The sequence below is a fragment of the Dendrobium catenatum genome, unplaced genomic scaffold (assembly GCF_001605985.2).
Source record: "Dendrobium catenatum unplaced genomic scaffold, ASM160598v2 fragScaff_scaffold_1670, whole genome shotgun sequence".
Classification (NCBI taxonomy): domain Eukaryota; kingdom Viridiplantae; phylum Streptophyta; class Magnoliopsida; order Asparagales; family Orchidaceae; genus Dendrobium; species Dendrobium catenatum.
The window spans coordinates 215394-284075 of record NW_021320132.1 but is presented as its reverse complement, the minus strand read 5'-3'; the positions used below and the strand labels follow the sequence as shown (position 1 = coordinate 284075).

The 68682-nt window shown below is 33.8% G+C and overlaps 2 protein-coding genes across 2 annotated transcripts; both read right to left on the bottom strand.

The window, feature by feature from the left end:
- Window positions 1-2953: 2953 nt before the first annotated feature.
- LOC110115832 (60S ribosomal protein L37a-1) lies at window positions 2954-9145 on the bottom strand. The gene is made up of 5 exons (XM_020849213.2): window positions 9001-9145; window positions 5205-5244; window positions 4771-4859; window positions 3297-3379; window positions 2954-3212 (listed from the first exon to the last, which is right to left on the bottom strand). The coding sequence occupies exons 1-5, from the start codon at window positions 9001-9003 to the stop codon at window positions 3149-3151; spliced, it is 279 nt and encodes a 92-aa protein (XP_020704872.1). The 5' UTR covers window positions 9004-9145; the 3' UTR covers window positions 2954-3148.
- Window positions 9146-25201: 16056 nt separating this feature from the next.
- Window positions 25202-42642, bottom strand: LOC110115840 (serine/threonine-protein kinase RHS3-like). Its single transcript, XM_020849227.2, is given in 4 exon segments — window positions 25202-26003; window positions 26006-26487; window positions 36241-37366; window positions 42258-42642. Coding segments are annotated over 3 exon segments (1911 nt in total). The 5' UTR covers window positions 37308-37366; window positions 42258-42642; the 3' UTR covers window positions 25202-25641.
- Between the last annotated feature and the right edge of the window lie 26040 nt (window positions 42643-68682).

Here is a 68682-nt window from a genome sequence, read left to right as displayed (position 1 = left end):
CCCCCCCCCCCTCTTCGTAGCCTTGGGACATTAACTTAAGTCTAACAACCTATTTATAAGACTCAACAAGGAATTCATTCAGTGATTAGTATGGTGGGGCCACTTAGAGCTAAATAGGTTTTTGTTAAAAATCCAAATTCTATGTTAAACAAAACTTTGGCTACTAAATATGGATTGAATATCTGGTCTACTGATTATAGACCAAATACATCTCCATCTTGGAAAATTATCTGCAGTGGTGCTAAAGCTTTAAAAAATTGTATTAGATGGAAAATTCATTCAGGCTCTGAAATTAATCCCTTAACTGATATTTGGTTATTGGATAAAAGATTAATTGATTGGCCAACTTACATATCAGTTCCTGGAACTGAAACAGAGTTTCCTTTGCTCCGTAATTTTATATCCAATGGCGAATGAAAGAAAGATGAGCTAGAAGAATATTTTGGTAAATCTTTAGTTGAAATCATTTTAGATACCAAAATTTATTCTGATATTTGGAAGGATGAAATGGAATTAATCCAACAATTTTCTGGAATTTCTTTATCTGCTCTAGTTTTCTGAAATTTAACAGAGCAGAATTATGCTATTTTTTACTGGAATTGGTTGAAGAAGCTTAAGCTTAATCCTAGAGTAGATTGTTTATGGTGGAGACTTTTAAAAGAAGCTATCCCTACTACATATTTTCTAATGAAAAGGAGATTATTAAATGACAACCAATGTCCAAGAGGTTGTGGTACGGTTGAAAATTCAGATCATGTTTCTACTAGATGTTGTAAAATTATGGAAGCCTTGGCTGTTCTCAAACAATGGGGTATCACTATCCAAGGATTCAATTCTTTACTGGATTGTGTTCGTATTTTGAAAATGAACAATATTAATAATCCTTTTCTCATCTCTACTGCTCACTGATTTATTTTATATGGAAAAGCATAAATCAGCTTATTCATGAGAGTAGAGAATTCGGGTTGAATTATATTATTTTTAATTCCATTTGTGTTGCATCTATTTCTTCCAAAACTGCAATCTATTGAGATTTCTGGAATGCTAACCAGCTACCTAAGCTAAATTTTTTTTGGCATCCCCCTCCAACCGAATGGATCAAAATTAATATTGATGCAGCCTTGAATCAATCTTATGAAGCTGGCCTCGGTGGAGTAATTAGAGATGATAAAGGTAGAATGCTTCTAGCTTTCGGTCATAAATGCTTTCATTGGGACATTGGCTTATTAGAGCTATTAGCTTTTCGACAAATTAAGCTTATGATCAAAGATTGGATGCTTGATTACGAAGGCATTGTCATTGAAGGGGATAATTGGAACATTATCAACCATCTCCAAAAATCTGTTAATGGCTTGGGTATTCCGAACTCTGAGGTAAATCTGGAAGACTTATCATTTCTTCAAAATTTTGAAAGTCTTTTGTTCCTTTTTGCTTATAGAGATTGTAATAAATTAGCACATTTTGTGCTAATTATGCCTTAAAAGGTGATTTTTTGTGGGAGAACATTAATAATGCTCCTCCTTATTTCTTTTCTCTTGTTAAGGAGGAATGTGATAGGATTACTATCACAGCTTAAGTTGTAATTTTCTTTCTTTTTTAATGCCAATGCATTTTCTCAAAAAAAAAAAAAAAAAATCGGGGTTTCTACACTTGATTTCTCGATGATCTTGCACCTACTTCCTCCAAGGTCAGTTTCTCAAAGAGGAGAACTACAAGAAGTGGATGTATGTCAAGTTGACGAAATCACTATAAATTTTTAGTATATTTGTTCCTTTACTTTTAACATTTCATTTTTTGTGATTTATTTTATTGCAAATTTACTTCCTGCAAGTTCGTTTGTATTGGTGATTGTTATGATACAATACTTATGGTTGATTGTTTTTGTTTTTTAGTTGAAAAATAAAGAATTAAAAATAAAAAAAATTGTTAATTGTTTTTCAATAAAAATCAAAATACAAAAATAAGTTTATTTTTTTAATTTGCTTCTGAGTCAAGAAAATTTGAGTTTGATTTTAAATTTGTAAAACGAATTTTAACTTTAAAAAAATAATAAAACATTAATTTACCCTCCTCTTAATGTGTTGTTTAATATGTCAAGGGATTTCACAATCATGTTTTAAACTTTCAAGCTTTTAAGCTCTATTTTCATCACTTTAAAAAAAATTTATACTTAACTATTGCTATAGAAAGTAGAAAAAAAATTCTCCCTAACTAAACCTTAAATTTAATTTCAGATTTTTTTTACTACTTTATAAAGTTAACATAGATAAAATAACTTTTTAAAGTTGTTATAGAAAACAAATTCCAATTATAAAAATTTTTAAAAGCAAAAAAATAGTGATTATTAAAATTATTATCACGATCCAATAAGAAAAATAATTAGAAAAATAACCTAAATGAAACTTTAGTCTCCACGAGTAAATGAAGTGAGCAGCAGTTCGAGGAAAGTATATTTCCATCAGTAGTTCTTTCTTCCAGCCATTCACAATCCAAACCCTACGGATTTATGCTTTTTTTTACATGATAAAACTCAGTTGCCTGTAATCTAATTCATAATTGACAAAAATCAGAATAAAAACTACTCGAGACATGCAAAAAAAATTTCCACTCGAGCTTTATCAAATAATCATGCAAACACCAGTTTAACAGTAATATAGTACTCAAGAGTGCAAACAGTTAATAGTTTCAACCTAACAAATACCCTACAAAGCTGTCAAGGGCAAGAGATTATTCTGTGTGAATGTGAAACGCAACTCTACATCCGGATACTATTCAAAATAAGCCACGTCAATCATACCGAGCCGCGGTACCGAACAGTGCCACGGTACCGAGCCGCAGGCTTAGGCATCCGGACAGAGTTCCGCTTCCGCACAGAATAATTTTTCCAGGAGCAAACTCCTACAAAAAGGCACTTGAAACAAAAAAAAAAATTGAAGTTTAGTAATCAAAATACTAAATTAGAAATAAATCATTAGACAAATCAAATGAAACAAGATAAATGGCTTCTCAAATTAAACATCTACAAATATATGCTTCACAAATCAACCAAAGTTTTTTAGTTCATGCCAAATGAGCTGTCTGTCTCAACACCGATAAAAACTAGAAGCTAGCTGGTGACTTCCGTCTAAGGAATTCAACAGTTAATCGCTCATGCTTCAGTTTGCTCCCTCAGGCGACGAATAGTGCTCCTTACAGTCACAGCGCTAGCGGTGCTGAAAAAATTAACAAATATCAGGATGAAAAAATTGAGTCGTAACTGATACATCTGAAGAATAATAAAAAGCTGAAGCACTAACTTCAGAGTGTATGCACCCCCTGCCTTGACTTTGCCACAATCCTTGCATCCCCAGATCCCAACAGCTTTTCTTTTCACTGCATACTGCACAAATCAGCGAGGAAATAAAATCATCATTAAACACTTGAAGAGACGGCTTCATTTACAAGGGAAATGAAAGAGCAGGACGAACAATTGAGAGAAGGGATCTCCTTTACAATACACGCAAATGAAAGAGCAATTAAATGAACAAATACTGAGATAACAACAAAAGTTCACAAGCCTATACAGAAAGGCTTAAATTTTTCACCAAGCGAGCTCTAATACAAAATCGCATTTAATTTTCTAACATTTTCTCCCAAAAAAATTCATAGCTAATATCAAGTCAATATGAAAATAATTAAAACTGAAATCAATTCAATTTTAAATTCCTTTAGTATAGAGCATTCTAATTTAAGTTTATATAGTTCATGTCGCATATTATTTTTTGATCTAAAATAAATAGATCGATCATCGTCCATCTACTTATACAAATAATATACTAAGAGGGCAGAAACTTCTATTATAAATTATATTATTTAGCAAATAAACACATAATTTATTAATAATAAATCATACTTTTATAAAATATATCATGCAACATAAAATATTATCTAATTACTAAATAATTTATTATAATAAGTATCCATCTAGTCATAGTAATTTATAAATATAATAAAAACATTTATAACAATATATGATGTGGTTAATTTATTATATTTAGCACGTATATAACCCATAATGCATAAATAAAAATAACATGTTAAAAATAGTAAAACAACAATACTACGATTTATTAAAAAATTTCACTATCTTAAGTCAATAAATACTAATTATTATAACTGTAATTATATTACAAATTAAAAAAAGCATAACTATTTGGGGAAATCACTTCTAATATTTTTTTCCTTTTTAAAAGAACAGCCTGTACAGCAAAATCACCATAAGAACTATATCTTTCTAACAAATATAGTATATACCAATATAAGAAGTTATTCAACCTTAATTATTTGGTTTGATATTGCATATGTGATTTTATTTGCGCTTTTCCTCTTCCAAATTCTTATATCCACTTCTTTCAAGTCCAATCACCACTATTGGTACTTTTAACTGAACCTTAGTTGGTAATATTAGTGATAGATTTTGATTTAAAAGATAGCAATCCAAGTTTGGATTTGGGTAGCGATGGAAATTGGTGTTCATACACAACCTTGAATTAAAAGGGCTCATAAGATAAATAAGGTCAAACGGTAGGAAATAATAACTACTTTTACCATAAACTTCATCTCATTGTTCCTTACGCATATGATGATGGTAAAAACAGCACTATCTACAAAAACTTTATTCAACGATCTAAATGTATTATGGAGCACAAGTTTTACTCAATATATGATAATTACAGACTGTGAAAGTCAGTCATTACCCAAGGGCAGGGATATAAATTCAAAAACTCGTACCTTCCCACAGAATTCACAGAAATATTTAGCATGCTGAGAAACTTCCATTTTCTTGATTTGCTTTCGCAAACTAGCACCATATCTTGTGCCTGCATAGAAAACAGTTATTAAGAGTGGGATAAAATGAAGTGAAATGCTTTTCTAAGCCACAAAGTAAACACATTTTCCAGAAATTTTCACATGTGAATGCTATATATAAAGGAGATGATATTCGAGGAAATCATGGACCAACAACACCTCTTTCTTATAAAATATATCATAAAAATAGTGTTAAAAATATGTTGACTTTATGGCTGTAAAGAGCATCCCCCTAAAATGGGTAGTCCATAGCTTCATATTACGCAGCAACTAAAAATAAAACAATAAATAAATAAATATTACGCAGCAACTAAAATATGAGTGCAATAATTAGTTGGGATTTAAGGGTCACATACCATATTTGCCAACAATTCCAGCCTTCTTGGTCCTCTTAGTCTAATAATATCACACAAAACATAACACAATAGAGTTATAACTAAAAACATTTTAGCTGAGCATTCCCATAATAATATCTGTAGCAAAAGTGCATTTAAGTCACAACACAACATCTTGCGGCAAAATGTAAACTTTTAAATCCATTAGCATATGGTCATTCAAATAAAAAATGCATTGGCTTCAAGAACACGAAAATAAAAACATCAAATAAAAAAGAATGCTTCACCAAAAACTAATATAAACTGGTGTAACAGATGACGAACATCACCATGAGTTTAACGGATGTAAATGACTGCAAAAGTAAAGTACAATGGCATCCCACAAATGCAATAAACGGGGTGTAGAAGTCGGGAAGAATAGCTTGTTTGTACAATGAAAACAAAGATAATCACAACATTCATAAAATACATATTCTGGTTTTATCAATGGAGAAGATTCAGTAGCTATTTGGAAGGCATTGAATAGTCCCGATGTCCCAGGATAATAGTCACTGCTTAGTCCTCTGATATAATAAATTCAGGATTTTGTAGCATTTAATAAATCCAGCCCGGGGCACAACTTAAGGATTTATGGCTGTGCATTAAAGTCTAAGTCATCATTACATCATTAGACTTATAGCAACTATTTGAGGCCCGCTTTATAAATCCTCATTTTCTATTCATTCTTGTTAAGAATTGCACGAAGGTTTTTCTTTTTTTATCTTGTTTGCAAATATTTGTGAACAACTTTTATCCATGCATCCATAAGTCTGCCATATTTTTTTCACAATCTTTCAATACAAACTTTATCACCATTTCTAAAGTTATATTTTCTATTCTTCAATGCAATGCTCCAACCACTTCAATCTTTTTCCAACTATCTTATATTCAAATAAGAATGTACTTTTCCTTAGCTTGTTGCATGATCAAACTTTTTGCCACCATTGGCTAAAAGAAAAGTGTGAGGGGGTGGGAGAAAGATCATTATATAAACCTTATCCCAACTATTTGGAATTGACTATATAAATTTTCATTTTGCATTCATTCTTATTGAATTTTGCTTGAAATGTTAAACATATTCTTCACAAATCATTTGAAACAACTTATATCCAAGTTATCAAGATCTACTACTCCTTCCTGATCCTTTGACACAAATATTTTTCATCTAATGAATGCTTTTTTTATCCTTTGTTGCATATGTCCAAACCACACGTCTATTTTCAATTAACTTATAATCAATAAATATCACTTCAAGTGTTCCTCTAATATATTGATTGCTAGAAAAGCATCAATCCCTCTTACAAATCAAAAGTTTGTTTACCCAAGTAGATTAGGTTTAGTTTAACACAATTTTCTTTGTTGTTTAAATCAAGATTTATTTAGATATAGTATCGATACATACTATGGGCTCAAGCCCCCAATAGATAATTACACATCTTACTTATGGAGAAGCACTATGGGTTAACGATTGTTGCGTAGGCTCGAATTTAGGCTCAAGTTTAATGCTTGTATTTTAATTAAATTGATCAGAGATGGTTGGCGGAATTGAGATAAAATTGATTAAGATCGCATGATTTCGTTATTCTAAAAATATCAGCAATTACAATCTAACAATGCTTAAAGGTGATACAACATAATGTCTACAGAATCTCACAAACAACCATGGGTTGATTCTCCTTAGGCAGCCTGACTGCCTGGGCAACCTGACTGCCTGAGCACACCGAGGTGAATGTATGAGTTTTTTTTTTTTTATTGAGATCAATAAATATATAAGATACTATGAGTTGAGTTAGGTTTAGGCCTTTAGGGTTTACATCCATTGCAAGACCTGAATTTTGATTGATGATCTAGGGCCTATTACTTGATTTTTCAAGTTGCCCAAGGGTCAAGACTTTCAACCTAAACATTCAGTATGCCCAAATATATGGTATATGAATTAGATATTAGAGTTAACCCATAAGATGGGTCTTACGATCTTGTCTTATAGGCAAGGTGGCTCAACATTTAGGCTTAATTGGTTTATGGCTACATGTCAGCCTAAAGAATTGGGATCAAATGGGGCTTATATATATTGAAAGCCTCAATATTTGACTTGATTTGATTAAGCATTCTAAACTTTTATATTTAAAACTAATAACTTTGTTTATTAAAGGAGCCTAACGAACTAGTATCTTATAATTATGGGTTTTAGAGCAATCCAATGCAAGTGATATTGCCCAAGATTTGGGAAGGCATTCAAATGCAAGTCTTAAAACCTTGCATCTTAACATCTTGCATCATGGGAAAAGTAGGCTGCCGGTAGTGGCTCCCCCTTCAATCAACAAGGAAATCACAAACTCGTACTAAGGCCCTTAACCTATAAACCTATTTAACCAAGTTAACATCATCTGCAGCTCTGAATAGAGTCATTCAATTGATATATCATTAAATATGTACATGCTTTTTTGTTGTTGATACATTTGCTTAAACATAAACACACATCTTTTGCATAATTTATAAACATTAGGTATATTCATAGTGCATGTCTGCCCCTAACACTTTGATATGTTTGGAGTTATAACAAACTTTTTAGAGAAAATTAAAATTATCAACGTATTTTGCTGTATCTTATAGTATTTAGCCTTTGGTCACTCTACCATACTTGAAATATATGTAAGTGATATGACATTCATAAGTTATTTATTTATCCAGTTCTTTTCTCTTTCTTTTACAGGTGTGAGAGGAAAGCTACTTTTCAAAACAAAATGACATATTCATGTTAAGCCACATTTCAACATGAGTTTGACATGTTGCTCAGCCAAAACATATATATAAATTTATGAGTAGCTTGTAATTAAAATTTTCTTTTGCAAGGACTAGCTTGTCTTTATAGGATATCAAGAGGTCACTAGTTATTTGACGAACCAATGTATTTGTATAATTGACATTTTCTTCTTTTATACTTTTATTTTTCTACTTTATTTTCCTTATATTACATGCAAATTACAGAATAGCTAATGCAACCCTCCAAACCATCTTCCTTTCTCACTGGTGGTTTTAATACTGATGATAACACCCCGCACACCTCTAATTAGAGACCGTGAGTATGTTGACAATGCTGAAACCAGGTAGCAAAAATACCTACCACTGCTTAATAGCAAAGAAGTCAGCACTGTTTTGGTCAACTATAGTCCCAAATGGCGAGCATTCATCTTCCTGAACCCAAATAAAAGATCAAGAGAGAGAGTCTAGTCAGATCAATCATCAAAGATTGACCGAACGAAGAGAGAAGTCTTCATCCTGATCGGATAACAAATCGATGGATGTGGGATATTCAAATTCGGACTGGTTCAAAGATCGACCCAAGTAGAGCATTTTAATTCAGGCAGGATCAAACATCGACAGACAGAATCAATAATAGGACTGATGCAGGGATGAAGACCAAGCGGTTTAAATTTAAATTCAGAAAAATTAAATTTCAAAAATTTTACCCTACTTCCTTATTATAAAAACAGCTGATGCTCGAAATCCAAACATTGATTGCACAAGAAATCATTAGATCTCACTCAATGTCACTTGGCTAAGTTCACATTGAAAGTAACAAAAAAATGTAAAAATTCCGTCGACCACTGAAATTAGGAAGAAAGAGAAACTGATCAGCATAGAAGAAGGCACAATAACAGCAAAAATAGCAGATAATCGTAAACTCGGAAACACCAAAGCGACGGACATCCTAGATACAAGCCTTTCAATTTCTCCAACCTCGTGTGAGAAGAAGAGATTTGATTCAAAGACATACCATCTTGCTTGGGGATTGCGGTGGGGATACAAGCTTGAAAACGCCGCTTCTAGGGTACAATTTTACAAAGAAAAACAGCCGACTTTCCGGTTTAAGAAGTCAAAGAGAATTCCAAACCCTAGCCCCATCAGACATTATCGCAGCCGTCCAAGTAAAAAATAAGTGAATTCAAGCGAGAAAAATAAATAAAGGCATGAAAATTTCGACCGGTGTTCAAGTAGATAAATCAAAATAAGCTAGAAGATTTAATGCTTGGCTTGGTTGTCCAGTATCTTTTGTGAAAGATAGTTTTAAAAATATTTGTTGAGAAAATAAGTTTCTATCAAAAAAAGCAAATATCAAAAAGTTTTTCAAAATAGAAAAAAAATGATGTTCCGTAAAAAATATTTCTACATAAGCATCGCATACAAACGGCAACAAAAAAAATTGTGCCATTTCGAAACATAAAAGATGAAATTAATCAGTGTCAAATGAGGCCTAAGTCGGATCTCTTGCTTGACTCAAGAGATAGTGGAGGGCTACAGTCTATGAATTAGCATTGTCAATGTTAATTCTAACCATATATAATCTAGTGATCGGCTATGGCTAGGGAGAAATTATTTGATGTGGAGTCCAGACGTAGAATAAATACTAACACATGAAGATGACATGTGGATATTCAATTGGATTTTTTTTTATGTCTTATCAGCACGTCCGACCCAACCAGACCTGACGTAGAGATGAAAATTTTAAATTCGCAGGAGTTCAAAAGATTCGGAGCTATGTCATTTTACTTTTCAACTTGGCATTTGTCACTGCTCACACTCTTTTGTTTGGTATTCTAGACTCTATTCTTGCAATCCTTCAACATTGCAGAAGTTTGTCTCCTTTGCAAATTGGGCTGTCAATATTCGACACGACCCGAAACACGACCCGGAAACGACACGGAAAAATTCGTGTTCGGGTCGACCCGGGTAGCAAACGGGTCATGTTCGGGTTAGAGAAACTGACCCGATTTCAACCCATGAAATTTAACACGGCCGTTCGAATTCGCCGCTTCACGCAATCACGCCTTCACTCATTTGGCCGAACCGCGGGATTAGGTTAATACTAATAGTATACCATTCGTCCATTCCGTCATTTCGATTCGACGAGTTCGCTCAATCGCTCTGCGTGCTGGAGCTGGAGAGTGGTCCTTGCCCAGTTGCCCTAGTTTTCGATTTTCTGCCTTTCCTCTTCCTTCTTCATGAGCAGTTGTTGTTTGATCGCAGCCTTACAGGTGATGAATTCTGATTTTAAGTCTCCTCAGTCCTCTCCTTCTCCAGTTCTCCTCTTGAGTCTTGAAGTCACGTGCTCTCCCCATGTCGTCATATATCGAGAATCGAAATTTCCTATTGATCTTTTGGATACACTATTTTGATAGGATTATTGCTTGGTAAATGGCAAGATTTATTGATTTTTTTTCTCTATTATGTGTTTCCCATTTCTTAAGCATAAACCCTAGGAAATGTCGTGAAGATTTCGTGATTAGCAAACCCTAGAGTTGATTTATCACTTATTTCCTTTATTCTTTACTGATTTTCAAGATTTTATTTATGTTTGATTACATTATTAATATTTGAGATTAACTGAAATCCCTTTCACCCTTTGTCGCTCTGTTCATGTTCGCGAGTCATGACAGTTCGTCATCTGCTGGACTGTTCGTCGTCATCATCCTTATTTTGTTTTTGTTGTGGTTGTAGCTGTGGAGTGTGGACTGTGGAATAAGTTTAAATTGATCTTAGTTTTAGGTGTAGCCATGTGCAGGTGTGCTGTGCGCCTGTGCCTCTATGGTCCTAGGAGTTTGGACTTTGTAGTATATCTTAAACATTTAAATTACATTTAATTTTAATGTTGTTATTGTTAATTTCAATTTGTTAATGTTATTGTTGGAGGCCTGGAGGGTGGAGCCATGTATTACAATATTATTTGGGGGTTTGAGATTGAATAGTTATTTATAATTTATATATTGTTGTTGTTGAATAGATGGAGGATTCTAACACAGTGGTAGAAAGTACTCCATTCATTGAGAATGTGGATCTAGGAAATGCTCCTATTTCAGCTGACTTTAAAAAAGAAGATGATGATTTGTGTAATATTATTAAAAAAGAAGGAGATGAACCGTCATCTACTAAGAAAAGACGAAGAATGTGTTCAATAGTTTGGGGTTATTATGAGATGTTGCCTCTTTCTAGTGATGGCAAGCAGAGATGTAAATGTAGAAGATGTGGGGCAATATATCAGTGTGATAGCAAGTATGGTACTGGCAATTTAAGACGTCATATACAAAATTGTAAAAAAAGAGACACTTGTGATATTGGGCAACATATTCTACAGTCAAATGCTACTTCGACTATCTCTATGACTAAATCTACGTTTGACATTCATGAGTTATTCACTGCTTGCATAATCATGCACGATCTTCCTTTTCAGTGTGTTGAATGGCCCGGTCTTCGTGCTTTGTTGCAATATCTTCGTCGTGGTCTCTAAATAATATCTAGAAACACTGCTCGAAGTGATTGCAAGAAAATGTTTACTAAAGATAAATGCCTTCTTCAAAAGGAGATTCTGAAAAGTAATAGTAGAGTTTCATTGACTTCTGACTTATGGACTTCAATTAATACATATGGGTTCATTTGTTTGACTGCACATTTCATTGATAACAACTGGTTGTTGCAAAAAATAATAATCAATTTTGGTTTTATGACACCACCACATGATGGAAAATTCAGAATAGAATATTCAACATAACTCTGGACAATGCTTCAGGTAACAATGTTTCCGTTGAATTCTTAAGAAACCAATAAAATTTGCGTGGTGCATTGTTATGTAAAGGTGAATTTTTCCACATAAGATGTTGTGCTCATGTGTGAATCTTATCGTGCAAGAGGGATTGAAGGAGGTTGATATCTCTATTCTTAAAGTTAGAGAAAGTATAAAATATGTGAAAGGATCACAAGCTAGAAAGCAAAAATTTTTAGAATGTGTGAAACAAAGTTATCTTGATTCAAAGAAAGGATTAAGACAAGATGTGCATACTAGGTGGAATTTGACATTCATTATGCTTGATTCAGCTATTTATTATAAATGTGCCTTTCAACATTTGGAACTACTTTACTCTAACTTCAAAACTTTTCCTAGTAATCCTGAATGGGATAGGTTGGAGAGTATTTGTAAATTTCTAGCTCCGTTTTATGAGATTACTTGTGCATTCTCAGGCACTAAGTATCCTACTTCAAATATGTTCTTCCCTTGTGTATCTACGACTTATGTAGCACTTAAGCATGAACGGGCTTATGGTATTGAGTACATCTGAAATATTGCAACAAGGATGTTAGTAAAGTTTGAGAAGTATTGGTTTGATTTCTGTGATATCTTGGCAATAGCAGTTATCTTGGATCCTATGTACAAGTTCACATTTGTTGAATGGTGTTATAAAAAATTATATGGAGGTGATTACATATCTAAAACAAAGAAGGTTCGGGATAAGCTATTTGCATTATTTTCAAACTATGAGAAGGTGAACGAACAAACCTCCGATGAACTATCCTCGTTACCCACAGTTAGCTCTCAAGTTGATAGCTCAACGACTTTTCCTCCAACAATTATAAAATCACAGTTTCTTCAGGTAGTAGTAATTCTTATTCATCTTTTACAATTACTATTTTGTAACTTTTCATTAACTTATTTTTTTTGGCATTCATAACTAGGATTATAACTCATTTGAAGAGTTAATTACTATTCCTAAGAAGTCACAACTTGAAATGTATCTTGAAGAACAAAAAATTGATAGGAAGGTTAAGTTAGACATATTACATTTTTGGAAAGAAAATCAATATAGGTATCCTGAAGTGGCAGCTATGGCTAGAGATATTTTATGCATTCCCATTTCCATAGTTGCTTCAGAAAGTGCATTTAGTAACAGTGGTAGAATTTTAGATAGGGGTGTCAATTTTTGACCTGACCCGAAAAAATTCGGGTTCGGGTTGACCCGTTTATCAAACGGGTCGGGCTCGGGTTCAATAAACTTACCCGTTTCAAAAAATGGGTCGACAACTTGAAAATGACCTAGAAATCCTTTGCCTGGTCTGCTTCCCGCCCTACCCGAAGCATCAAATGCTCTGCCCGAAGCGTCACACATCCCGTGCGCGTCCCGAAGCGGCGAAGTGGCGACTGGAGAACCTGTCCCGCGCACGTCCCGCAAATGGCGAACCCGAAGCGGCTAACGGCTAACCCGAAGCGAACCCGTCCCATGTGCGTCCTGAACGGCGAACCCGAAGTGGCGAACCCATCCCGCGCGTGTGCATACTGACTCGTGCTGCCGGTGCTCCGCCTGCGAGGATGAGACGCGTGCTGCCACTGCAGTCTGCTACTGTCGCTGCGGCTACGCCGCCGGCAGTATTTCAAAAGTCCGGGTCGAGTCGTGTCAACCCGGCAACCCGAGCGGGTCGGGTCCGGGTTGAAAAAGTTGACCCGTTTACAAAAATGGGTCGGGTTTTGGTTGACCCGTTTAAAGCCGGGTCAATTTGGATTCGACCCGAACCCGACCCGCTGACCCGAATTGACACCCCTAATTTTGGATCAATATAGAAGTGCTTTAAAACCTGACATCGTTGAAGCATTAGTTTGCAGTAAGGATTGGTTATATGGAAATAATGGCAAATGCTCCAACCTTTTACATTAACTTCTTTTCTGACTTCATGTAAAAACTTAAAAGTAATATGTTTTTTGTAGTTATGATTGAACCGAAACTGGAGGGTATAACTGAGGACATCATGAACTTGGGTATTACAAAAATTGACAGCGAAGATGCCAATTGTTCAAATAACAGAGTTGCCTAGTGGTTTTTTATTTCATTTTTTTAAAATAAACTACTGTATGGTCTTTGATAGCTCACTGGTTGGACACTTGCTAGTTGCTACTTGACTTTATTGTTTTTAAGCTGCTGCTGCATGGTTGTAAATATGGGATTTTGCCTTTTTGATGATGTTCAGTAACTGTTCTCCTAAATTTAGCTCTGAAGGGCTGGTATCTCACTGGTTGCCGGGCCGTTGCTGTTACCCTGTTGCAGTTTTGCTGTCTGGCTGTCTGCTTATAAACTAAATTTTATGTTTAATTATTTATTGTTGTTGCTACTTGCAATTTGGTTGTTTCAATTTTATGTTTTTTGAATTCTGATTAAGTGAGGCTACTGCCTCCTGGCTGCTGGGTGCCTGGATGTTGGCCGTTGCTATTGCAGACTTGCAATGTTGCTGTTAAAATGTTAATGTATCCAGTGAAGGCTAAACTACTTGCAATGAATTAATGTTTTATTATTTTTGATGAATTAATGTGAAGGCTAAACTGCTAAGGGTATAACTATGAAAGCTCAAGCAATGATGAAAAACCTTCTAAACAGAAAGTGATAGTTGTTGACCCATCGTGTACTCATGTGTTGTTTAATGCTATTGCAACCAGGTGATATTTGTGTTAGCTAAATGCCTAAATTCATGAGTAGATACTTTATTAATTCATTGATGCTACATTAAGTTATTAAGTTTAATGCAAATTGCCGCCTTGGATGGTAATAGTTATAAAAATTGAATATGTTTGAGATTAAATACTGGCTAATGTGTTGGAGACTTTGAGGGTTTACCTGAGCTAATGATTAATGAAATAAAGCTTTCTAGTTATACAATTATGCAATATAGAGCTTCACATTATTTGGAAATTTATCATTTCTATTTGTTTATTACTTTTTAGTTTTTAGCTTTTAGTGTTTATTGTTTAACCAATTTTTATTTTTCTCTTAATTCAAGTTGAATACAGGTTCAACAATCAAGAATTCAAGATGAAGTATTGAAGTGTTTGTTGTTTGCACTTGGCGTGTGTTTGTTGTTTGCACTTGGCCCTAAAATAAGAATAAAGAAGTATAATTTGAGTTTGTTTGTAAAGTATTTAATTTGTATTTTACTATTTTGTAGATTGTAGATTTGTAGTTCACTAATTTGTAATAAATGATTGTAATTTGTAATTAAATTTTAGCTGTTTGACGTTATTATTTTGATGTTTATTGTTAAATTAATATTTTTGCTGCTAATCTATAGAAATGACCCGAAATCAATTCCGGGTCGTGTCAGTTACAGCCGGGTCAAATTCGGGTCTGACCCGAACACGACCCGCTGACACGAATTGACAGCCCTATTTGCAAACATGTACAAGAACTTGTTGCGCTTTGATGCACTTTTTGCTACTTATTCGGAGTTTTTTAAATTTTAAAAATTAGGTTGCATAAGTTTAAAATTTCTAAGTTATTTTTGATCATTTTAGCCTAGTTTTACTATGCTTTAAGTGTACTTTTCTCTGCATTTTTGCTTTCATGGTATCAATTCGTATATTCACTTCTAAGTTTTCAAAACTAGGTTGCGTAGTTTTAAGTGTGTTTTAAACTAGGTTGCATAGCTTTCATGGTATCAATTCGTATATCCACTGTGCTTGAATTATGCTTTCGCTGTGCAATTGCAGCTACGATTTCTCTGTGCTTTTGTTGTACTTACACTTCTCTTTTTTCTACAGAGCTTTCATTGCGCATTTATTGCGTTTTCACTGCCCTTTTTCTATTACATCATCATTGTGCATTTTCTACTATTTCATGGTGCCTTCAATGCACTTTAACTGCACTTTTGTTGGACTTTCACTAATTTTTCACTACGTTTTAACCGCGCTTTGATTATTGTGCTTTTGCATTTTCAATTTCTCTGCTCTTTCAATGTGCTTTCGTTGTGCTTTAATTACGCTTTTGTTGATATTTTCCTATGCTTTTGCTGTACTTTTATTGCGCTTTTTCTACTGCACTTTCACTATGCTTTTTTACTGTGCTTATATTGCGCTTTCACTGCTCTTTCATTTTTCTTTGCTTTTACTTCTTATTCATTGATTTTTTTTTCTTTATTTTTTTTTTAAGTTGTCTCCTTTTGTTCATCCAATTATATATTATTTCCACATTTCAACCTTCTGAAATATTTATGACTCATTTGTCAAAATAATTCACAAATATGTTCAAGACACTTTGAAGACTTTGACCATCCATCAGTTTTTGAAATTTCCACGATTCCAGCAAAATATACCTCTAATGTATGAGCTATTGAAATTCTAGAATATCTATGAACAAGGTTTCATTATCAAAGGTCATTTGCTGAAATTCACATCTGATGAGGTGGCTCTGCTCACAAGTTCAATTTCGAAAAAGAAAATTTCTACATACTTCAATTTCTCTATGTACTTTCTGTAATCTTTTGAGAGGAATAGATTCTTTTCTATCAATTTAACAAAAAACTGCTCACATGTTTTCCCAATAGATGTGTTGAGATCATATGTCAGAGTGAGCCACTTACATGAATCTTATTAAATGTACATAAAGCCCTAAAAGCCCCCCCTTTCTATAGAAAACCCCCACAACCGTCCCTCTAGCACTCCTATCTGTATAGAAAGCCCCCATAGCTGCCCCTCCAACCCACCCATCTATATATAAAGCCCCTCCTAACTTCGCAACAAGCCCCCTCCTCTGTACAGTAAGGCCCCCAACTATACAGCAAGGCCCCCCAACTGTATAAAAAAGAAAAAGAAAAAGAGATGATAAGAAGAGAATAGTCCTAAACTATGCAGAAAACCCCCTTAACTTCACAGCAAGCCCCCTAGCTTCTAATATAATTTATGTTAATTCATTTAAAATTGTTGCTCTACCTACAAATAATACAATGGAACCTAAGTAAATAAAAGCAATTATTTTTGGATGATTGCTTTAAAAAGTATGCTGACAAGTAAGTTTCAGTTGCTCTAAATCAATTACTTTAGTTCTTGCTAGTAACATTTTTATGCTAATAAAGTAGTGAAAACAAAGCAAAGGAACAGTGAAAGCACAACAAAAGCGTAACAAAAATATATTAGAAGAAGCGCATCAAAAGTACAATGAAAGTGTAGCAAAAGCATAGACTGAAGGATTACATGAATAAGGTAGGGTTTATTTTTATTCTAGGGTATAGGTTCCTTAAGAGAGATGAATCTCTTAAGAATCTCTTAAGAATAGTCTTGATTAAAGTAATGAAAATTATTTTTAAAATTTTAAAGTTTAGTCAAAGATTTTATTTTGGAATAATAAATTGAAATGATTTTAATTTTGGAATGTTTCTTTCTAGAGGCAAAATGTTAGAAATAGGGAGCACTGAATTTGTATAAGCATAGGAGTAGTCCAAACAATCCTATGTTGAATTTTTAAAGTTTTGAAATTAAGATTTTTTATTTAAGTTGTTCATTTTATTAGAAATTTGAGTTTTACATTTATTCAATACAAGATTGAGAAAAGGCCTAGAAGGTGACAACTTAAGATGTAGCATAATGAGCCTTAGATTCTTAATCTAAGGTAAAAACTATAGAGTAGTAACTAGAACCTAACTTTAAATAAATGCAAGGAAACTTATAACTTTTACCCCACTAAAGGTTCAAGAGGACCCAACTCTTCTAAACTTATAATCTTGCTTATAGAGGAATGCCAACTTAATGCACTTAATTCACTTTAAAACTATGATTTCAAGGTCTCTATATAATGCAATATAAGGCTATAAGCTTTTCTATTATTATTTTAATAATTATGATTTACTACGTATCCACTAGGCAAAGTTACTCCGTCATGAACAACATGCAAATTCTTCTAGCTAATGTAGAGTTCTTAAAATTATTATTAATTTTGTCCTTAAAGGCTTTCCAATTTTTTTATTTTGAGTCCTAGCTAGATGCCATTCCTAGTTGTGTTTATTTATTTATTTTATTTTATAATAAGAGTTCTATTCTCGAAAACCTACCATCAAAAGAAAATGAGGTTATCTTAAAATAAAGCATGCAAGTGCCATGAAGAACACTAGTCTGATTTTTTGTTTGAATCTGGATGTCAAAGAGTACATAAATCAAATGTTTTAAAGGTTGATCATGTTTGAGTTTTGGTCATTTTATTCACTAATTAAGATTTATGTTCAAAATTTGGTCAACATCTTGTAATCAAGTGGCTTTTACTTTTTTTATTATTAGCTTATGTTAGCATTTAGTGAATAAAGAATTAGTAATATATTGAAATTTAATATAAAATATAATAAAGTAAAAATTGTAGAAAGAGAAAAATATTAAACCCGACGAGGCTTATGTATGATAGGATTTTGATGATTACAAATTTTTTTGGTTATACTAATCACTAATCAAGCTAAACTCAACTCATTAATGAGCTCGCGAGTCAAGCTTATTGATTCACGAGCAGTAGCTCAAGCATAAAGTTGAGCATAAATATTAAATGAGCTCGAGTTTGAGTTTGATAAATCTTGGCTCATCAGCTCGTGAGCCAAATCTTAATTTTTAAAACAAAATATTTAAAACTATATTTAGTATTTAAAAAAAAGCTACAATACATAAAGCTTAGTCCTCCACTATGCTCCATTCATGACTACCGTGAGAATGACTTCTGCTTTGATGAGCTACTGTTGACATCATTTTTATATGAGATTATGTTCTTCCAGTTATCACTTATTCGTAGTCCTTATGTTTTTTTAGCCTAGTTTAGAGCCAACATATAAAGACTCTAGGCATCTTAAACCTAAATCAAGTCATGTCAACCCTTTGACCATGACTAAAAGCAAAATTACCAAAAAGCCTTTAAGTATGCAATGTGATTATTTTAAACATCAAGCCATTTCCAAACCTTGATTCACATTTTAAGCTCTCCATACACTTCATTAAACTCAACCAAACCCATTAGAACACTTGGTATCCCATGGTTGATTATGTTCGTAATGACCCTTAAATTTCTAAGAGATATGTTTTGACCTACAACAACCAAATAATATTTCAAGAGTCATTATAAGTCCAATTTATAAACCATTTTCTCCATAATATAGATATTATTATTCTTTAATTCAAATAATTTTTCTTATAGATGGGTAGTTTATATTTAAAAATAAAAAGTTTCTTATTTAATTACAATTTCTTCGGAAATTAACACATGTCGGTATAAATGAATTTTCTTGGGATCATTAGGTGTCTATTTTGTAAATTGATTTCACCTGAGCCTTGACAGTTAGAGTATTTCATAATTATTTTTCTATAATCCTTAGAGCTCAAGATTTGAATATATAATAGAATTTATATGAATGTTATGCAAAAATCTAAACAAGTTGCATATTTACCAATACATCCTTAGATTATTTTATTGTAAAATTTTTTATCCACTAGATAACTTATATATTACTATTTCCCCATTTTCCTTTTCAATTTCCTAAAACTAGAGAATGTTAAATTGAATTTGAGAATAAAAAGAGAGGGGAAGTAGAGAGAAACCTAGGGTTTGGGCATCATAGAGCCATTTTTGCCCATCAATTCAATTGAGAAAATTGCTCGTCTCAAGGTAAGAAGTCATTACCTTACCATTGATTTAATTAATTTTGCTTATTTCTTGTTTTCTTAATTTTAATTTAGTAAAATTTATGATATCCCAATTTTTTGCAAATTTTCACATCTTTTAGTATATTATAATTTTAATCATTTTACATATATTGACATGAATATATTAAATTTTCACCTGATATTTTTATATTTTAGGGGAAACACCTTAATTTGAGAAATTTAGATAAATATAAAAAATTGGATAAATAACTATCAAAACCTCATAATACCAATATATGACATGCATTATTTCTATAATTCATCCATTGTGGTTGTATACCTGTGAAAAAGAGTATACTGATTTTTCTTATGAATGTCACTAATCATGATTCATATGTACATTTTATATTCATTATATTGATGCAATAAGCTAAATATTTAGCATAAATTTCACTTATTTACTATATTTTATATGTTGTGAAATATATATATGTAAGAAAGGATGACTAGAAATGATTGATTGATTTAGTTTGACAGTATACATATTACCCTATACAAGAGGATGGGCCGATGAATTTTTCTTTAAAATAATATTTATGGTGTAGTCCTAATGATATGAAAATGGAGGCATAAGGAGATAAATTGATATAATATGATATGCTGATGGACAGGAAGGGATGACTTTTAATATGAAAGACACATGACCTAAATGATTTGTGATATGATTGATTCCTAGAAACATGACTAATATGATTGAGAAAGATTCTTGTAGGGTTGGCCTATAGGACTGTATATAAGAAAACACCATAAGCAGCCATGTGTCATATCTTACTTACATTGATTTCATTGCTTACATATATATTTGATAGGAGCATTTAAAATAGATTGCATAAACCACATGATATGCCATAATTTATATATGATACAAGATATGATTAATACATATATATAATAAGATAATACAAGATCAAATTATATATTTGAATCATTGATTATGAATCACATGAACTACATGATACATGAATATATGATGCATATGGATTATACAACATACATTATATATTGCACTAACATGTTATATTATATTAGAATAAGATATATGATACATGCATAATATTGACATTGTATGACATGCATATGAATATGAAAGGTATATAAAATTTCTGAATTGAGATAAAATAAGTATAGAAATGATAGAGTTTATTGCCCAATTATATATGGTTATCGATTAATGATCACTGCTCTTACGGTATACATTGTACTTTTTTAATGATTATATGACCTATTATTATTTCATTAATTATTACTTATTTTTACAGTTATATATTCATACTAATAGTAATTGAATGATTAAATGCATAGTATTTCTATTACCTTACATTGATTTCAATTATAGGTTCTGGTAACCTATTGAGATATTAGCTCACTCTTTAGTTTTATATCTGTTTAGAAAGAAGCTAGGAAATAGTGAAGTAAGAATAGATCTGGGATTTAGATTTTATTTTATTTTTGCATTTTTTTTTAGTTTTATTCTTTTATAATCAAGAGCTAAAAGATAGATTGATGAATGTATGAATTAAACTCTTAACTATTATATATGAATTTTGAGGAATAAATATAGTTTTATATTTTGATTTATATGATTTTTAATTACTTTTTCTAGATTAATTTATGTTGATGAAATCATAGAAGCTTTAGTTGATTAATTAAGATAATAAAATAAAAAATTCTTACAAATTTTGATGTTGGGGGATTACTGCTAGTATTAGAGCGACGGTTATTGAAAGAATTGAATTGTAACTAGAGCTATATAAAATCATTGAGACATGTAGTAATGGATAATGTTAAGGTTTATTTTCTTTATATTCATTCCATGTATATGTCTGATTGAATTATATTTTGATAGAAAAGAGAACTATGATGAGTTCACTAGATCCACCTGAAATGCCAAATGAATATAGTGCAATAGCCCTAGTGAGTTTTAATAGCAGATACTTTTGCAAGTTTGACAGCACAACTAATGAGTGATGCATAGAACAATAGGCAGGTTGGAAGCATGGAGACTGAAGAAGATAAATATTAATATATTTTCCATAAGTTGAAGCGCCCACTATTCAAGGGATCTATAGAGCCACAAGAAGATTGGTTTTTGAGGATAGAGAATATATTTGATAGTATGCAATGTCTAGATAATAGGAAAATACCAATGACAGTGTTTATATTTGAAGGAGAAATCAAGAGATGATGGATAGAACGCTGGCATATTTTTTGTATAAAGTTAAAATTTAAACATCACATATTTTTAATCATTCAACTTTAATTAATTTCTAATACTCAATTAGTAAACTTCAATCATTCAATCAATAAAGATTAATTTTTAATTACTTTTAAAATATTTAATGATGTTCAATCATTCAATAGTTATCATGCAATAAAAGGCCATTAAAACTTTTTAGTCATCCTAATTCATTCACCATGCTTAAATATTTTAATTTATTTCAATCACTTAATTATTGGCAATCATCCAATGATTGCCAATAGCTCAATCCATAAACTTTCCAATCAATCATTAAATCTTTCAAACTCAATTTAAATTTCAATCATGTTTCAATCATTTAGTAAACTTAACACCTTCAATCTATTCAAATCCTTCAAGAAAGAGCCAGTTTAAAATTCAAAGTCTAAAATCCAGCTCAAATTCAAACCCTAATACCCTTTAAATTTTTCTTATTTCCAGAAAAATTTTTAATTGGATAAAAACCCTAGGGAAAGCCCTTGAAATTATATTTGGTCATTTACATATTGATTAAATATATCCTTAGAGTCTACCTAATCATTTTGGAAGCTTTTATAATCTTGTAAACCCTAAAACCCAAAGCCTCGATCAAGCATAAAAAACCTTTAAATATTTACAACTTATGTCACAAAAATGACATTTTGATTCAAATAACCTTGTTAACATTCCCAATTGACCTAAGCATGTTCAAAATCATCCTTTCAATGATTTTAACTCACTTGAATCTATGGTTGACCCTGGTTGACCTAGGTTGAACTAATTTGACCAAGGAAATCCTTAAATCATAAATTCTTACATTATGCATGAAACCTCTTATAAAGTTCAACTTAAACCCTAGGATTGATCCCTAGGCACCTTATAATCATCCTTGATCGTGCATATACCTAAATGAACCCTTGAATGGGCTTGGTTGACCCTTAATTGGTAACTTTGACCATTAAAGGCCCTTTGAACCATAAACCCTAAAAATTTCCTATAACCTATTCTAAATCTCACTAAAGTTTCTAAACCATTTAAAATATTAAACTATACATACCTAAACTTGTTTGAGCTCTTGGTGGGCCATGGTTTACTAGGACCTCATTGATCCCTAAATTGGCCTAAATGAACTTTAAATAAACCTATACATGATTTGACCTTGCCATGGTCCCAGATCTATGCCAAAAACTTCTAAATCACATTTGGAATTAGTTAGCAAATCCCAATTATGAAGCAAACTTCCAATCTAAGGCAATCCAACAATTGGATTAGAAGGTCACAGGCAAATAATGCTCTGGGATTGATTTTAGCATCATATGTTTAATGGATCTTTAAAATTTCAAAAGTTTACATTCCAAAAAACTAAAATTATCTTTTAATAAAGTGCTTGTAGATTACTTGAGGATAAGTAATAATTTAAGTTTGGGGGATTTTATTAGTGAAAATTTTATTATATTTTAAATTATCCTCTAATATTTTAAAATTGTCTCATTTTGTATTTTTGTGCTAGAAATTTTTAAGAAAAGGATGAACAATGAAGAAATGAACTAACTTCACAGTGCTAGAATTTTGAGCATCACGACATTCAATGACAAATTATGGCCTCCAAAATAGAGAGCTGGGCACCATAGTATCAAGTCCACGACATAGCAATGCCATTCAAGCACTATAGTGCCATCCAAAGTGCTTGAACACCAAATGCCCTAGTGCTGTGGTAGAGCATTTAATTCAATTTCTCTCAAAAAATGACATGTCAATTCAATTAGAGTGTCACAGGAGAGTACTTCATTAGCACCATTGCTTTATTTCATTTTAGAAGTTCCGTAACACTATCACTTTTAGCGTTGTGATGCGAGAGTCAGTTATTTATTTTTATTATAAATAGTATGGCTGAATTTTAGCTGGCCACTTTTGCATTTATGCTCAATCTTTGGTAGAATTTAGTAGGGAGTGGGTGTGAGTTAGAGCAAATGACTAAAAGTCCAAAAGACAAGGAGTGTTTGTATTAACTATTTCAAAAAGTCTCCTGATTTTATCTATCCTTAACTCTTTTCTTGTATTTGATTTTAATATTTGAAATGAAGTTGGTGTGTTCTTTTTACTTTTAATGTCAGGCTAAATTTATTTCTAGGCTTATGATATATTAAGAATGTATATTTACTTAGATTAGATCTTAGTTCTTTTAATTATTGCAAAGTTGTTTCTAGTTCATCTAATCATCATTTAATTTGTGTATGAGACTTGCACAAAGTTAAAATCTAGTGCGATCTATGTCCTCAACAGAGGCTCGATGGAATCAACTAGAGGAATTAGAATAGAATTCTTCCATTTATAAATATATGTTGGATAGAATTTTGGAATATAATAGTATCATTATAGCGAAGGGACACCGACAACCTCGATAGAGATGAGGAGTTACATATATTCTGATTCACAATACCAAACTAGGAGATCAATTTTTGTACACATGAATTTTTATGTATCATATGTTTAGAGTATTTTATACACATAACATTTCCTTTAGTCATTTTTAGTTGCCTACCTTAATCAACACAACTTTTTTTTTTTTTTGTGATAAGATAAATTTTGCAATCAATATAAGTAGTAGAAAAGTGATTGTTTTTTAGATCATTCTAAATTTCATGGGAATAATACTCAACTTATCTTATATTACTTGATATGACAGATATATTTGTGTAATAATCATTATAACCCATAAATATAAGGTGTAATGTGTGACATCAACACTAGCAACAAATGTGAGTTAAAATCTATTAAAAAGGGTAAATTATAAAATCCACTTGTATAATATATAATTATATATTTATACTACTTTTACTATTTTGAAAATAGTTAAAATCACAATACTTTCTACTAACTTGAATCAACAATAAAAAAATTACTCTTTTATTTACAAATCATACTTCTCATATCAAAATTTCACATATGAAGCTCGTATTAATTTCAAAAAATAACATTGATTTCTTAAGGCGTATATATGCATATGCTACATGACCATTCCTTCCATCGAACGTGCGAGCACTGTTGAAAAAGACATACACACACCTGAATGATATTTTGTTCTATCATTTATAGTAAAAATGATTTATATGTTTATAACACTTTGCAGTGTGAATACTAGGCATATAATAACACTGCACATTATTCAAAATGAAATAAAAATACAAACAAACATCTGCATGTTAAAATAATCAGAAGAGATGTTTATAAGTAGCATAGATATAAATATAGATATATAGTGGCTTTGAAGAATTGCTATATTTCAATTGGAATATTTTTAACTTTTCATTTTAACTATCAATTAAAATTAGAATTATATTAAACTAAATAATGATACACTTATTTCGTGTACCTTTAATAGTGTACTTCACATCAATTACCTATGATGAAAACAAGTTTGAAAAAAAAAAATGAAATAATCATATAAGCAAAAGAAGAAGAAAAAATTATCATAATCCCCTTGGGCCCGCTAATCTAATACACAAATAAACAAGGCAGATTCATATACAATGAGTTCTTTATACAACAAGTTTCATGAATATAAACTTTTCATTGTGTATACATGTTCTCTTACAACCTGTAAACTCCTCTTCTTTGAAATAGACATCAACAAAAGCTAGGCCAGCTAAAAAGACTTACGAACAAATGAATTTCATCTTTCACCAAATATAATTTCTTATTAATATAAAACAAAGAATGTATTCGTCCTGTACCTATGAAAAAATTATTAGGTCTGATCACCTTACAGAGAGATGCATCCAGATTTCTCTCTGTCTACAGTAAAAGCGCAGCTGCTACAGTGACTGTGCTTTGACTACGCTTTACTGTAGATAGAGAAAAATCAGGATGTATTTCTATGTAAGGTGACCGGACCTAATAATTCGTTGTTCCTATAAGAGAAAGTAAAGCAATGGCATAGACACAACCTAGAAATACTCAAAATCCATGTATCCAGTGCAATTTTGTTTGTCTTTGCCTCCACGTTCATTGGTAGACTTCTTTTTGGCATTCACCTGCTTGTTTGAAAACTGCCCAAATTCCGCAGGTTGAGGTATGTGAGGAGGCTGCATGCTTCTCACCAATGCCCAACTAACACCTGCAAAGAAAGGATGTTGCTTTATCTCAGTTGCTCCTCTGCGATATGCTATCCTCCTTTGTGGATCCTTAACAAGGAGGCCTCGAATGAGATCTCGTGTGCTGCTGCTCACCACTGGCTCATCAGGGAATCTTAATGGCTGACCAACAACATTGTAGAGGGTAGCTCCATTTCCTGAACCTTTGAAAGGGTCGTTCCATAGATCAATTCATAGATGAAGATGCCAAAGGTCCACCAATCCACTGCACTGCCATGGCCCTCTCCACGTATGATCTCAGGGGCGAGGTACTCATTCGTCCCAACAAAGGACATGGAGCGAGCATTCGTCGGCTCGGCCATTAGCTCTGGCAAAGCCCCTGCAGCAAGGCCAAAATCTGATTTTGACTTGCGGTTCCTTAGAGGCAGGATTCGGGGGAAGAATGCAGTTGGCTGGAGGCATCCCTGCACAGCTCTATTTCCATCAAGCATCCCTCGCAGATCATCAGAGCTTCTTCCTGGTACAGAGGAAGACTTGACAAGTGTAGGGCTGACGGTGCATCTGAGCGAAAGATCAAAGTCCGAGAGCATAATGTGACCCTCTTCTCTTACTAGCACATTCTCAGGCTTTAAATCTCTGTATACGATACCGAGCACATGCAAGTACTCGAGCGCAAGCAGAATTTCTGAAGCATAAAAACTGAAACATGTGCAATAGAAAGAGGTGGCATGTTAATGTTATTATATATAACACAGAGGCGGTGGTGGTCAGGGAATGACTGATGGAATCACGGAAGTAGAAAGTGTAGTAATCGAGCAATGCTTGCATATATTTGTTTAATAAATAACTAAATGACCCTATTCATATGGTTGAGCTTTGAAGCTTTTAAATAAGGGTTGTTTGGTTGGCTAAAAAAAGAATGTAATGTTAAAGAAATGCACTGTAAAAGAAATACTTTAGAGTCATTTGGATGAATGTACAGTAAAAGAAAATAAATGATTTTTTTGTTTGGTTTGAAATAATGAATATAGTGTAAAGTTTAAAAATGGTGGCGGTCGGTAGAGGAGGTGGTGGCGGTGATGGTGGTGATAATGGTGGTGTCCGGCACCAACGGTGGCTGTGGCGGCCGGCAGCTGGTGGTGGCAAAGATCGGCGGCAGGTGGTGGTGGCCGGCAGTAGTAGACGGTGGGGGTGTCAGCGGTGGTTGCGGGTAGTGGGTGGTGGCGGGGGTGGTGGGCAGTGCTAAAGCGAGTTTGCATGGGGTGTAAATGGTTCACGCTCAAAACTGGGCGAGTTTGGTTTACTTCAAAAATAAACTAAAATAGTTTTCACTACATTGCATTATAATATTGAAACCCACATTCAAAAGGAGAGGACTGGTTTTTTTTTCTTTAGTCACTCCAAGAGTTTCCTAAGAAATGAGCATATACGTGAAAAGGTTGGAGTAGCTCCAGTAGAAGATAAGATTAGAGAGAGTCGTCTTAGATGGTTTGGTCACATAAAATGGCGGCCTTCCAATGACCCGGTTAGGAGAGTAGAGGTATTAGATTTGACTTATGTGAAGAAAGGTAGAGGCAGACCTAAAAAGACTTGGTTAGAAAATATTAGGAATGATCTTTCTTTATTAGATTTAAATGAGAATTTGACTTTTAATAGGATAAAATAGAGAAAAAGGATTCATGTAGCCGACCCCACGTAGTGGGATAAAGGCTTGATGTTGTTGTTATAGTCACTCCAAGAGTTTGCTGTAGGGTAAATATGGCCATCTTCGAATAGGATTGAAGCACTAGTCTAAAGCATGGCTCGAAGAACAATTATAATATCTTATAGATTCAAGCATCTTTGAAGATGATCTATCACAATTGAAGCTTCAAAGCTTATAAATATGAATCGATCATCTTTATAGATACATGTAGCCATGATCGATGATTATGGTTTCAAACTTCAGTAGTTAGGATTTATGCTGAAGTTTATGGAGAAAAAATTCAAAATAATCCTTCAACTAAAAGCAAGTAGGGGCGGAACCCAACTGTGTTGAGGGTGGGTGGGCAAATGGCCACCCTCAAAATAAATGTTAAGTTCATACGAAGGGCTGTTTTGTAATTCCCGCTTATGTCTTTCTCAACATAGATCACGTTGTCCGCAGTCTGCCCCTGCCTACATACTGATCGTCGATTCAGGCATTCTGACTTCAGAGAGCAGCGAAGCCAAGGTGCACAACTTGAATCTGTTTGTGGATTTTTTTAAGTCCACAAATCATTTATCAATTCTTTGTTAATTTATTAAGCAACTGATTTTGCTCTCATAACAAAATGAACATTGTTTAATGCCATAAATTTAGTTTTCTTTAAGAAATCTTAACAAAAGTATATCTAAAATCAAAATGTTTGTTTATGTTATTGCTAAGAAGAAAGAAATATGGACTATTTGTTTGGATTTAAGCTCTTTGCAGCAACTATCGGTATCTCTGTATGATTTTCCTAATAGCATTAATGCTGATATTTTTATGTAAAAATATCATAATGTTATTTCATATAATACTATTAAGAAGTACCAACAATAAAGAGTTTCTTACAAATTAGCATAAATTTCATAATTCAGTATAAGGCAATAGCAAAATAATTTTATAACGAAGATTTAGGGGAAAAATTTTTCAATTTGCCAGGAAAATAAGAAAACAAAATGTTTATAAAATAAAATTATTTGCTACCAAAGTACCCAAATCTTCAAAGCACCCCTTTTTACATGTTTTATTGAATCTTTTCTCCATTTCTTTGTCTTGAATTTGGGTGATAAACTTGGTTGACTAGTTTAGCAAGACATATAAACGAAGTATAAGAACGTATGAATCTTTTAAAAGTTCAAAAGGGAAGTAAATGTTGATTGCTACTCCAATGCAGAATAGCTTATGAAGATATTTAGTGGAGCTACACTTTAACTTTTTGGGTAATTAGTGATTTTTATTGATTTCATTTGTTAGTCTCACATGCTTCTAAACTCTATATAAGAATAATTTCATAGTATTGATGTTCTGAGAAAATTTTGACGTTAAAGTTACTCCTATTTTCTAGAATATAAGTAATGGAACATTATTTAAAGAGGAAATAACATATAGAGATTGTTATTAATAATCTTCTTGTAAATCCTGGTCTTCGACCTTCAATATGAAGTTATGATGTGAATTAGAGAGATAAAATTAGAAGATCATATTTGTTGAAGGAACACCCCATCAACCAAAAAGACATAATTTCCTTCAAACATTAATTGGAAATGTAGCACGTCGATTTAATTCAAAAATATATTGAGGAATATCCTGGTTGATTAGAATACATCGTGTAAAAAGACGTATTTTATCTTTACTGCTACATGTTCAATCCCCAAGGACAAATTATTATAGGCCAAGGTGGTGGAAACTCGTTTTTTGAAAAATGTTTCAGAAATTGGAAGGGAAAAGAAAATCTATTAATATATGTTCAAGAGCATAATGGTGTACACAATAAAGATAGACAAAAATATGCATATTTAATGAAAAGTTAAAGAACATAATCTTTCTGCTTTATAGTTGAGCAAAAAGACCATAAGAAAAAAAGATTATAAGATTATGTTGACTGCAACAATTGATTGTGTTCAATTTTTCTTATGTCAAATATTATCATTCCATGGGCATAACAAGTCATCTAGAGTAGATAATCAAGAAAATTATTTGGACCTATTCAATTTTCTTACTCATAATGATGAAATTAAGAGAGTTACATCAACATATGCAACATCAAATTTAAAGTTAATTCCACCAAAGGTTCAAAAATAAAATTTTTTTTTAGAGAAGTTTGCAATCATTTGGTTACTACATTCGGCCAACAATTCATTAATAGACTTAGGCAGCTCAACATTAATCAATTCCTAGTATTACCTTCATGCTGTCAGAATGTTCCCCTGGTGCATATGCTGCTGACCAAGTGGGAGATCCGGAAGGAGTCTTTTGTTATCAAAGGATGGAGAGTACAATTCACTTCAAATGAGATTGCTCTTATGTTTGGACTGCCCAACAAAGGTGCTAAATTTGTGCCGGGAAGCATAGTTTAAAATTGCGCAATTAGAGGCGTGCCTTTTCGTAATTTAGCCCCCAAGAACCTCATTTCCTAAGTAATTTTAGGTCCAGGTGAGGCTTACGCCTCATGGTCATTGAGGCGTGCCTCTAAGGCACTATTGCGCAATTACTTGTGAGGCGCACGCCTCTTGAAACCGGGTCCCACATACTTAAATTTCTACTTAAAATGCCTTACTTCATCTATTCTTACATTCGGCTATCCTGAACTGAACGGAACTTCTCCTGTAAGCCTAATTCCTTTCGCAAATCCTTCGCTCTGGTTCCCTTTATGCCGCCTCTCCTACCTGCACCACCTCACGCCTGTGAGTTTATAGGGTCCGGCCGCCCTCTACAAGCACTCCACTATTAGTTTTAGGTTTTTTTTAGTTTAAGAAAAAAAATTTCAAGTTATAGAAAATCTAGAGTTTTCTATTTTTTGAGATTTTTTATATATTTTTGCATTTGTGCATTAAGAAACATAGTTAGGGGAAAGGAAAAGACAAATACGTCATTTCGGCGTGACCCTTCTTGGAAATACAACGTGCAAGTTGATGTAGGAGGCGGCGAGAAGACATGTGTATTTAAAATATAATTTTGTTGATAAGATGGTGAAGGGAGAAGTTACTCGCATGAAGGAACACTTATCCGACTCACATAAGCATATAGCACCTTGTGCGAATGTGCCAGATAAAGTGGAAGAAATTACTGATTACATGAAGAAGAGTACCACGGCCAAACATTTACAATATGAGCAATTTGATGAAAGGGTCGAACATGGTGCTTACTATAGGAGCGAGAGTGGAAAGAGCTCTTCCTCCGCTATGCATAATAGAGGTGCGCGAGGTCCTATGAACCAATATATGGTTAATGCAGGAGAGGATAGAGGACAAGCACAGATGATGCCTGCGGCTAGTACCAGAGAGGGTCGACGTTTGGTTTGCATGGACATTGGAAGATTTTTTTTGAGAATGTCATTCCATTTAATGTTGCGACATCGTCGACCTACTTCAATATGTTGTGATCTGTAGGGTTGTATGAGAGAGGGTTGAAGGTACCTTCCATGTACGAATTACGAACATGGATTTTGAAGGAGAAGCTGCAGAACACAGAGCAGAGTATTGATGAGATTAAACAGACATGAAGTGAGAGTGGTGTTACCATTATATCAGATGGATGGTCTGACATGAAGAGCAGGAGCTTGATTAATATCCTTGTAAACAATCCCTACGGCACGGTGGTTTTACGATCCATTGAAGCTTTAGATGAGGTTAAAAATGCTGAATTCATTTTCAATTTACTAGATGGGATTGTTGAGGAGATTGGGGAGAAATTGGTTGTTCAGGTGGTGACTGACAATGCCAGTACATACAAAGCAGCTGGTCAGATATTGATGGAGAAGAGGAAACACCTCTATTGGACCCCTGCGCAGCACACTGTTTCGATTTTATATTGGAGGAACTTGGTGATTTATCTCAACACAAGAGCGTCTTTTTTAGGACGAAGAAGACCATAAAGTTCATCTACAACCACTCATGGGTATTAGCACTAATGAGAAAGTTTTCAAAGAAGAAAATCATTCGCCCTGCTACCACTAGGTTCGTTATTAGACCTTTCATGCATTACATATTAAATTTTTCACTACAATTCCTAATGCAAGTTTATTCTACAGGTTTGCCACATCTTATTTAATACTGCAAAGCCTGCTGGATGTGTGACAACCTCTTGAAGCAATGTTTACATCAACACAATGACTTAATTCTGAGGGGGGCAAGAAACCTCAGGGGAAGAAAATACAAAGGCTAATTTTAAATGATAAATTTTGGGCAAGTATGACCTATACCATATTGAGCACGAGACCCTTGGTACAAGTTTTATGTTTAGTGGATGCCGAGAAGAAACCAGCCATGGGTTTTATATATAATGTAATGGATGAGGCAAAGGAGTTGATTACACATAACTTGGGAGGAGAGGAGGCAAGTTATAGAGAAATTTGGGATATTATTGATGCTCGGTGGGAGGTCCAGTTACACTATTATCTACATGAAGCGGCGCATTATCTCAATCCTCAATTTCAACATTCAGAGAGGAAATCCTCAAAACCGAAGGTGAAGCTTGGCTTGTATCATTGCATGGAACGACTAATACCAGACCAGACCATCAGGGAGCTTGCAGATTTAGAACTTGTTCTATTTCGAAATAGGGAGGGATTTTTTGGTCTGCAAGCAGCAAAATCTACTATTGTCAAACACTCTCAAGGTATACTTATTTTTGCAAAGTATATGTACATGCATAACACTTTAATATATTCTGATTATCATTTTTCTTCTTGAAAATAGTTGAATGGTGGATCCAATTTGGTTTCCACCCCTGAGTTATAGAGTTTTGCGGTTAGAATTTTGGGCATCACTTGTTTTTCCTCTAGGTGTGAGCAAAACTGGAGTACATATAGTCAAGTGCAAACAAAGAGAATAAATCAACTTTCAACACTCACAATAAACTCCCTTATTTATATTATGCACAATAAGAGGTTGAGAGATAGGAGGTTGAGGAACAAGGGGTTGAAGGATAATGAGGATTCGTTGATGTATGATGATGTGGCATCTAATAATAAATGGTTCATAGCTGACGAGACATATTTGTCATTATTAGATTTGCTGCTAGAGGATCTAAGTGTGGATGTCTTGAGGGGCGAAGTAGATCTAGTGGGCACATCCACTAATACCACACCACACACATCCACTAGTTCTGCAGCACAACAACAAAATAAAGGTATTCCACAACTTCTTATATGCTATTACATTATATATATATATATATATATATATATATCAAGTGGGCAATTAACATGACAATAATCATTCTTATTGAACATGGAAGAGATAAGTGAGTAACATTGAAGATGATGAAGATATGACATTCATAGATACAATTGGAGAAACATTCCATTGAAGACCCATTTAGTGATGGGACATTATTGAATTTTATATGTTCTTTCTTATTTGTACTTTGGGAGTTTTGATAAACTTATATTTTATGATTTTGTACTTTGAATTATACTATGCGATGCATATAATGCAACTATTTTATTATTTTCTACTAATTTCACTTATCATTTAGATGTACTTATTGTATGATAGACTCTTACTGTTATCTACCTGCTAAAACCCTTAAATTCTCATTTACGCAATTCTTCGTCTGTGAGGCTTACGCCTCACACCGTCTCGAGGCTTACACCTTGCCTCACGGACGAAAAACGCCATGAGGCTTATTTACGCAATTTTAAACCTTGTCGGAAAGTGTCTGAATAAATGGGAAAATAATAAATGATATTAGGCATGAGATTGAAAGTCTGGATGTTTTTACTCTGTCAGAAGATCTTGTGAAGAAATTCATAATTTAGTTACTATCAAACCTTTTTTTTTCCTATGGAAAACTTTCGAACATCTACTACAATCCTTAATGTTGCTAAGAATATAAATGATTTTTTAACTTACAACTGGCTAGCATCCATTAGGAAATTCCTTGTGATGGAATTAAATGTCATTGCCAAAAAGCATTCCATAGGAAGCCTACTGGGTTACATTAATGGATTTGTAATTATTGTAATTGTGAGTCAATGACCCATGCGGATTAATTAGAGTTCAATTTCTCTTATGTCAAAGATTATCATTCATTCTAATATAATCACTAGTAAAACAACATGTGAATAAAGTGAAATAGACAAAAATACATGTTATGATATGGGAATACATGCTAGTATATAATAGAAATGCTAATGCTATCACAAACATGACAATTAATATCAATTAGCAGTGATATAAAATTTTTGTTGTTGCTTATGCATCAGTTAGATATCTCACCTCACTTGGGATTCGTTCTTGTTGTTTTCTTCTTTTGTACACTACCTACAACATATAATTCTTTATTTGCACATGTAAAAAAAAGTAAAGGAACAAAATATATAAATATCTTACTACTTTACCTCAGCTAAATTCCTCCTCATTAAATAGTAATCTTTTCTATGTTTCTTTCCTATTTCAAGCAGTCTACCATCATGAACTCGGACATAACTAACTGATTTCAGCAACATTAATTTCAAAAATTATTCTTCCCTTCAGCTAACTTGACAATAGTCTTACCCCTTTTTTCTATTGATTTTCACATTCAACATTCAAAATGATTGACAGAAATCCACAATTTATGCATTCCTGCATTCAGAAATTCCTCACTAATTTGCTTGCACACACTCTTATAGAAAATATTGCTTGAGAAATACTATTATTTCCTTTCTATATCCCTCATTACTTGAGAAAGAAATACCTGAACTGCAGCTTCTCCTACGCTAATTGTTGATTCAGCACTTAGTTTCTCCCCCATCTAGCAGCCGAATCCTCTACTATTACCCAGCTTGCTTGCCCGCTGCTTCAATTCCAGGTGATGGGCAGTGAAAGGAATGAAGGGAGCTTATAAGGTCTACTAGTGCTTTACCATAATATATAATATTATTATAAGATAGTGCATTCTCCACTACAATTCCACTAACATTCTAGCTATCTAAGCTCCATCCAGCCCATGCATGTCGGATACGTATACATAGACATTTAAGATATATTTATACCAAAATTACTCAAAATTAAATATCGAATTTGATGAAAATATTTTTGATATTTTCTACGTGTGAGAACATAAGGGAAATTTGTATGCTTACCTTTTGAACAAAATTTCGAGTATTATAGCACTTCTCTTAGAACATTATCATATGTTTTATCTAAATCAATAAATATTATATGTAGATCCTCCTTATTCTCTCTAACTTTTCCGTCAACTCTCTCAATAAATAAATAGCTTCCATAGTAGACCTACCCGGCATGATAAAGTTTAACCACACCAAAATGAAAAATCAACATCCAAAATTTATTTCTAAAACCAAACAGATTCTGAATTTAACAAATTTATGATTAAGATGGTTATATTGTAATAATAATGCCAACAACACAAATTCCCAAAATTAAGTAGGTCTAAATTAATCAAATTGGTTTAAAAAAGAAACTAGTTAGGTCCTTTATTCCCCACAAATGTAGATGATGTGCGTGGATCAGGCGCCCTAGAGTACACAATAAAATTGAGGCTGATCCGTCCTTGACACATCTCTGCAAGCATGTGGTGGTATCCAATTGAGGTTGGGCATGCCAACATTGTAGAGTTTGTTCGTTTAGGCTTGAAGTTCCTAGATTTCATGCGGTCTCTGTAGACCTTCAAGTCACGAGCCATTCTCACCATTAACCTATCGGTGCCTTTTTTGATAGCCTTTAATTTGATCTGAAAGCATTCTCTAGAAAATGAAAATTTTTTATACATCAAATCCATGGAACTCATGGTGTCAAGAGCTTCAGATGGTATTATTTCATTCAACGAATGATGACATAATTGACAATAACACTCATTAAGCCATCGTTGTTGGCCCCCAAATAGGACCCAGCCTAGGCAAGTCTTCGGTGGGAGATTGTCATACCACCTTTCAAATACGGAGAGGGTGCTGATTTAGACCATTCAATTTTCACATGTATTTGAAGGGTTATAGTACAAAGGGCTAAATGCCCCTCCTATAATCTATAAATAGGCCTTATATAGATTTTAGAAATCTAAAAAAAAAAGTAAAATCCTTGAATCATGGATAATTCTAGAGGTTTGGTCATTGCCTGAAGTGCTAGCTAGTAGTCTTAGGTTTTTCTGGATCCATCATGTTATGTTTTCTTCATATTGCCAACTTCCCCCTTATTCTAGGAGAGAGAATGTTATGACCATCTACACTTGTTTACTGACTTCAGTTCACCTCATTGCCTCGCATTCATGATTCAGGACTTTTCAATTTTACAAGTGCTTCTCCAAGTTTGGGGAAGGATGAACCTCTATAATTCAAGACTAAACTTAGTAGAAACTATTTCAATTGGGTTAGGCCACAAATTTTTCCTTTCCAAATTTCCAAAAAAATAAATCATGTCACACAACATTGCATTCGTACTTCTTTGACTGTGTACCGAATTATCATTTAAAGCCAAAGCAATAAGTTTTCTTTTCACCTTCATGATATTAATTAATGATGTATATAACTTAAGTAGTTCAACAATGCTTATGCCCGCGTGTAATTGTTGTAAAGCTGAATAAAGTACATTTATATGGTTAGATTTAAAATGGAAAAAAAGAAAACATCACCTGTCATTAAATACCAAATATGCATTGCTAGTAGAACTGTGCAACAGGAAAACTGATGCAATTATTTTAGCTGATAAAATTCTCTAGCCTCTGATGATCATTATTATGTCAAAATCGAATAGTGAAAGCAAAGGGATAGGGAAAAAACTTACCGAGCAGCTTTTTCACTGAAATACTTATTGGGTTGCTTTTGCCGGAGAGAGTGGAGATTACCACCACTACAATACTCCATCACCAGGCAACAGAATTTGTCAGTCTCAAAATGAGAATAAAGCGTTGGCAAAAAGGGGTGATCAAGAAGGCCAAGGATCTCCCTTTCAGTATGCGCTCGGACCAGCTTATTCCTACTGATAAGAGAAGCCCTGTCCATAACTTTCATTGCAAAGTATGCACCAGTGTCCTTAAGTTCAACAAGATAAACACTGCCGATGTCACCAAAACCCAAGCGCTTGATTAGTTTGAAATGACCAAGTCCAAGAGGTGGATCTCTTGAACTAGCTAGTTGGATTGCCTCCCAACCACTATCATAACCAGTATGTCGCTTGACAGGAGCAGTCCCAGAAGAGAAGCTATTCAAGTTGTCACTTTGTGGACTGCCACAGCTACTTCGAGTGGTAGTCGTACCATCATCAATGGTATTTGCATCACTTTGCTTCATGAATGATTTTAAGTTTATTGTTGAAGTTGATGCAGTTTCCAAACTAGGGCTGAGACAGGGGTTACGGTAAAGGTCTAAAGTTGAACTCGGGTTCTTTGCCAAATTAGTTCCATCCTCACTTGCGGTAAACATTTTTTTCTTGTTGTTTGATACTTTTGAAGTGTTTTCAATTTTTAGAGGAGCTTTAGGATGAAGGTTCGGAAAGGGATCAGAGCCTCCTAATGAAGAGGAAAATTTCTCTGAAGTGGCGCTATCCACAATCAGTGGGTCTAATTTGACTTGGTTGCTCGATGCTTTTCCATACTTTGTTTCTAAACTTGTAGGAGGTTTAGAACTTGGACAACGACTAGGGTACAAGGTTTGGCTAGAAGGTAAGCAATCTGATAAATAGCAAACATCCTGAGACGGATTCTTGGATAAACAAGTGGAAGCCCCATTTGTTGGATCGAATGTTGCCTTTTCACCCAATTCAGTTCCAGATTTTCCTTCAGAAGTAGCAGTTGCTCTAGCACTTGACATAATATTGTGCAAGCAGGGTCCAGATATATGGACTGGACTCATATCTATCTCAAGGTTAGTGATAGAGAACTGGATTTTCTTGTTATTTTATAAGTTCTTATCTGTTGAAATCGCATTCATCAGAAAGCCCAACAATAAAAAAAATGTATTAGAAAAGGAAAACAATGTCAGTTGTACTTAAATGTTATACCAGAAAATGTGAATTCAAACTTTGAGTGATATGCGATTCATATGTTTACTAGCTAGCAACAATGGCCTATGCGAAATTATTAGGTGCGGAGTGCGGATGGGAGAACCGTCCGCACAAGCACTAGGTACCCAGCGGTACCGAGTGCAGGTACTGAGCTGGGTACCCACCAATGAGGTGACGTTGCGCATTTTTATTGGTCTCCGGACACCGTCCTCACTCCGCACCTAATAATTTCTCATATGCTTGACCCTGATTTAAACATTAGAAATATAAGCTGTCTCAGAAGAATGCAAAAACTTCGAGCCCTTATGCCAAAGTATTTCGAGACATGAAACTGCCCTGAAGTCAGAAATATTGGAAGATTGATACAATAGTATAAAAAGTTCAAGCATTCTTTAGCCTCATGCCAACATGAATAGTCTAAATATACTTCTACAAAAAATCACAGCACGGTGAATAAATGTAGAAATAATTTATGGAGGATCAATCTAGTGAGTGGAATTATAGCCTGACATCCTCTTCCATAAACGTAGCATCAACCGAATATCAGCCGAAGGGGTCCATTCCAAATAATTCAAAATGCCACCCAAATACTAAAAAATCAAAATTTTCAAAAATTACAAAATCCAAAATACTTAAAATTGAAATTATCCATTAAATCACTTAAAGCAAAATTCATCCACCCTCTGCAGCAATTTGTCGGGCAGTCGGGGTGAACAAATTAGAATTTACTTCAGCTCACATAGAGCTAATGTCTAATCAAAAATATTACTATGAACCATTCTCAAATAATCTCCTACTAGTAAGGATGTGGTACGTGTCCTCTGACCGACAGTTTTGCTGCCAAAGGACACTGCTGGATAAACGATTATGACCCAGGGCCCTCTGAACCGAGTGGTTTCGCCACCAAATGGCACCGCTAAATTACGGTTATGGCCAGAACCAATACATTCCTTAGTGACATCAAATCCTTGAGATATGAATCAATATGATATGATCGATAGGGCACAAAGCTTTTTGTTAGCTAAGGTGGATTCAAATTGACCCCTTAGCCAAATACACTCCCAGGTCTACAAGGTACCCTTAGACGAAGCAACCCATTACTGCCGACAAGGTTCCTCCTGTCAGTTTGGGTGGACTACCTCCTCTTACTAAGTAGACCAGGGACCACGATGACCTGGGATGACGGAACCATGGGATCTTGATCGGGTCCATCATCCATTCCCCCACCATCCGCTTTAAGTGCAAGATAGCGAATTTTCCAATTTTAAATATCAACCGCTTTTCAATTTCCAAGCCCGTGCTGTTACTATATGTTAGATACCGCGTATCTCTATGTATCTGGTCGACAACTAGCCTTAATCGAAAGTTCTCTCTCATTACGGGAAGGGGTAATTAACTATAGGGGCTTGAGCCTATAGGAAACTAGAACTCAGATCATAAAGTCCTCGCAAAATGAGGGCGAAATCTCTTGGTAGTTTCTTACAAACCCATGTTTTCCCAAAATTTACCCCGAAACTTAATCCGTTAAAACTCTCCCCTAAGAAGCAGCGGGGAAGGCCTGGGCCGAATTTTCGAAGCCCTCATATCAATATTTGATTAAGAGCATGATGCTCGACAAAAATGTAAAGTTCCATCTTTCTAGAGTACCAAAAAAATATGAAGATTTTACCCTAACAAATTCTATATGCACTAAGCATTTCTTGCACCATCTTCTCAATCAACATTTTTTGAAAATACAAGTATTAATAAAGCTGATAAGGGCAGACATTCACAATTTTAAGATAGATAAAATTCGTTAATATGAATCTACACTATGACTAGATAACATTCATTGAAATTGTTGCAGCCAAAGTGCATAGAAGGAAAGAGAGTTCAACATGAATTGTAATATGCGTGTCTTACCATATAAAATCCATTGTTAAGTCCTCATAATTAGACACAATTGGATTCAACAGTTGTACCCATTAGATTCTCAACTTCACGTTTGCACCTTGAATGGGAAGAACATATCAATCAAAATGAAACAAATGTCTTTGAATATAGATTGGTAAGTTTGAATGCAACCCAGTGCATTGGTGAATGTCTCCATTTCCAGCATAACATGTTAAAGAACATTGATAGAATGATGGTCCATTCTAGTTCTGAACCAATCTGCTTTGAATAAAATTATGATTAGAGTCACTATTGATCAAAAATTGAACTTCTTGATTTCACATTTTTCAAACTTGTCATAGTGTTCTCGGCATGGGTTGATACATGAATACATTGAAGCTAAAATCCATATTGGGGTTTGAACCAATTGAACAAGGGATGAAGCTGATAATTCTTTGAGGGGTTTTTTATCATCATTGGCCACCATAAAAGTGAGCAATTTGAAATTACGATTGTGAGCACGGTGACAACTTCTAGTCACAATGAAAACAAACTTCTTTGGATTTCCTTTCAACTAGTAGCGATGTTGCTAGTAGCGATGTTGCTAAGCTTTGAATTGGAATAACCGGTTTTGTTGTTGATGTATCGGTCACTCACAAGTGAACCGGAGTAGGAAGTAGCTGTAGAAATGTTTTTATGGAATTCGGGATGGGAAGACACAATACGAACGTAGAATAACTATCATGAACAATTTTATCTTCCATTTAATTTTACAAATTTAAATGCTTGTGGAAAGCATTGAGGTTGTAATGCTCATACTTCTCTTCTAATATCTGGTTGTAACCCTGGCTCAAATCAACTTTGAAGAAAGGAAGTTGTAATACTTAAAATTTGATTCAAAAGTACTTTGAAGTGATTAGAAATCTTTCACTAATTTTATTTGCTCTAATTTTGCTAACTCACTCTGACGAATATGATACAATGAAGGGATAAATTACTAAAGAATAATTTCTTTAATAGAACCTCAATAATTCAACTACTTATTCAAATTCAATCACTAATACTAACTTGGTGATCAGCCATCCTTATGTACTAAAGCAATTAAAAACCAATGTTTTTCTGATCAATATGGTAAGAGAAGAATTTCTTTACTTTGAAAATCCATCCTTGTGGATTATCACCATTTAAATGTGGCATATTTATTGAAATAATTTCTAAATGAGGGAAAAGTATAGCTAAGGAATGGGTATTATTGATGACAAAGCATGGCAAACTGACGCCAATCCTTCCCCCTCCCACACCTGCTGCCCCCATCCCCGCCCCTGCTTATGTAGAATGAGATGGTTGGTCCCAATTGCTTCCCAGTTTAAACAATCAACATGTAGTATGATTCAAGAGCAAGGTAATAGTAGGAATATGCTCCTCCATCTTGCTTATTCATGTCAAGAAGTCATCCATTGTCAGTGTAGTTGAGCGTGTACACTTTGTCATGGTTGTTGAACCAATCAAAAAGAGATGCTTGAAACAACAAGCTAACATGAAAGAAGAAAAATCAACAATGAACAACACCGATTATTATAGACAGAGGGAATCTCAAAAGAGAGCCATGATAGGACACTAGATCCCATTCGAGTATTTCAAGCTGCTCCAACAATAGTAAAATAAAAAACATAGAACAAGATATAAAACTAAAGAGGAAAAGCATAATAGTGAAGAAAAATGGGGTGCAAGAGAAAATGGCGATCATTCTTCAAACCCTTTACACACCAGATATCTATAATTATTTATAAGAAAGTACAAGTCCGCTTATTGCAACATATTCCAAGAATCAAGACTCCCTTACAAAACTAACTATTTACCACATTCAATAGTTTCCTCCCAGCAAATTATACAATTGTTTATTATTTGAGATACAAGCTTGAGTTCATTCAACCATTCAATATGCTAAGAAGCTGTGGAATTAACACCATGCTTTAATGAGATGTTTAATTTACAAAAAGTCCTCTAAATTTTTTATTTTGTAGTGTTACCTAATCCTATGTTGCAAAATTAAATTAAAATGTTAGGCATTCAGCTTGCATTAAAAGAAATAATGAGATAATAACAATTAAGTGATAAATATTTCATGAAGTATTCATACCTTGAAATTAAAAATTCTATCAAGATATTCTAATACAATTTATATTTGGATAGGACTACTTTTATTGCACGCGTCATTGATATCATGCATCACGTGCTATTCCTAAACACAAGTAAATTGAAAATATAAATACAACTAAACTGTTAGACAAATTGACAAACAATTTAGTTGAATTATACTTCTACATGTCTAACAACTTAGTTATATTATCTAATTATTTATTTGTATTTTTCTTTTAAACCTAGTTGTATTTAGCAATAAATGTGATAGTTGAAATTAAAAAATACGTTATGGTTGAAATTAGTCATATCCTGATATAAAACAGATCAAAATATCTTGACATAATTTTTTCCCTTGAAGTTATGATATCCTTTAACAAATCTGAATTCCATTAAAAGTACCTAAATATGAGGGAATCGCTAGCAAAAAATCTGTCAAGGCATTAATGTAAAACATTGAAAATAAAACTTAAGTCACAGGAAAAATGATAATACTAAAGATGAAAGAAAATGAGGTCTGGTATATCATCTCAGGTACCCTTCTATTAAATAACAGACAAGCATTGAAATATAACGTTACTCATCAAAATGGAGAGAAATATAAAAAATAATTGAGTTATATGAAAATAGAGTAAAAGCTATTTAGATGTGTGAACAAACTGAATCAAACTGATGTAGATTCCCTCAATCAGAAACAAACAAACAATAAAATTCTCAACAGTCAATTTCATGAAAGTATAGCATAACCACAAAACAATTGCGTATCAATGAAGGAATGAGGAGCTAACCAGCATCTCTAGTTCTCTACATACTTGAAGTCGGAAACTGAATTGGAAATTTCTACGATAATCCAGATTCTTTCATTTCCACCTTCCTACGCAGCCAAAAATAACTCAATCTAAAGCCCTCCTCCACAGTAACAGATCGCCAGATCTCTCCAGGTTTTGGGAACCAGAGAGTTTCTAGCCCAAACCCATAAACGAAACCAAAAGGTCTCGAGGATTCTTGGTACTGGCCGAGGACAGCGCGAAGGAGAGAGAAAGAACAGAGTAGAAAACTTAAAAAAATCATCATAAATAATTGTTTTTGATGAATTGGCTAAATTTAAGCAATGAGAGGTATCGATTTCTAGAAGAGAGGAGACGACGTGCGTAAGGGGTGAGAGAGAGAGAGAGAGAGGACACATAGGGGTGGACGTGCGAAATGAGAGAATTGAAATGATTTTTTTTTTTTCTCGTTCTTGCTAGATTCGGTGCCTATTATACAAATAAAAAAACGCAAGCAAAAAACTAAAACCAGAGAACTTACATGCAGACCACTTTAATTTGAGAAGAATTGGCAGTGCCATGTGGATAATTAAGATTATTTTCGGAAAGAATCACAAATCACATTTTATTTGAATATACATAAAATTGAAGAAAAACTTCAATGTTTTATTTCTTAAGGAAATATGCCCTATAATTCTCTTCATATCCAATACTCTGACTTTGGATCGCATATTAGTTATTTTTAATCCATCATATTTAATCAAATTTTGATCAAGATTGAGATCAAATGAGATAAAAATTTAATCCATATGAGATAAAATTTGATCCATAATTGAACATTCTTCGAATTCTAATCAAATATTAATCAATCTTATTTGAAAAAGAAATTATCAATGTTCGAAAACGAAATTATTCAAAAAATATAAAATAATAGAATGACATATTCAAATAAGGTTGTTTGAATGTTTGACATAATATAGCAAATTTAAAGAATGGTTAGAACAAACAACACATCAAACTCAATTATAACATCAAATAATAATGAAATAGGGTTAAAATAGGTTCAAATAAGATTGATATAACAAAGAGGGATCATAGCATACATAATACAACAAAATATAGCTACAATATAGTTTACTAATATGAGTGATAGAAACATAGCAAACATGTCATATTATAGAACAATATAATAATAATATTTTAAGAATTATAATTGATACATGAAAAAAAAAAAAGTTATGAAAGTGATTGCTAGTAACTTGATTATGGACTTTAACTCCTCATTTATTATACCTATGTTGAACCACATCCTTCTCCCTTTTCTTAGGCCTTCTAATTTTTTTGGACAACTACTCATAAGATCCACCCATGGAGGTGATAAGACATGTGTTCTTATTTCACGCATCTTATTTTCTATCTGGATATACGTTTTTAGCCAATGCAGCTAACCATACTTTGTGTATATAACTTTTAACATAAGGAATAATAACAAGCATCTCAGTCCTAAGTTGTTGCCAATATATGTTTGCATGGTATTGAAGGCACATAATATCAATAATTCAAGATGTACGCAAGGTCATGTAGTTCAATTTAATTGACAGGGTATATAATCATGCTTTAAGCCTTATTTACAAGTTTCCCTCATGCTTCTTCTATTTTCTTCATTAAAATATTTTTTTGCTTGTTGCAATATTTGTCTATCAAAGAACCATTTTTTGCATTGTTTCCCTTAAAAGATCTAATAATATAGTCATAAGATTGGACTGTGCACCATGTTGTTCAAGCTCATAGAAATGTCATTTGTCATTAAGTTTATTAATTTTATGGAAAAGTATGAGCTCATCACTCAAAGTCAATTCTTATGCTAACACAGATTTTATCGAAATTCCTAAAAAATGGAACTCTTCTATTTGTCTTGGAAGTCAAAGTGACACTCTTCATGACAATTATTGATTTAAAACTTTATTACGATTTTCATTACAACATTATGAGTACAATCTCTATAGTGCGCCTGCAAAAAAAAAAGGCTGATAAAACATTGACATTAATATTGTGTTTATTAGAAATAAACACCAACTTCTCCATTGTGCCTATTAACCCCATCAACAAATTCATAAAATACAATCATAAATCATTATTTTCTAGGACAATGATTATAAAAGCTACAGGATAAATTTGAGTATTAGAATATTGTGTCATGGCCATAAGCAAAGGTCATCCATAGTTTGTATTCAAGAATATTTCATCCACGTACACTTAACATTGGATGTCATGCATTGTTGCATTCTTGACTACAAGCACCCAAAAAGAAATATACATGCTTTAAATGTCCATCACTGTATTGTTATTGTGTAGCATAACCAAATCAAACGATAGCTTCTAAAAGGATGCTTTGATAAATCAAAGCATCCTGCTTTACTTTATTTGTCAAATCATACTTGACTTCATATTAAGATTAGTGGATATAAGCTTATCTTTGATTATATATACAATGAGTCACAAGAAAGTTTGTTGTTGGTCTTTAGATCTTATGTCTAATGTATAAATATTTTCTAATGTATGGCTCATTATCTCAAACATACTTGAATTTAAAATTTTTTTCTCATAACCTCCTCAAGTATTTGACTGAAGGGAAACATATGTATTATACTTTTTTATTTGATTTCTTCGCCATAAACATAAAGTTCTTACTTTGACCTCTATCACTTTATTATTTGATTCGGCACGTATACTTGTCGATATTAAGTGGGTTTGTTATTTTTATATATCAAAGAAAACATAAGCATTATTTAGGATAGATAGAGCATTAAACATTTTCATAATTCAAAAGTGCACTCCACATCCCCCATCAAGTTTTTGGCACCGTTGCCGGTGAAGCATTCCACTTTTTATACAATTTAACTATATTGTTGAATTAATTGCATAGTTAGACCTACTTATATCTTTTAGTTTTTTTTTTCATTGTTTTGAATGCTAATTTTATATTTTTTGTTATATGAATTATAGTCATAGAAAGGAACTTTTGTCGATTGATCTTAAATTTGAAAGAACCCTTTCTAAAATTTTTAAAATATATATATTTTAAAAATGATTGAAGCTATTGGACACCTCTGTCTTAGACAGAGGTGGGTGAGAGGAGATTGATGGGTTTTAAGTTAAAGGATGATGCCAATGAGAAGATTAGATTAATTTAGGATAAATTGAGAGTAGCACAATATACATAAAGAAAATATTATGATCTGAAGCATATGGTGGTTGAGTTTCATTTTATATTTTGAAGGTTAGACCTATGAAGGTTTTGTGTCGATTTGGTAGGGAAAGAAAGTCGAGCCTAAGATATATTGGGCTTTTCAAGTTAATCAATACAATTGGAAAATCTTCCTACAAGTTATTACTCCCATATATTATGTCTAATGTACATTATATATTCTATGTATTTTTTCTAAGAAAATTAGTTACTGATCATAAGCACATAGTTCCTAAGAATGAAGTTAAGATATAACATGACTTGACTTATAGATTGGAACCCGAGCATATTTTTGCTTATGATGTGAGACATCTCAAGAGTAAGTAGATCCCTATGGATAAAGTTCATTTGGAACACAAATCAAATAGAGAGGCTACATGGGAGAAAGAGGATGAGATGTGATAGCTCTATCCATGTATATTTAATTGCAAGCTAGTGGTGAATGTTCATGATGATGTTATTCTAAGGATGGAAGAATGTAATTACTACTTATAAAATAATTGGACTAACTATGCTAACTTGATTTAGATCTAGTAAAACTTGCATGTTTATTTAGTATTTATTACTTTTCTATGAATTTTTTAAGTTATTTTTATGCCTAGTTTAGTCACCAAAATTTTGTGGTTTGATTTTGAAAGAAATTCCTTTCAAATAGATCATTGGAATTAAATCAACTATTACAAAGACAACATGATGCAACTTGCTTCAATATAACGATATACATGGGGTTGGGTTTTGGCAGCATGTTTGTAGATTAAACCACTATAAGTATTTATTTCCTTCTTCTATGTGATTTCCTCTTTCTACTTCCTCATAAAGTCACTTTAACACAATAATTTCTCTCCCTTAAACCTTCAAAATGTTTGAATTACTTATTTTATTGGAGAAATATATTTTCACCATTCACAATGGGACTAGATCACTATAATTAATAATTGACTTGAGGTTACGATAAATTTTGGAGATCCATGACTAGAGCATCAAGAAGTGGCGGAATAAGAGAACCTAAGAACTCTAAAAGGTAGAATCAAGGTCACTAGAATGGAGGATCCAAAAACACAAAGATGTAGAATTTAGACCATCAGGGCAACACATCTTTGAACACCAATGAAAAAAATTTACATAATTATAAAATACTATAATAATTGATTAGAGGCATTATGTAGCAATTATTTCTCTAAAATTTTTACAAATTTGCACTTCATAATGTGAAAAAAATAGGATAACTAAGATATAATTAAATTTTATAAAAAATTCTACCATCATATTTCTTATTCTTATCAACAATGAATGTTATGAAATCTACCCTTTTAGTTTAGAAAAGAACTAGACGATCTCACTTGTGGGATAACATGATTAATTGGGCCAACCAAAGTGGTATTGAACCGGTACTTAGGACTGCACTGAAACCTGCAATCGAAGACCCGCACGCAAGAACAAGGAAAAAATAGAGGAACAGGAAAAGTATATTATGTGTATATCCCTTTCTGATTTCTATAACAGTATATATATGACTAAGGCAGATTCATAAGCTAAATAAAAATAATTCTAGTGATAGCTAATAGAAAGTAGTGCTGCTAATTAACAAAAGTAGTGACTAGGATAACTAATTCTGCAAACAACGACTAAGAGAAGGAAGTGGAGCATATGAGGTGGTGGTCCTGCGGGTAGGCGGAAGTGTAAGATGCGTCCAATTGTCTTGCGTACATCCTTCTTAAGTTGTACCACATAAGTTGCCCCATCCATGGAAAATTCAGGTTCCACCTGAATATTTTCATTAAAAGGGTCATCTGACGGGTGGTATGGGAAAATGTCAGCAACATTAAAGATTTTAGGAGTATGCAAATGATTGGGAAGGTCGATAACATAAGCATTATCATTAATATGCTTGAGAATGGGGATGGTTCCAAACTTATAAGGATTGAGCTTGTGAGCTTGGAGTGAGTGCCTGTAGGGAAACATTCCTTGCAAAGTCTAATCATCACAAGATCTCCAGGTTTGAAGGTAACATGTTGTTGATGGATGTTAGATGCCTATTTGTAATTGGAATTGGAGGTGATGAGCTTAGTGCAGACTTCATCAAGAATGGTTTGTCAATGATCTGCAAGGGCATTTGTTAATTTGTTAGAACATTTAGGGAGAACATCAATATCAAACAAGTGATTAGGAGCCTTTATATAAACAATAGTGAATGGACACTTCCCGTTGATCTATTGAGCATGGAGTTATAAACAAACTCCACTTGGCTAAGAGAACTCTCCCATTGCTTCAGATAATCTTGGACAAGGCACCGCAATAGTTTGCCTAATGTTCGGTTTACAACTTTAGTTTGGCCATCAGAGTGAGGATAGTACCTGAAGCTAAGATTTATGAGGTATGGACACATTTCCACTGATCACGACAAATATAGCAAACAAATTTGACATCACGATCGAAGGTAATGCTCCGGGGAAGGTCATGTAGATGAATAACTTCACTGAAAAATAAGCGTGCGATATTAAATGCATCAATGGTTTTCTTACAGGGAATGAAATGCTCCTTTTTTTAAAAGCGATTGACAATGACCATGATGGAATTGGCACCCTATTGTGTTCTCGACAAGCCTAAAATAAAATCAATACTAATGTCTTCCCAAACATAATCAAGAATTGGTAATGGTGTATAAAGCCCAATATTTTATTTTCTTCCCTTGAATTCTTGACATATGGCGCATTGCTCGACAAAATGGGATATGTATTTATGAAGCTCAACAAAAAAAGGGATTTAAGCTACAAGATTATTTTTTCTTGACCTAAATGGGTGGCTAGACTGCCAGCATGTGCCTCTTTGATTGGCTGATGTCTGATGGAGGAATCAGGTATACGTAGGGCATTACCTTTAAAGAGAAATCCAAGGTGGAGGGAGAAATCTTAGACATGTTACATTGTGAGGCGTTGCTTCTAGACCGTGGCAAAATTAGGGTTAGAGAAATAAAATTCCTTCAGGCATTCAAGACTGGTTATCTCAGTTTCGAGCTGAGTTATAAGGGTGATTCGCCACTAAGTGCATCGACCACACGTTTATGATTTCATTATTTGTGTTTCAGGACAAACGTGAATTTCTATAAGAACAGGATTTATCGAGCATGCATTCGGCTTATGGTTTTGTTACTATTAATAAATTATAGAGCACGGCGATCACTGCATAACACAAAAATCCTGATGTAGGAGGTAATGCTCCCAGTGCTTGAGAGCACGCACAACTGCATAAAGTTCCTATTTGTATACATTCCATTTATGCCTAGCAGTGCTTACTTTTTCGCTAAAGTACTCCACTGATTGTCCTAATTGGGACAGAACTTCACCAATGCCGACCATTGATGCATCATTGTCCACCTAAAAGGGAAGTTTAAAGTTTGGTAGAGTAAGCATTGGCATCAAACTGAGGGCTTGTTTCATAGTTTCCCAACTGTGTTGGCATTCATCATTCCATGACAATTATATGGCCTTGAGGCAATCGGTGATCGGGGCCATAATTATATTGAACCCTTATATAAATCATCTATAGAAATTAACGAGACTGTGGAAGCTGAGGACATCGGACAAAGTTCGGGGAATTGGCCAATCTGGAATGGCTACAATTTTATTAGGATCAGTCCTTCCGCTCATACAATAAAATTGAGGAAATATACTTTCGTGTTGGAAATTTCACATTTTGAGCAGTTCAAATATAGTTTATTATCACGCGGACTTTTTAAAATTAATGTGAGATGATTTAAGTGTTCCTGAAAGGATTTACAATAAATCAAAATATCGTCTAAGTATATGACACAAAATTGATTGAGGTAACCCTTAAGGAATTTGTTTATCAATCGCATGAAGGTTGTCAGAGTGTTGCATAGACCAAATGTCATTACCCACCATTCGAAGAGTTCTTGGCGGGTTTTGAAGGCAATTTTTTATTCGTCATGGGGCCTAATGCAGATCTGATGGTATCCATTGTGAAGATCACTACGGGAAAACATGTGATTACCGTCGGAGGTTTCGACAGATTTTTATTCGTCAGTAAGTACGGCGTTTGTACTGTCATATTCTACGACGGACGCATGACTGAAGCACAATGGTGTTATTTCCGACGAAAAAGTCATCGGTAGTTTTCTGACGCACAATACGCCGGTGTAGACGTCAGACTATAGAAGCATTTCATTCTAAGCGGCGCATTTTACAATGGAAAATAGACGGCGGATAAGACATCGACCATTTTAAACTCAACAAATTATAACCAGCACAAAAGACGCCGGAAACAGTTCTGGTGTACAATCCGCCGACACTTTCACTAGCGAAAGCCCTATTTTCGAACCCGAGCTCGTCTGGCTACTTATTTGTTTTTGTTATTTCTTTCGCATCTCCACTCTGCTCTCGTCACCCCACCCTAGATCACCATCGCCGAGGCTTCCGGACTTCCACAAGATGTCGCTGACGATCACTGCTTCCATCGCCGGCGAAAGGACACAGGTTTGGCGAAAATTGACCGTTAGTTTTGGGAATTTTTGGTTGCTTTTCTTAATATAAATTTTCATAGGATGATAATGACTTTTGTTTTAAAGGTTGGAGTAGTTCATCCGGTGTGAAGCCCCTTTCAATCTAATTTGCCGAAGTTCGTTGCCTCAATTGTCGATTTCGTTCATTGTAAGATTTTACTTCTTCTAATTTGTTATTAGACATTTACTAGAGGATGTGCTTTGGTGTTTGCTTTTGCTTAAGATATTTTTTATGTTGATAAATAAAGAGCGAAGAAGGGGAGAAAGAGAGGGAGAGAGAGAGAGGTTAAAAGGCAAAAATTTCATTAGATGAATCCTTTTTCGTCATTGTGTCCGATTAAAAATAAAAAACTCATTTAAATCTAATAAAGAAAGACCATTTCTAATATTTTCTAATCAAGTCTTTTTTGGTCTACGTCTATCTTTCTTAACATAAGCCAAATTTAATACCTCAACTTTCCTAACTGGCGGCCAGGTCATCAGATGGCCTCCGTTTAATGTGACCGAACCATCTAAGGCTGCTCTCTCTAATCTTATCTTCCACTGGATCTATTCTAACATTTTCATGTATATGCTCATTTCGTATCCTAGGTGACTCTCTCTAATCTTATCTAACACTGGATATATTCCAACCTTTTCGCGTACGTATATGCATGCTCATTTCGTATCCTATCTCTAAGGATCAAGCCACTCATCCACCTAAGCATCCTCATCTTTGCAATACTTAACTTAGTATTATGCTTCCCTTTTAATATCCAACATTCGGCACCATAAAGCATTGCAAGTCTCACTACCATATTATAGAATTTTCCCTTAAGTTTGAGGGAGACTTTTCTACCGCACAATAAGCCCGATGCATTCCTCCATTTCAACCATCCAACTTAAATTCTAATGTTAATATCCCCATCAATTTAAGCATCACTCTGAATAATAGATCATCCAAGATATCTAAAATGTGTACTCTTATTAATGACTTGATCGCCCAAAGTCATAATCCCATCTATTGAGTTTTAGATCTACTCAAGCAAAAACCTTTATACTCTAAAGTTGACCTCCATAATTCGAGTTTACCTTCAAATCCTTCTCAATAGGTCTATATGATGAGAATATAAGATTAAGAAAGTGAGAGAGGGAATGAGATAGAAGATGGGGGGAGAGAGAGAGAGGTAGAGAGAAGAGATAGTTAATATATGAATGTTACATAAATTATTATAATTCATTACTTATCTGCTCCTATATGTAAGTTTTGGATATTAGAAATCAAAGAAGTTGGATGTATAACCGATTGACACAAGGATGAAAGATATTAACAGATGAATTCATTAATGGGGTGAACATTTTTATTCAGACGGCGAAATAACTACCCAGCTTCATATCAGATGAAATGTTTTGATCTTCATGTTCTAAATATAAAAATCTAGTGCACCTAAGACCAGATGATGTAATTGTTGATCTGTATCGCAGAGGATTCATGCCACGATATTGGTATTTGATTACTCATTGTGAGTACGAGCCACATTTTGATTCTCAATGTGATCCTTCTATAAGTACTAATGTAGCTGAGGCTGAAAATATCCGACCAAATATTGAGGAATTAGTTCATGATGCAACTGGAATACAATATGAACAATATACATAAGAGTTATCGAATAAGAAGGCATATAATTTTTATGATTTATTATATGCTACCCAATAACCAATATGAAAAGGGTGCACCACTTACTCAGAGTTATCTATTGCTATGAAGATGTTAAGCATCAAGGCAGAATATAATGTTACTCGTGAATGTTTTAATCAATTCATTGGGCTGCTTAAGAAAACAAATTCGACAGAAAATATAATTCCTACATATTTATATCAGACAAAGAAGTTAGTTTTTAAATATTGTTTGACATACACAAAGATAGATTACTGTGTCAATGGATGTATGTTATACTTTAAAGAAGATTTCTCAGAGATTGTATGCCGTCATTACAATGAACCAAGGTTTAAACCAAAATCTGGAAATAGAAGAAAGCAGAAGGATGTGCTTGTTAGTAGGATATTTTACTTACCAATAATTCCTAGACTACAATGGCTATATGTATCCATGAGATCTGCTGCATATTATGAAATGACATAATGATCACATTCCGCAAGAAGGTGTTATTACACATCCATCAGAAGCAGAGGCTTGGAAACACTTATACATCCCACATTCACCTCAGAACCAAAAAATGTAAGATTAGGTTTATGCGCAGATGGTTTAACTCCATTCAGTCAATCTGCTTCACCTTACTCATGTTGGCTCGTGATACTCATATTCCTCCAGAGTTGTGTATGACTACTCCTTATATATTTCTAACACTTATCATTCCAGGGCCCCATAATCTAAAAGTGAAGATTGATGTATTCTTACAACAGTTAATTGATGATTTAAGTTTATTATGGAAAGAGGGAGTAAGTACATATGATATCTCCACCAAACAGAACTTCAGACTGAGAGTACATTACTTTGGACAATTGATGATTTTCCTGCATATGGTATGCTCTCAGGTTAGAACACTTCAGGCAAGTTAGCTTGTCCATATTATATGGAATATATAAAATCATTCACTTTAAAGTATGGTAGGAAGAACACTTGGTTCGATTATCATCGCATGTTTTTACATCCAAGTTATCTTTTCAGGCGAAATAAAGAAGTCTTTACTAAAAATAAAATGGTGATGTTTCAACCTCCTCTAAGATTAAGTAGTGAAGAAATATTTGAAAGAATGAGATTCATGCCCACAATAATTGATTCTCTAACATTAGTTGAGTTCAGATTGCCAGGATATAATGTAAATCATAATTGGATCAAAAAAATATTTTTTTAGTCGTTGCCATATTGGAGAACAAACTTGATTAGACATAATTTGTATGTTATGCATATATAGAAAAATTTGATAATATTTTCAATATAGTTATGGACATCAAAGATAAATCTAAAGATAATATAAAAGCAATGATTGACTTAAAGGAGATTTGTATGAGAAAAGCATTAGAATTGAAGGATGGTGGAGGTGAAAAACTTCTCAAACCAAAAGCTCAATTCACATTAACTTTAGAGCAAAAATGAACAATTTGTGAATGGGTGACGACCCTACGAGTACCTGATGGATATTCTTCTAATATAAGCATGTGTGTTGACATAAGACTAGGGAGATTATTCGGATTAAAAAGTCATGATTGTCACATCTTCTTGCAATGTCTACTACCAACTGCTTTTAATTATCTGCAAGATCAAATTTTAAATCCCTTGATCAAGTTAATTATATTCTTCAAAGATTTATACTCTTCTAAACTAAACATAGAAAACTTGATTCTTATGGAGCAGCAAATTCCTTTCATTCTGTGTCAACTTGAAAAAAATATTTCCTCCATGATTTTTTGACTCTATAGAACATCTACCAGTACATTTACCATATGAGGCTATAATCGGTGGACCTATTCAATATCGATGGATGTATCTTTTTTATAGATATTTAAATAAACTTAAGAAAACCGCTAAGAATAAAGCACATTCCGAATGCTCTATCCGTGAAGCATATTTAACATACGAGACAACTCAATTTTGCTCGTATTACTTTAAAATAATGTCTCAATCAGGTGAAAGTACAATACCAAAAAATATTGGTAAATCCTCTAATATATCTGTATTCAATGGAAGTGGTGAACCTATAGGCGCTAGCACCATGCATTATTTGATCGATAAGGAGATGACAGTTATCACATTTTATATCTTGCTTAACTGTGATGAAGTTGAGCCGTATCTCGAGTAAGTATGAGTTAATTTGTTTATTTTTTCGTTATTCTTAACTTTGTTCTAAACTTAAAACTTTGTAGGATGTTCATTAATGCTTTAAGTATATCAGAACAAGGAGAAGTATAGAAGATAGTGGAGAAATAATTCGCTGCTTGGTATAAAAATATGATATATTTTGAATAAGTTGTCTTAATTAGTTAGTACTGCATGCAATAAATATGCTAATAATATCATCTTGTTCATTTAAAGGTTCACACAGAAGATAGTGATTCGCAGTATCAATGGCTATTTGACCTAGCTTGGGGACCAAATAGATTAGTTAAATGTTATCAAATATTTTTGGTTAATAGTTATAAATTTCAAATAAAAAAATTGGTGTGAAGGTAGGAAGATAGAAAATTCTGGTGTATGTATAAGAGGGAACACCCACATAGGGGATGATTCTGAATACAACAGGATATTACAAGAAATATTAAAGGTGGAATATTCCGGTCATAGGAATATTATGTATCTCTTCAATTGTAAATGGTTTGATCTAGTATAGAATAGAGGCACAAGAATACATTCAATTTATGATATAATAGAAGTAAAGCGGTGTATGAGATATGCAAAGTTTGGCCCATTCATCATTACTAGTTAGGCAAGCCAAGTCTATTATGCCAACTATCCTAACAGATTACGAGGCAAACAAGATTGGCTTGTAGTTATGAAGACAAAACCAAGGGGAATAATTGAGAAAATCATTTCAATACCATAAGCGCATCAAGAAGAGTTTATGTCAAATTTAAAAAATCTTCCAATTAATGTGGATGACCAAATTCAAATTAATGAGAGCGAGTTGCAGTTAGAGGAGATAGATTTAACCACAGAGGAAAGTCATGAGGAATTTAATAGTGCTGAAAATGTATCATCATATGAAAGCGAATCAACAAATGATGAGTTAACATAAGGTAAATTTAATTTTATTGTTACCACATTGCATTTATTTTATTGTTAATGTACTGCATTTTAGTTTATTTTTACTTCACTGCATTTTTGTTATACCTCATGTTTCTAATATTTCTTATTTTTTTATATGCAGATGACTTCAAGTGAAGAGCCTAGCAGAGAATTGATCAAAAATATTTTTAATAGGCACAACAAGAAAATATATCACTACAGTTGGACCTTCTATGCCAGTACATACTGAGGGGACAACTTCGTCTCCGCCTGCCACTCATACTCAGCCTACTTCTCAGCCTACCACTCAGCCTTTACCCACTCCTGGAGCCAGTAGCCCGTAATTCTAATCACCAGACCCTTGATTTCCTTCACCAGATCCCACGCAGAGTACTCCTTTCTACCCTTTTTATCCACCCTCACCTTATGCTGCCCCTCCTACTTATCCATATCCATCATATGTTCCACCATACTATCCCCCACCACCCCCTCAGCCTGCTACAGGTGGACCTTCGACATCAGCTGCACCAGAGCAGGCAACAGATGGTCAAATGTTGATAGCACCTGAGGGTGACACGTACATACATTCTCTTTTACTTAAGTTAACAAACATATTTATTTTATGTTATATTTTTTTTCTGACATAACCTTATTTTTGTAGGTTCTACCCATCTAAACAACCGACACATAAAATATGGGATCATACGGAGCAAGTTTGACGCTCCTTATGTTTCTTGGAAGAAAGCCCCGAAAGAAGTCCCGAAAATATGGTTTAGAGAGTTTGAGATATTTTTATTTAAATAGTCTAATATTTTTTACTTAAGCTAACAAACATATATATTTATATTATATTTTTTGAATGCAGAAAGATTTTTATTGGCTTCCCCAGCACAATGATAAAATTAGAAAGAATTTTAAGAAGCGTTGGTCCACTCGGATGCGCGACATGTTCACAGACATTATAAAGACTAGCGAGTGGCCATTGTGGATTGGAGAGACTATATGGGCTGAGTTGAACACTGCTTGGGGCAATGTAGAGTATAACATGAGGAGGGATCAAAATCGATAGAACAGAGCTTCTGATGTTGGGGGCTTGGGTAGTTCCCTTCATATTTGTGGCTCTATTCCACATACTGAGCACATGTGACATTTGGTAATGAATTTTAATTTTTTTTTTAATTTTTCTTTAATAGAAATATTAATAGAATTCTCTTACAGAAAGAGATGCTGGGTAGAGAACCAACTCCTGTGGAATTGCATAATCACACTCATAAGCGACAGGAGGATCAAGATGTAGGAGCAACACAATCAGTTGTTGGATGAAATGCGCAAAATGAGGGAGAAGTTGAGTGGAAAAGAGGTAGCTCCAATTGAGGATGTCCATGGATTCAGAGTAGTTTCGTTTTTTCAATGTCATATGAACTTGTTTAAGTTTTTGAATATTTGGTGTTAATGAACAATCTGTGATGTTTTTAATATTGGTTGGTTTATATTAGTGAACAATCTGTGTTAATGAATATTTATGTTTTTAAGTATTTGTTGAAGTTTTTGATATCTGTGATGTGTAGATCTATGTTGTGGAACTATTATTTGTATATGTTTGCAGGTGTGGAAATCTAATTACTGCCTGGAAGGCAATTTTTTTTGTTATTTCTATAAGTTTCCTATGGATTTGGTGTCGGTAATTTGCCGGAAACTACGATACAACAAATTTCTGTATTATTGTCGGTGTTTTATATCTGCCGGTATTTCCGGCAGATAACGCGCCGGTAACTAGTCGTGGCTTTAGTTGCGGCGTCAATTACGGCGTGTTATCCACTAGTATTTACGGCAGATTGGTCGCCGCAAATTCTGGCATAAGTAATACCGGTATAATCTAGTGATGAACGCCATTTTTAGCACTTTTTTCGCCGGTAATACGTCGGAGAGTGCGCCAGAAAGGTTTCCGGCGTATTATATATGCCAGAAATATTTTTTCGACATGAGCCAAACCGGCGCATGAAAATCCAACGGAAATGCGTAGGAAACCGTAACTTTTCATCATATTTTTTGTATTATTGGCAGATTCGGTCTGCTAGTAATACCGAATTTTCTTGTAGTGGATCCAACTTGAAAAAGAATTTAGAACTAGCAAGCTCGGTAACTAGTCGTGGCTTTAGTTGCGGCATCAATTACGGCGTGTTATCCACTGGTATTTATGGAGGATTGGTCTCCGCAAATTCTGGCATAAGTAATACCGGTATAATCTAGTGATGAACGCCATTTTTTAGCACTTTTTTCGTCGGTAATACGTCGGAGAGTGCGCCAGAAAGGTTTCCGGCGTATTATATACGCCAGAAATATTTTTTTGATATGAGCCAAACCGGCGCATGAAAATCCAACGGAAATGCGTAGGAAACCGTAACTTTTCATCATATTTTTGTATTATTGGTAGATTCGGTCTCCTAGTAATACCGAATTTTCTTGTAGTGGATCCAACTTGAAAAAGAATTTAGAACTAGCAAGCTAATCCAACAAGTCTTCAATTTGTGGTATATGAAAATGAAATTTAGTGGTAATTTTATTAATAGCCCTACTATCAATGTGCGTCTACCATTTTTATCTTTTTAGAACTAGTAGGCCTGGAAATGCATAAGGGGGGGTTGTATCAACTGTTGCCATCGTAACTCATCAACTATCTCCTGAAGAATTTTATGTTTTTTAGGCTCATTTGATAATGTGGCAAATTAGGTAGGTTTGCTCCCGGTGTTAATTCAATCTGGTGTTGTATGCTTCACATGGGTGGGAGTTTCGATGGAAGTTAATATCTATAAAATCTTGAAGCACCTTCTGCACTTTTGGGGGCGCATGACCTTGATTGCTATGTATGGGGATTTCCAATATTAATAATGCAATAAGATAATTCTTGCTTATGTCAGCAAGCAAGGTTGATCCTGAGACAATATTTAGAACAACCTTATCATCAGAATGGTTAACAGTATCTTTAGCTATAGTTGGTAGGAGTCAAATTCAAAGTCTCCTACCCTTCAAATTGAAGGAATAAGTGTTTTGATGGCAATCATATGTAGCCCCACTATCGTATTACCATGGACGGCCCAAGATAATGTGGCATATATCTATATCAATGACGTCACAAAGAACCTCACAAGTGTAATGCTTTCCTATAGAGAAGTTAATTTTGCACATATAAGTTATACGGCTGAAGATTCCTTATGTGCTTGAGTTGTAATACCTACACTAGCGACCGTGAGACCACATTCTCTATACAGTAATTATCAATGAGTAAGTCACACACTTTCCCACTAACAGTGCAGCGAGTGTGAAAAATTGCATTTCATTGGGATATAGTGGGTTTATGAGGGACAAGTAACAAACGTGAAAGTGCTCTTATACTACTTGAAAGTTTTTAGGGATGTTAAGCCCTCATGAAGTAGTCTCAAGGCTAACTAAGAGTGGGGTGAAAAACTTCTTTAAATAAAAGAGAAATATTTTTATATCTTACATAAAAAATGAATTAAATCAATGATAAAAAGATCAATAAGAGAGTTCACCCAAGCAGTTAATCACAACAAAAATAAAGTGTAAAAATAATAAAGGAAAGAACACACCAGATTTATAATAGTTCGGTCAAAAATTGACCTACGTCCACTCCTCGGAGACACCATCCGAGTATTGCACTAAACTCAGTGTCTCTCCTTTAGCCCCCACAGTTATGCGGAGAAGCCCTTACAAAATCACTTTCACCTTCCCTGGTGCGGCGGAGTACTCGGGTCCTTTGACATCAAAGAGATCTTCTTCTTTCTAAAACTTCCCTCAAGATGAACATTGAATCTGATGGTACTAAGGTGCAAGCTTTCCGGAGCGATCGTGTGAACCCCCTCCACACTCCCTTGAAACCCCTCCAAGGATCTTCTCCCTCTCTCATACTCCACCCTTTCCTCTCTCCGTTTCAAGTACTCTCTTCAAGTTTCCTCTAGAAAAATGAAACTTCAATGGCTGTCAAAGACACTTTCAAAGTCTTTGGCAAAGCTTAAATAGAAGAGCTCAAAAAAGGCTCTTAAATGCTCCAAACCGACATTATTGTCCAGGATGATCGCAGGATCGTCCCGTATAATGCGCTTAAAAAGAGGGCATCATAAAACCCTAGAAACTTAATTTCAGTGCAAAAAATAGTCCTGCACGATCGCATGATTGTCTAGTATGATGTGCAAAATTTGACCTGATAGTCCTAGATGATATTAGGATAGTCCAGGACGATCAGTGATATAGATCATCCAGGATGATATTGTGGATCGTTCTGGATGACTAGAAGAAAAATTATGGTATTCCGTCTTGGACTATTTAGAAAAATCAAGTATGTCGGCAAACATCGTCATATACGATATACATCGTCCAGGACGATCGGATTAAAAATTTTAATCATAATAATCCCCTAATCATATGATCAATTTAGGCATAATTTGTATTGATCGTTTAGGACTCTCTAAATTGTTTAGGACGATTAGAACAAAAATTGAATCTTAAAACCTTGCCTAAATTATCATTGGCGACAATTTTCCAAGATCATAAAGGATCGTCTTGGACGATCCAAAATCGTCTAGTACGATTAGTTCAAAACTTGATCTTCTGAATTTGATTAGATCTCACTTTCCTGAAAGTGTGCGTGCATGGTCACCAAGCAATCATACTCTATTATTGGACTTGACTCAAGAAATTAAAAATACATCAATGAATATTACAAATAAAATATGTTCTACTAAAATTTGAGTCTTAAATGGTGCATCATAATCCTGAAAAGTTAGCATACATACAAACAAATATATATTGAAAATATAAGTAGACAACAAAAAGTGAGCCATAATATTTGTTATCATCAAAAACACAAACTCAAAAGCTCGAGTTGTAACAATCTTTCCCTTTTTTATGATGACAAATATTACTGGTTGAATTTGCAAAATTAAAAATATTTTCTCCTAATCTCTCTCCCTCACTGAAATAAAAATTTAAAAATAGAGGAAGATAAAATTTTTATTGTTATTATTATTATTTTTAAATAGAAACTGATACAAATACAATAATACGTCCCCCCTTTGACATTATCAAAAAGAGGAGGGGCACAAATAATCAGAATAATAAAAACGAATAAAAAACAAAATGATCCCTAATCTAGTGAAAAAAAATCAAATATTCTTAAAATGAGAAAGTTACCTCTTAATTTTATTTGAAAACTTAATAAGGAATGTATTGACAACGCATAACCTAGAAAGATTAGAAATTCAGAAATCGTTAATCCAAGCTCAAGTTCTTTTAAAGGCTCAAAAACTTTTTAATCCAATATATAAATCAAGGAATAAATTAGAAAAAGAATTTTTTTTTTCAAAACTTCTTTCAAAAAATATATCGAATAAAAGATTAATGCAAAAATTGGTGAATTGGGAATCATAATTTTTAAGCTCAAGTATAAAAAATATCAAGAGTTTTATAAAGTTTTATGAAGTATAAGAAAGATAAGCATTACTTTTTGTGGGCTCATTTTATGACTTTTATCAAATTTTTGGCGCATTTTATGCATCTTTTAATTTTTGATACACTTTGTGTATCTTTCTCTATTTGGCATCATTGAGCATCTTTTGATTTGGCGTCATTGGCCACTTTTTTTTTCAAATATGCTGTCTTTCTGAAATTTTAAAAATAAAAGCAAACTTATTATAATGACAAAATGAACTACTTGATTAAAAAAATTATGAGGTAGATTCAACAACTTGCAAAAGATTCCTTTGCAATAGACAAAATGTAGGGAGATGAAAAAGTTCAGTTTCAAAATCTAATATATAATATAATGAGGATTTTGAATCAAAAGAAAAATAACCTCTTTAAGAAATAAGATAAATAAACAAAATTATGAGTTTCATTCCTTTAACTGTTTTTAGAGAAGTCAACCACAACTTACATAAGAATTGAAGAAAAAATATAAGGTAGGTTTTTCATTTTTAAAAAAGTGAACATGTGTGTTGATCAGAGAGAACTTCACAAAAAGAAAAGTAAAGATAAATTTAAAATTATAATGTAAAAAAAAGAACGAAAAAGAAACAAACAAATAAATAAACCCAAAGAAAATACAAAAAACAAACGAAAATATAGCGAATAAAAATATGCATACACAAATAAATAAATACATAAATAAGGGTTTAAACATCATCTTGCTCCTGGTCTGATGATTTAGAAGCAAGGTTTGCCCATGATATTTTTTGCTTTTCATTATTTGCCCTTTTTACAATTTACTTAGCTTTACCTTTTTTTTGCAAGAAGAGTTCTCAAATTATGGCACTGATTTTTCATATGTCCAGGCTTCCTACATCCAAAGCAAAGAATGTTAGAAGAAATCTTAACATTCTTACAATTTTTATCTTATTCCATTTTTGTTGATGCTTATGCTTTAGTGAGCTTTTTAATTTGCTTGATAAGTCATAGCATTCTTCAGCAACTAAGCCACTTTCTCCATGTTTTCAATATTTAGCACTATCATCTCTCCTGCATCCAAAAGTCTTTAGCCCAAACTTTTCTTGTATGTAATGAGTAAGCCAATCAAATTATCAATAGAATATTCATTCAAATTTTTTGATTCACAAATATCAACAACTTTGACATCAAACTTATCAAGTAGACAACGTAGAATTTTATTGACTTTTTAAAAATTTGAAAATTCTTTACCTAAAATATGTAATGATGTCAAAATTTGAATAAACCTATTATACATGTCTAAAATCATCTCATAAGGTTTCATACAAAATAGTTCATAATCATACATTAAAGTATACAACATTGATTGCTTGATTTCACTAGTGCCTTCATATATAGTGTATAATTTATCCCAAATTTTCTTACTAGTAGTGGACGTGGATATAAATATATAATCTTTAGAATTTAAAGCATGGAAAAAATAGTTTACTGATTTAGCATTCAATTGAGCATTGATTTGTTCTTCCATACTCCATTGATTAAAAGGAATATCAGTTTTAATTCTATCTTTAACACATGACGGTACATAATAACTAGTTAAAATTATTTGTCATATTCGATAATCAATTTATTTCAAGAAAATAGACATATAAATTTTCCAAAAATCAAAAATAATATTTTCAAATAAAGGTGGTCGGGTGATTGAATATTCTTCTGTAATATTACGATTATAAAAATTAGTCATAGTTCAAAATTTAAAAGTTTTCAAAAACACATTTTTATGAATCCCGCTCTGATACCATTTGAAAGTGCTCTAATACCACTTGAAAGTTCGTTAGAGATGTTAAGCCCTTATGAACTAGTCCTAAGGCTAATCAAGAGGGAGGTGAAAAAATTCTTTAAATAAAAGATAAATCTTTTTATATCTTGCATCGAAAATGAATTGAATCAATAATAAAAAGATCAATCAGAGAGTTCACCCAAGCAGTTAATCACAATAAAAATAAAGTGTAGAAATAATAAAGGAAAGAATACACCAGATTTATAGTGGTTCGATCAAATATTGATCTACGTCCACTCCTTGGAGGCACCCCCCGAGTATTGCACTAAACTTAGTGTCTCTCCTTTAGCCCCCACAACTAGTCGAAGAAGCCCTTACAAAATCACTTCCACCTTTCCCAGGTGCGGCGGAGTAGGCGGGTCCTTTAACACCAAAGAGATCTTCTTCTTTCCAAAACTTCTCTCAAGACGAACCTTGAATCCGATGGTACTAAGATAAAAGCTTACCGGAGCAACTGTGTGAACCCCCCTCCACACTCCCTTAAAACTCCCTCCAAGGATCTTCTCCCTCTCTCAAACTCCACCCTTTCCTCTTTCCCTTTCAAGTTCTCTCTTCAAGTTTCCTCTAGAAAAATGAAGCTTCAATGGCTGTCAAAGACACTTTCAAAGTCTTTGACAAAGCTTAAATAGAAGAGCTCCAAAAAGGCTCTTAAATGCATTAAATTGACAGTATCATCTAGGACGATCGCAGGGTCGTCCCATACAATACGCTTAAAAAGAGGGCTTAAGAAAACCCTAAAAACTCAATTTCGATGCCAAAAATCATCTTGGACTATCGCAGGATCATCCAGTACGATGTGCAGAATTTGACCTGATAGTCCCGGACGATATTAGGATAGTCTATGATAATCAGTGCAAATTTATACAGATCGTCCAAGATGATATTGTGGATCATCCGGGATGATTAAAAGAAAAATTTTGGTATTCCGTCTTGGACGATTTAGGAGAATCAAGTATATCGACAAATATTATCCTGTATGATATATAGATTGTCCAATACGATATATATATCGTCCAAGACAATCGAATTGAAAAATTTAATCATAATTAATCCCCTAATCACATGATCAATTTAGGCATGATTTGTATTGATCATCCGGGACGATCTAAATCATCTAGGACGATTAGAACAAAAATTGAATCTTAAAACCTTGCCTAAATTATCATTGGCGGCAGTTTTCCAAGATCATAAAGGATTGTCCTGGATGATCCAAAACCGTCTAGTATGATTAGTTCAAAACTTGATCTTCTGGATTTGACTAGATCTCACTTTCCTGAAAGTGTGCATGCATGGTCACCATGCAAGAATACTCCATTACAGGACTTGACTCAAGAAATTAAAAATTCATTAATGAATATTACAAATAAAACATGTTCTACCAAAACATGAGTCTTGAATGGTGCATCGTAATCCTGAAAAGTTCGTATACACACAAACAAATATATATTGCAAATATAAGTAGACTTAGAAAGTGAGCCATAATATTTATTATCATCAAAAACATAAACTCATAAGCTCGAGTTGCAACAAAACATTTCGGAATGCAAATAATAACTTTGCCATCATCAATAACAAGGTCTTCTACAATAATTTTGGTGTTGTTTCTTGATTCCCCCGAGAGGTCGTTTGATTCACCTTCAGCAATTTGAATTTGTGGTCTAGTTGGGCACTCATTCGACTTCTAGCTTAGCTAAAAATAGCAAAAAAAACTTCATATTTGTTGGTTTAGCTTATGGATTCTCTTTCGAAAGTGGGCAAGTTTTTGGTGGAGACTTTAGGTCGCTTCCAGGAGTGTTGCTCGAAAATGGTAGGTGGTGCAACTTTGCTAGGGACTGTGGTTTTTCGGGAGTAACTAAAATGTTTTGTATACTGCCTTCTATTGGAAAATCCTCTGGAATGTCTTGACAACTGAGTTTTTAATTTGAGAGTGAATTTAACGACTAGCGAAAGTGTCCAAACTGAATTAAGTTCCAGTTTATCATGTATAGGATCCTTCAATCCTCTTATATATCGAGCAACCAACTGATTGTTAAACTTATTGAGGTTGTTGCGAGATGTTAACCTATAGAATTCTTCAGTGTAATCGCCAATCGACTACTATCTCTTAGTATAGTGTTGATATCTCACATATAACATCTATTCATAGTCAGTTGGAAGGGAATGTCCACATATCTGTTGACCTTATTTTTTTTATGAGGTCACTAAGACTAATCCATATCCAAGATCAACCCAGACTCTAGGAACAATCTTAATTCAAATTAACCCAAGATTTTGATTAATTCAAATTCAAGAAATTAAATCCACAATCTAGTTCAAATCCAGAAATCCAAACCAAAATCTATGGTTCAAAAGCCCTTTCCTGAGTCCAATGAATTTTCAAACATTTCAAACCCTAGTCAAATGACCCTTGATTTATGATATGTTAATTACATATTGATTAGGCATATCTTTATGGTCTATCCTTTAAATTTGAGCTCACTCTAAGGCTTCTAACCCTATAAATTTGATTAAAAACTAAAGGTTGTTAAACCTTCAAATATTTACGATCTATGCCACCAGACTTATCCACTAGTGAAATTTGATATTGGAGCCTTCTCCAAACCCTATGATCACATCGAATCCCTTGATTATGACTTGTTAAGCATTAAAGTGCATTTTGATGGACTCACTTTGACCCCCAGTTGACCTGGGTCAAAATGCCCCTTTAGGGAAATTTTAAAGTTTTTTATAAACTCCAACATGGCCTTTTCAAATTAAATATTAAAATCTTTTCTAATGCATCATAATCATTATTCGAAGTGCATAGGACTCAAACCCAGTCTCTAGTCAAGCCTTGTTGATTAAGTCAACCCAAAATGACCAAAATACCCCTTAGGGGTGTGAAAGGTCATTTTAGAACCAAATGACATTATCTTTGGATGGAATCACTTCCATTTAATTCTAAACATTAAACAAAATTGTTGAATCATACCCAGCCCCTAGGTCGACTTGGTTGACCAAGTTATCCTAAGTTGACTAAATCAAATCTTAAGCTCTATGGCATTGAATTAAAATCTAAATGCATTAAGGAGTTACTTCTCCTAGTGAATTGGGGTGGATTGGCCACCTTGACCTGATCAACATTTGACTTGGTCAACTAGACCCAACTCTAGTCAAACATAACTTAATTGGGTCAAATCAGAGCTACCAATTAAATTAATCCATTTTAAACCTCATCAACCCTCAAATGCATTTGATCCATAGTTTATATATCTCCAAACTCACTATAGATCAAAATTTGACTAATTTGACCAAGTCAATCTTTTGGCTTTGGTAAAATACCCATCCATACCTTTAGTCAAATCGTCATGCACTCTTAATTAAGCTATTAGAGGTCCATTCAAATAGCTCCCTACATCCTCTAAGTGACACCTCAACACCCCCTTGACTATTGACCAGTCAATCTAGTCAACAAAGAGGTGGGGAGTGGTCAAAGTGGTTAAATCTCTTTGTTTAAACCCTGCTCTCCATTTTATATTAACTCCAACCATAACCTTTGATTTTGAGCAGTCTTAAGGGCACTTGGCAAGCATCCAAACTTCCCCCAAGTGGATCCTAGCCATCAAAACCTAAGGGATAAGGGATAACCACCATAACTCTTCCCAAAGCTCATGATGACATTTCATTTCCAAAGAACTTTCATTTCAAGCAGTCTTAAGCCCATCCAATTTGAAAGTTCGTTAGGGATGTTAAGCCCTAAAGAATGTTAGGCCCTATGAACTAGTTCCGAGGCTAACCAAGAGGGGGGGTGAATTGGAATTTTAAGAAATTCTTTTCACAAAGAACAAAAATCAGATAAACCAAAATCACACCACGAGAAAAATAAACAATGTTGGAATTAAAGTGCGGTAGCAAGAAAATAAGAACACAAGGGTTTATAGTGGTTCAGTCAACTCGACCTACGTCCACTCCCCGGAGGTGCCCTCCGAGTATTGCACTACAAACATGACTCTCCTTTAGCCTCCACAGCTAGGCGAAGAAGCCCTCACAAAAACACCTCCTTTTTGCAACACCCAGCAAGATAGAGAACTCAACTCCTTTTGCTTCCTCATGAAGCAGGTAGAGAACCACGATCACTTACTGAAACTTACCTCTCCCAACCCTTCCAAGGACAAGAGACTCTAGGGAAGAAGAAGTGGAACAATGCTTGGAGCAACCCTTGTGAATCCCCTCACAAGCTCCCCCTCACAAGATCCTCTCTCTCTCTCCCTCTCTCTCTCTCTCTCTCTCTCCTTTAGGTTTTCTCAGGTCAACACAACAGCAAAGGATGTTAAAAAATGTTGAACAAGAGCTCTTAAATAGAAGAGCTTCAAAGGGGCTCATTAATTGCAAGTTGTCAACTTTATCGTCCAGGACGATATGAAAATCGTCCTAGCCGATCAGTACAAATCTCATAAGATCGGCCAGAGCATCGCCCTGAATGCAAACTGGACGATTAAAAATTTGCTTGATCATCCCAGACGATCTCACGATCGTACTGGTCGATAAATTCAAATCAGAGGAAAATCGTCCAGAGCATCGCCCTGAATTTAAGCTGTCCGATCCAAATCAGACAGGTGTAACCAAGGGTTTTTGAATGGATCATCCAGGACGATGTGATCTTATCAATCATCCTTAATTACTCCCATGATTGTCGGATCAATTTAGTCATAATTATACAATATCGTCCAGGCCGATCAAATAATCGTCCTGACCGATTTCCAAAAATACAGAATACCTAAATTGATCATGGCAACAATTTCTTTTTATATTGAGCATATCGTCTTGCCGATATAGGTATCGTCCAGGCCGATCAGTTAATTACGGCTGCCTTAACTAAGAAATCCTGATTAGATCTTCTGTCTTGAACTCGATCGTCCAGGACGATATAAATATCATCCAGGACGATGTGAGTGAAAACACAAGTTCTAAATCTCTCAAGTGTGCGTGTGTAGGGTTACTTAACATCAGTCACTTCAAACAATTACAATTGACTCAGAAAAGAAAAAAGAAAAATACAGACTGATTCAACCCTAATCTTCCCAATCTTGAGCTGGTTCTTATTTCCGGCTGATCTTTGATTCTTGAAATGTTAGTAGAAATAGGCAGTTGAAGAAAAGAAAGAGTGTTTGTCAATCATCAAAACATAGTCCATGAAACTGAATTTGCAACAATCTCCCCTTTTTTTATGATGGCAAAACACTACGATAATTATTTTAAAAATAGCAGTGTAAACTATGGAATCGAAAGTGTAAGCAAACATCCTAAACTACTCCCCTTTTGACATCTAAAAAATGAGGGAACGAATAAAGAAAATCAAAAGATTTTTTTTTCATGGCATGAATATGATGTAGCATTCCATGTGATTGATTTTTTAAAAACTTGTGAGTTAATGAGTTAACATCATCTACAATCCTAAGAATGGTAGAATATCTGATTATGGTTACCCTTATCTCAGACTTTCTTTTAGGGTAGAATCGTCTTTCGAAATCAATGACCTAACTCAAAGAAAACCAATTGGATATGAGATAAGTATCCCTTCATCACTTGGCTTAAGAAAAAATATCTCATAGAAAAATGAACCAAAGTAAATTTGTCACAATCACAAAACAATCAAAATCAAGCATTTGATACATGAAAACTTCTAAGTTTTTAAAGGATTTGAAAAGAGAGAAGAACTTGCTTTTTAGTTGGCTCATTTTATGCCTCTTGTTGATTAATTGGTGCTTTGCTCATCTTTTGCTTTTTGATATTTTTTTTTCAATTTGGCGTCATTGCACATCTTTTGTTGGCATCATTGACCATTTTTTTTTGCAAGCTCCTTTCTCTTTTACAACTCTTAAAAATGATTATTAGTTGTGAGTATATCTTCTAGATATTAGAGAATATGGGCTCTCACTCTAACATAGAGAAGAGTTATCCATAAAATAGAATCAATAACCAAAGACAAGAGTAACGAGGAATCTTGATGTGACAAAAAGACTTTAATCATTATAAATACAAGATAGATTTGCTCAAGCAAGTTTTAGAAAAGATCTTAATTTCATACATAATTTATTAATTTGAACTATATTTTTTATTAGAATAAAAAACTATGCCACTAAAATAGGTTAGAGAACGAGACATGATCAATAAAATATTTTTACCATCTAATAGATAAAGAGATGTAAAACACTGACTACAAATTTTCAGAAGCAAGGACAAGGCATACGATATCATTTCAGCGATGATTTTGAAAAAATAAAATAAAAGAAAGTAAAAAAAATCAAACAAAAACTAAGAGTGAAACAAAAAGAAGAAAAGAAAGCAAGGAGCAAAAAGAAAAGCAAATAAAAGATTAATTTTATGCATTTATGTCAATCACACCCAATCTGGTCCTTAAAGAGCTGAAAGTGTCGAAGGCCAGTGGTTTAGTAAAGATGTCAGCCAGTTGATTTTCAGTTGTCACATGGTGTAACTCAATGTCTTCTTTAGTCACATGATCTCTAATGAAGTGATGCCTAATGTCAATGTGCTTAGTCCTTGAATGTTGGATAGGATTCTTAGAGACGCATATGACACTAGTGTTGTCACAAAAGATTGAGATGGTGCCTACAGGTAATCCTAAATCCAATACCTATTGTTTCAACCAAAGGACTT

Excerpts from the sequence above, each read along its gene's own strand:
- LOC110115832 (XM_020849213.2), bottom strand. Across the intron at positions 3,380-4,770 it reads TCTGTGAATTCTGTGGGAAG|TATGCAGTGAAAAGAAAAGC; the intron begins GTACGAGTTTTT and ends TGATTTGTGCAG. Across the intron at positions 3,213-3,296 it reads GGGGGTGCATACACTCTGAA|CACCGCTAGCGCTGTGACTG; the intron begins GTTAGTGCTTCA and ends TAATTTTTTCAG.